The sequence below is a fragment of the Sesamum indicum genome, linkage group LG3 (genome assembly GCF_000512975.1).
Source record: "Sesamum indicum cultivar Zhongzhi No. 13 linkage group LG3, S_indicum_v1.0, whole genome shotgun sequence".
Classification (NCBI taxonomy): domain Eukaryota; kingdom Viridiplantae; phylum Streptophyta; class Magnoliopsida; order Lamiales; family Pedaliaceae; genus Sesamum; species Sesamum indicum.
Window position 1 is genome coordinate 17,028,796 of NC_026147.1, and position 58,467 is coordinate 17,087,262.

The following is a 58,467-nucleotide window of genomic DNA, read 5'->3' on the forward strand; positions in this document are numbered from 1 at the left end:
CCACCTCTCCTACGCGCAAAATATATATATATATGATCAAAATTGTAATCAAACATATTTATATTATGTTAAAGCTCAAGAGAGCTTCTTACCGTTTACCCTTTATTTTGAAAAGAAGTTATCAAAGTGTTTAAATAAATAAAATAAATTCATGGAGCTTATACATAATTTGTTTCTAATGACTAATTAGTAATTAATTTGAAAAATATCGAACCAATTTATTAAGATTTTTAAAATAAATGGGGTCCCCATACTTTTCCTAGAGAGCTTATATGAGCTCCTAAACTTTTATTTTCTAATCTTATCAGTTTCTTACACAAAATAAAACTATCAAACACTTGGCAACTTCCCATTAACTCATAAATATTTTATACGATATTTTAAAAAATTTATAAGCTCATTCAAACACTCTCTTAATCAAGTCAAAGATCTACTCAAGGAGAAGACAAGTAGACCTACGCGAGAAAAATGAGATTTAATTTCTTTTTGTATATTGATTTGGCATACAGTAATATGTATATATATATATATATATAGTTGCTGATCTGCTGGTTCATGATGCAAGAATCTTGCACACTGGCCTAAATGACGAGGGCCCTTAATTAATTGACAACCCCACAAAACAACCTTGTACTGATTACTCTAATAAATTGACAATTAGCTTATAATAATATATGTTGTCCGATCGAGAGATCAAAATTCCTGGATTGACCTCTTGCCAGGCTTTGTTCCTCTCTTTTTATGGCTCATTATCCTCAGGCTTTGTCTCAATATGTCCACCTCTCTCTCTCTCTTGAATTCTTGATCTTCCATTGAAGCTAACTTTGCTTGGAGAAGTTCAATTCTTTCTTCCTTTGCTTGCAGCTCCTTCATCACCATCTCTTCTTCATCTGTCTTCCAACACATCAGTCTTTCTTCTACGGAAACAACAGCACACAAAACATCAAGAAGACAACACAATCCCCTTCAAGGAAGAAAGATTAATTACACTACTAGTACCTCAATTGTAGTCAAATTGCAGAATTTGTCCATACTTTTTGAGTAATTACATAAACAACCCTTATGCATGATGTTTTCATTGTGTACAAAAACAGCTGGTATAAACATCACCAACCAATAATGATGACCGCGTGTAATAATTCAAAGCAAATACTTCTGTAGTTAGGCGATCATGAGAGTAGTCATATGTAATCGTCCCTGTGCTTATAAGAAAAAAGAAACTAAACTCAACCTTCTCCAAAGAAAGAAGATTTTACTTAAGGATCCTGTAATTACACTTTCAAACCCTCAATTATTGACAAATTACAAATTCCACCCTTACTTTTTATTTAATCACAAAAAAAAAAAAAACTTTATGGGCGATGTTATAATCATACACAGAAAGCAACTATCACTATGATAAAAGCATCACCGACAATCAAGAGTTAATTACCTGCATGATTAGGGAAAATGCCAGTAATATTGAAAATGAGCAAATTAGCCTCTTATAAAAATAAAATAGCAATTTACTTCTCTATATAATCTAAAATACAACAATTTACCTCCTTATGTTTTTAAAAAAGTATAGGAGGTAAATTGTTTTATTTTTTTTTAATAGAAGGATAATCTGCTCATTTGCAATATCACATAGATAAATTGCTTTTCAGCGGGCATAATCATTCAAACAACTGCAAACATCTACATAAACGCGATCATCCCTAACACAGCTAAAAAGAAACGAGAAACTACTATAACCGAACCTTGATGCGTCCTGCTAATGAGATCATCAAGCTCAACCTTGATAGCAAAATAGAGCTGCTTCCACTTCTCCAACGTCTCGTCCCTCCTGGCTTGCTCCTCCAGCACGCAGCAGCCCTCCATGCACCGCAGCCGCTCTTCTTTCTCCTCGACGACCCTGCCGAGTCTCCTCAGCTCATCTTTCAGCCTCTTCCTCTCCCTCCTCCACTCCGCCTGTCTCAAAGCCAACACCATAAGCTCGCGCTCGTAAACTTGGCTCTCTCTCTCTCTCATGCACATCATCTCGTTGATTTCACCTTGGAGAACCCTCACCTTGCTCTTCAACCCCTCCACCACCCTCTCGCTCGCCCTGCTGCTCTTCTCTTTCGTTTGACAGCTCCCCATGTTGTAATTCTTGAATTTCAGGTGAGGAGAGCGTGGTGACATTTATATAAGTGTGTGTGTGTGTGTTGTGTCATAAAGTGAGAATGTTGAGTACATTATTATGAGGTGTGCAATAATTGAATGAAATAAACTTATAAGGCTACTGATCTCTGATTTCATTGTCTTTAATTTGTATGTGGGGACTTTATATACTACTAAAAAAATGGAATTCTTATATAATTTATCCTATGTGATATGTAAAAATGAGTAAAAAAAAATTATAAATTAGTAAATTATATCACTATTTAAATTATTACTAGGGGGATAATTTGTTTTATTTTTTAAAATATATGGGATAATTTGTAAAAAGAAATTCATAATAATTTTTTGCTCGTTTCATTTATCACAGAGGGATAAATTGCATTCCCAAAAAACAAAAAATGTGATATTAGTGATAAAAATATCAAGTAAATTCCAACTACTTTAGTAAATCTCGATTATTTTCATTCTCAATGTGTGAAATTATTAAAATTAGAGGATAAAATTATCAAAATAGATTCGTACAAGATTAAGATTATCACTTTAAGTACTTAGGGGATCAAAATTGCAATTTTCCCCATATAAATCCATAGAATCGAAGTTAACAATTACTACATGAATTTAATTGATATATTTTATTTATAAATATATAGTTATAATCAAATAGATTATAAATACTATACCTAGAAATATTATACTTAGAAATATATCTTAAATGATAATAATTTTAATTTTATCATAATATAATTATTATTATTATTATTATAAATAAATGTACGTTAAATTATAATTAATGATAATTTTAATATCATCACTTGATTATTAATCTTGCGGCTAACATCTTTCTCTTCTAGTGTATTGTCGTACTATTTTTAAATCCAAATCCCATGCGAATCCTTATAGACCCTCGAACTAGGATATATAATTATTCAAACATGTAATAATTTACAATTCAAAAATCTGACAACTTTAGATTCAATTGTCATATTGAGACAAGTTTGAATACCCTAAATTAAATTCTTGTTTTCTTTCCTTTATTTTTTTTCCTTTCTCCTCAAAGACATTTACACCTATAATCAATATAGTCCCACTTTTAAATCAATTCTCATCCCTTAGCTTATAGTCTTTACACTTTTAATTCTATTAGTTACTGGGATTCTCATTTTTGGTCTTATAATTTTAGAAAAGTAACAAATTTAATCACACGACACTTTCGTCAGACTTTTCTCACGAAAAAGTCATGTGATTAATTAGCATGTTGCCGTTAAGTGCTAAGTCTAAAAACTTAAAAGCCACGTGGTCTTTTCCATTAAATATTTAACGGAAAGATGATACGGGATCAAAAATGCTATTATTTTTAAATTACGAGATTAAGAATGAGAGCTCCGTAACCAATATAATAGAAATCGTAAAGACCCTAAATTAGGGTCTACAAAAAATATTATTTTCACTTTAAAGCACAATCTAACTTAACAAAAAGAATGCGTAGCAATCAAACAACGATAGAATCACACAAAAACGTGACAGAAGATTTTAACATACCTAACAGGAGGGAATGGGGCCCAAGGCAAGCAAGGCTCCGGTTCACGAATGTGAAGCAATAGTGACCCCCACCACATAAATATATATGTATAAGTTGCAGTGTTATGGAAAGGGATTCTTGGTTAGATGAGATCATTTATGGGAGTAGCAAAGGTGCTCGTGAGGGGCTCCCTTTTGTCGTCTGTGGTGCCCCATAATATTTCATGAGAGTTGATTGAAATACCTAAAGCCTTTCACATGTACGTACATTATTTAGGTGGGATTTGGAGGTATTAGCTGATATTTGGTGTGTGTGTCAGCAGAATATGGCCCTACTGATTTTGCAGAGAATATGCATGCAAATATTTATGAGGTGACAAGGACTTGGACGTGAGGAGCATCCTATGCCTCACATGGGATGACTCCGTTTTCTTTTTTCTTTTTAATATGAAATTATTAAGGTTTAAGTTGAGCTCAATCGAAATATTTTTAAAATAAATAATAATATGGGCAAAGGATTCTTGGATATTGAGTTTCTTCTTAATTGGTCAAAATGAGCTTGAAATCAACATGTGAGATTATCCGGATAAAATTATTTCAACAATCGAATTAGTAAAGGTCTGAGGTTGAATGCTCTTATAAGTAAAGTACAATGAAAGTTTATTTTGTACTTAGTTTTTTTTTTATTTATTTAGAGAAAGTTGCTGGTGTTGTGGCAAAGTGTTTGGCTCGATCCCTGCCCAATTATTTCACTTCAAAAAATCATTTACAGTTTTAAACTAATAAGTACTAACTTATTATACTTGGGTTATTTTACTGAAGCACTATTTATAGATTTGCTCTAATGTATATGCCGTTATGGACACTTCCCAAACTAGGACACGTGGCTTTCATCCTTTGGTCATCCAATCGACGAATTTTTTAATCCAGTTGAATCGATTCGATCTGTTCTGATCCACTTCTTAAGCAAACCCACGCAAATCCCCTATCGTGTCAGGGGATTTTAGCTACTAGCAAGGGTAATTTGGTTATTTATTTTAATCAAATACTCTTGGGTTTCTATATATATATATATAGTTTTTTATTTTTGAGTAGTTATAGATTTCGATTCTAAATTATAATTATTTAAGATTGTTCAAATGTACTAATCAGCCTTTTGTGAAAAGTAGAAATTGGGGCTATTTTGTTGGCTTATTGCTTTAGGCGATTTCAATCTTTTTAAGATTAATTTCTATGGGAGCTAATTATTTTAAATCTGTTATGCTAAGATCAATATCTACATAATTGATTTTTCAAGAATTAGGTGAACCTTAACTTAAATTGTATCTACATAATAAACAATTGTTATTTAATTAGACAAACAATTATAATTAAAATAATTAAAAATTCATATGCTAGTGCGATTCAAATTCATAACGTTATATTTGGGAGACTCGTTTTTCCACAAAGTAGGGCTCATTGGCATTAAAGTCCTATGTAATTGAAAACGTGTTTGAGCTCAATTAGTTATTAAAACTCATTTGTTCACTTTTTTTCCCAAGTGTGAAAGTGCCTGACAAATGATCTTACTAATAAACAAAAATTAAATCTTCAAATAGCAGTGGCAAGAATATTACAAGGACATGCATAGTTCTTTCTTTCCTCCTCAAAAATGGGATTGTCATGGACAAGTACTGTGCTCTGACATTGGATGCAATTTCCTGACAACAACCTAATCTGTATTCTCTTAATATTGCCAAAATCTTATGTTGCCTGTAATTCATTCTGCCTGTAATTCATTCTGCCATTACAGCCAATCCATCGCAGGGCAATAAATTTGGAATATTTCTAATTAAAGGAAGTATGCTTCATAAGGATCTTTTATAGGCAACTGAGTTGCAATTCTGATTTGAAAAATTACTGACAAATAGAAAGTAATCATATAGACTCACCAGGTTGGTTTTGAACATTGATTTCTACAACAACCCATGTGGTTATATAGTTAGCATCTGAGGCCATTTATTCTTTTGGCGATGATTTGAATGGATATGGGATTTCCAAGTCCACATCACTGTGTTCTTTTTTTTTTTTTTAAAAAAAGTACAATTAGCCTATACGCATATGGAGGGGTTTGACATGACCTCTAAATTTATATGACCTCAATTTCGTCAACTAATATACTCCTCATATAGAAATGGAATGCAGAATTATATTAGCTGAATAACAGATTTTACCATGATTTGTTGTGTATTTTGATGAAATTCTTAGATCGACAATGGCAAAAGCTTGGAGGTAAATTTGCCTTTGAGTTAAGTTAGACAAACCCATTGTGGATGACGATGTAACAATACATATATTTGGATCAACTTTTCAGGTTTGGTTCCCATGAAAATTGTGAGAATTTTTTTCAAATAAGAAAGGCACATTGCACTACACTCAGAACTATACACGCCTATTTAAAACCTCTTCCTATGCAGAATATATGTGCGCTATAACACTCCTTGTGCAAATATCACCGTTATGGCACACCCAACTGGCATTATTGACTGTTTTACAGCCCACATTGGACTGAAGAAATGGAGCGTCCTCGATGTCCTAGTCGAGCAAATAGGAACCAAAGTCCATACTCTATAGGAACATGGAATCCATTTCGTATTTTGTGGCCTCAAGCCATTTTCCCAAATCGATGTTAGATATCACCTCCTGAAATGCCTTTTGGATCACTATCCAAATGATCGGTCAAAGCTAGCATACTCCTTTGGAGATTATAGCTGACCTTCTCAAGAGCTTGTGAACTGCAATTAAATGAAGTTGTGGGCATTTCAACTGCCTTATATGCAACACTCGACTTCTCGAGTTGCAAACTATCTCTTAAGTATTCTTTAAAAAATTTTATTTCCAAGAAGATTGATATGAGTGCATTTCATTATAATTTTAAGTGGTATTTTGCTATTTTTTGTAATCAAAATGATTCTAATCAAAGGTCATATTGCAACATTAGCTCATAATGGATCAATACTTGACATATTAGAAGGAAGAGTTAGGCGTGCCCTCCCCTAACCTTGCGGGAATGCTGCTGAAAAAGGAAGTTCAAGAAACAAAATTTGAAAAGATTTGAGGTGAACTAGGACTCCTTTGGCTGATTGAAAACTATCTTAGCTGGAAGAATTTGTTTAGGATATTAATTTTACTTCCTTAAGTCTTTTTAGTTTTATTAGGAATTTACCTTTATTAGTTTTAATAGGATCAAGTAACTAGTAGTATATATATTTGATGTAATTCACCATATAAACATCTTTTGATATCTCATTCTTGGGAGCATATTCTCTGCATTTTTTTATAATATTTTCTCTCCTTCTTTTAATTGTTCTCTCATTAGCATGCTAAACTAATTCTTTTAATTTCGGTTAAAGACTTGGTGAATACTTAATTTCAATGAGTTGTGAGATCTCATTTATAATTTCTACTTTCATTCATATTAATATTTGTGTTGTTCTCTGTGCTTTTATTACAAATAATCTGATTTATGAATTATAAGTAACGTTATTGATTATCAAGAATATTTTGCCTAGTCAATTGAACTTGCAAATCCGTAACTATTTGTTTTGTTCAATAACTATTGATAACGCATCATAATTATTATGTAGTTGTTTTCAATTATGTTGTAGGGAATGCACAATCTAGGTTAAATAAATCCTCTTAACAATTTATTGGTTAGAATTGTTCCTTTCTAGTTCTTAATGTTGTTGGTAAATTAAATCTTGAGAACGTTCCCAACTGATTAGAGATCTAGTCAACGAACGTTCTTGACTATCGACAAGGTAAGAAAATGTGAGATTTTTAGGTCGTACCAATGACCATAATCAATTTATCTATTATGAATTTGATGGTTGTCGAATCCACAGGGATTGGTTTTAAATTAATTCCTTCAAGAGTAAAAATAAAATAAAAATAAGGGGGATTTTTTATTGTGAAGAAGAATAAGAATAAAAATTAAATAAACTAAAAGGCTAATAAAAAGAGAAGAGTATTCCAGTTAAACACAGAATCATGCTTAATTCGACAGTCGATCATAGATACAAAGATAACAATCATTCATGATAGATAAATTAGTTATGCCCATTGATACGACCTAACGACCTCACATTTCCTTACCTAGTGGATAGTCAAAGAACGTCTGTTGACTAAATCCCTAGTCAGTAAACAACCTTGGGAACGTCCTCAAAATTTAATTTACCGACAACATTAAGAACTAGAAAGGCTCAATTCTAACCAATAAATTCATACAAAAATTTATTTAAGTTAGATTGTGCATTTCCCACAACATAATCGAAAATTTTTACATAATCAATTATGCTATGTTAACATTAGTTACTGAACGAAACAAATAATTACGGGTTTGCAAGTTCAATTGGCTACGCAAATATTCTTGACAGTGAATAACGGTACCTATCATTCATAAATCAAATTATTTGTAATAAAAATACAGAGAACAACACAAATATCAATATGAATGAACGTAGAAAGCATGAATTAGATCTCACAACTCATTGGAACTAAACATTCACCAAGTCTTTAACCGGAATGAGAGAACTAGCTAGACATGCTCATGAAAGAACGCATGAAAAGCAAAGTAAGAGAAAATATCATAAAAACGCAAAAAAATAGAGAGACGAGTATTCGGAGTCTGAAATTCTCAAGAGTTAAAAGTGTCTCTTAAAGTAAATTACATCATATATATATACTAATTAGATACCTAATTCTACTAGGATTAAAAAGGTAGATTCATAATTGAACTAAAAGATTAATGGAATACTCAACAAGTTAAAACTTGTGGCATTTGTACCTCTTTGGGTCACTTTATTGATGCATGTCCAACACTCCAAGAAGAACCCACCATACATGCCAATGCCTTAGGAGGATTCTCTGGACCATCACAAAGGGGACATGATCCCTTTTCTAATACATATAATCCCCAATGGAGAGACCACCCAAATTTGAGATATGGCAATCAACCTCAAAATTTTCAAAGACTTTCATACCAACAACCACCACCAGCTCCTCAATCTAATTCCAACTCAAGTATGTCTCTTGAGGACATGATGAAAACATTTGTTGGTAACACTCAATAATTTTAACAGGAGACTCGTACAAGCATCCAAAATTTGGAGTCCTACACTCGTACAAGCATTCAAAATTTGGAGTCCCAAATAATTCAGTTGGCATCACCTGTCAGTCATTTGGAATCTCAAGGTAAGTTGCCCTTCCAAACTATCATTAATCCTAAGCAAAGTGTTAGTGCTATTACCTTGTGTAGTGGAAAAGAGCTGCAAATAGAGGATGAAAATTCAGTTGTGCTTGGGCACGCACAGCAGGGCAAACAGAGCATGAATTCGAAATTCCTCCAACAAAAGCTGAAAAACCCAACCAAGTCAGCAAGGACACTCCCAAGGTGTTTGTGTCCAAACCTTCCTTCTCGAAGAGATTTGCCAGGTTTAAAAAAGATGACGAGGAGAAGGAGATTCTTGAAATTTTACGCAAAGTTGAGGTAAATATTCTCTTGCTCGATGCAATTAACAAATACCTCACTATGCAAAGTTTCTCAAGGAGTTCTGCACCAACAAATCCAAATTGAAAGGTAATGAAAGGGTAAGTATGGGAGAAAATGCATCTACCATTCTTCAAAGAGAACTACCTCCTAAATGCAAAGATCTGGGTACGTTTTATATCCCTTGAACAATTGAAAAGATTGGAATAGAAAAAGCTATGTGTAATTTGGGTGCTTCAATCAATGTTATGCCTCTTATTGTCTTTGAATCTTTGAATGTTGGCCCATTGAAATAAACAGGGGTTGTGCTTCAATTTGTTGATCGCTTCGTGGTTTACCCCCGAAGGAGTTCTTGAGGATGTACTTGTGCAAGTTAATGAATTGGTTTTTCCTGATAATTTTTATGTGCTTTATATGACGGGGAATAATTCTCTTAATTCCACATCCATCTTGCTAGGAAGACCATTCCTTAAAACCTCTAACTAAAATTGATATTGATGCTGGAATTCTCTCTATGAAATTTGATAATGAGATTATGAGTTTTAGCATTGGTGGTGTCACACAAATTCTAATGATATGCATTCTGTTTTCATGGATTTTATTGACCTTTTGGTGTGAGGAAATCCTATATTCGGTGGTGAGGTGGCATTTCAAGACGACAATCAATCAAAGCCTCCCTTGAGCCCAAACACTTACAAGAATAAAGTCTTTCATAAAAATATAAGTTTAAGGAAGAAGTTATCCATGGACCGCCAAGTTCTCCTAAATCCACAACCACCGGGTGCATTACATCGAAGAAGTGGATTCGGGACGTCCAACTTATTTGAGTTGAGGCACAACAACGTCTAGCCAAAGACGTTAAAGAAATGCGCTTCTTGGGAGGCAACCCATGTATTTTTTTTTTTTTTCTTTTCTCATTTTTTCTCTCATCTAGCTTCTGGTGAGTGTTGTGGCATCACTAACATCGATTTTTACATGTCACAGTGAACACAAAACAACCCTTCAGTTAGGCGTGTCCACGCATAACCCAACAACCTAATCTGTTGAGAGACAATTTTATCATGTTAAGTTAGGCGTACCCACACTTAAATCAACCAACTAATCTGTCAACAAGAGTAGTATATCACCTTGAGTTAGGCCTGTCCATGCCTAACTCAATAACCTAATCTGTTAATGCATCACACATCCACACATACTCACACTTTTTTTTTCTTTATTATTATTTACTATATATTTTATTATTAAAAAAATGCAAAAATTCAAAGCCCTAAATTCTCATCCCATCTTTCTCCTTTCCCCTTTTCAGCCAAATCCGCCTCTCTCCCAAAAGCATCCGTCAACCATCGCTGCTCCGCCGCTTCGATCACTGTTCCGCAAAGCCGCTGTTGTGGCTACTCTCGGTCTTGCCGTGCAGGTCCATTGCCCGACCCCCTTCAGTTTTCTCTCTTTTTCCCACACATCTATATTATCTTCTTTAATTTTTCATTTTCTTTCTTCTCCTCTCTCTGTCTATTCTTTAAATTTTCTTTCTCTCATATTTCACTTCTCTCTTTGACTAAAATAAGCAACAACAAATAAAGACATCCATGAAGATGGAGTCCAAGAAGGAACTTGGAGAGGATCATGAAGAAAAGAAGGATTACAAAAGGCTCATTCAATGTAATCTATTATATAATTTATAATAGCATAGGGCCTATTTTTAGAAAGACCAATGATCCACTGCGGTCTCAGAGGGTCGCATAGAAACGAGATTGTGATCATCCTAATAGGGGTATGCTAAGTTTATTGCATGTGATGCTATGCATTATTTATTGTTTTTGAAACAACAAACATGTATAAGGAAATATTTTTTTTTATAAATTTACCATAGTTAATTTTGCATGGCAAAAACATATTTTTACGAAAATAGAAAAAAATAATCATAATTAAATTATAATTCAAAAGAATAGAACAAAAATATCACAAAACCCAATCCTATGGTGTCGGGAGCATGCCGCCGGAACATTTTCAGCATGGCGACTGATTGTGCAGCACAACCTGGTTGTGCCCACACTACGTTGCCTGTCTTCCCCTCCATCCAGCCTCTCCTTCTCTCTCTCTCTCTATATATATATATAGATAGATATATATTTTAATTAAAAGTACATATATTGTACATATACTTTTACTTAAATTTTATGTAAGTATATATTACATAAATATACTATTTTATATCTAGGCCATTGATCTAGATGTAATTGAATCTTAGATTTAATAAGATCCAACGGTTGGATCTTATTAAATAAATATATAAATATAATATTATAATTTAAAATAAAAGACATTAAAAATAAAATGCACATGTACTGCACAAAAGTGCGCAAAGGGCTTAATTACTTTATCCTTAAAATTACAAGGAGTGTAAATTGCAGTTCTTTTTCCAGAAGGGGCTGTATTGCTTATTTCTAATATCACAGGGAGTAAATTACATTTAACCTAAGTTAGAATACATTCTTTATATTATCTTTTTTCTTAATAATAAAATTTAATGAATATAAATATTGTTGAAGTAAATTAATTAAGTTAACCTCAAGTAAGGCAAAAATGGACTTGCAACATATATACCATTTTGTCAAATAAATGGCCACTTATCAATTAAATAAATGATGAATTTTTGGGATTCTTGAATCAACCATTATTTCAAATCACTTCAAGAAAATCAAATGTGTAAATATATAGTACCAAAATTATTGGAGGTAAGTTAACTCATTATTTAGTCCAGAAAGCAATAAATTCTATTGAAAACATCTACTTCGGGGGATGAAATTAAATATTATATGCCTACTTTTAGAAGTAATATCAATTATGATAAATCCCTTATTTATATAAGTCTACTTTAGGGGACAACAAAATGTATAATATGTGATTATCGTTATTGAATAAATAATAATAAGAATAGCTATGGCATTGTATAAGTTAACAAATAAGAAATAATTGCGCCTAGAGAATTTTGACATTTCACCTTGATTGAGTGAGTGTCGTGTTAATAATGTATTATAAATTTAAAAAAAAATCTAAGTTTATTGATTCGTTCCTCCTAATTGTATAGGAAAAAAATAAGAGTAACTATTCTCTGTAGACTCCAAACCTCTTTTTCTTATTCTTAAATGCTTATTTTCAAATAAAGAACATGGGATCTATGAATAGACCATCAAAATATTGTTACAAATACTATTAAATATTAATAAATACAAAAACTATAGGGATAGAAAAGATTATACAAGCCGTATGGGGGAATATTAAGAGAGGATGTGCATTTGTATGTGATAAATATATATAGAAAAAATACAAGCAACTCCCTTGTGATATTGTAAGTGAGTAAATCACTCTTTTATAAAAAATTAAATAGTGATTTACCTCCGTATATTTTTCAAAATATAACAATTTACTCCCCTAAGATTTTTAAAATGAAGCAATTTATCTCCATGTATAAGGAGGTAAATTGATGCATTTAAAAAGTACAGGGGACTAAATTGTTATATTTTTTTCATAGGGGCTAACGTGCACATTTTTAATATTACAAAAGGTGAATTGCTATTCATCTAATATATATAGGTATTTACGATAAAAATATATATTAATTTAGCCGTTTAAATCTTTCCCCAAGTGCCAAAATAACGCAAATTCTCCAGAGGCATTATAGGAACATCACTATGTCGTTGGTGCTAAAAGAATTCAGTTGAGGTTTCTCTACATTTTAGACATTTCAAGAGCAAGAAAAACGGAAAGAAACCAAAAGAGAGGAGAGCGAGAGGGAAAGGAATAGGAGAAACATAGAGAGAAAGCATCGCATTGTAAAGGAGAGTGTGAGGAATTCATTTCCCATTCCCTAGGGAAAGGAAAAGCAGTGTGCGGAGGGAGGAGGGGGTTTTCCGATTTCTCGTATTATCTTGATACATTTATCATGCATACATATGTATACAAAGAGTGATTTTCCAGTGTGATTCTAAACCCTCATTCTCATATCCCCTGGATCATTTCCTCATATTTCGGACATTATCATTGTGGAGGAGTAGAAGAGCTGTGTGAGAGAAGGAAATATTGATGAAATACGTAATATGTGGGCAATAATATTGTCTATTCAAATGATACAAATAAATATACGATGTGATTATACTTAAACATGGATTGTTGGGAGAAATTGTTCATGGGTTTCTACGCATTAACCATTTGAGGAAGTATCTTGGGTTCTAATGCCTCCAAAGTCCGAAATGGTATGGATTTTTTTCTTTTTCTTTTTATCCCCCCTGCATGGATATGTTGTAGTTTCTTTTGTCGGGGGCTTGTAGAGTGGTGAACTTAATGTGATAATGTAGAGGACAGATTTTAAGTACTTTACTCTAGTTCGGAAGATAAAAGGCCTTTTAGGTTTTTAATCCCTTGAGTTTTGTCTTCATGGAAAATTTTCCAGCTTGGGGGCAGTAGAGAGGTATAATAGTCGCATCACCTAGAGTTCCACTTTCAAGATTTTAAATTTTAGATTATCAAGAAATTTTCTGGCAAAATATTGAAGTGCTTGGATTTAAAACATACTATTTTGGAACCTATTAGACAGAAAATATTTAATGGTTGGATTTTAGACACAGTTGAAAAGTTGAGGAGAGCTGAAAAGGCATGTTTGATTGAGTTTTGGAAATAAAAATGTTTTAAATCAAACATAATTTTAATAATCGAGTTCATTTCATGGTATACAAGCTACAAAAAGTAACTCATTTCACCTTGATATTACAAGGAGAGAGCTGAAAGGACTCTCGTGAAATGAGTTTTAATTTTCTTTGGTATTTTGTTGGTTCTTGTCAGTAGTTGCTAAGTGCAAGAGCATTTAGTTTTTCTTCATGTATTATGGAACGCTAAATTGTTTGAGATATTGGATCTACAGACTAGACATTGCAGTATATACTACATATGAAATAAATTGCCATTATGTACTTTGTGTTGTTTACATTGCTTCTTTAAGAAAATGATAAATAGTAACCCTAATTTTCATCAGACTGTTTCAGCCAATATAGCAGTTGGATCTCATGTGTGGCTGGAGGATTCTGAGGTATCTTGGATAGATGGGGAGGTTGTGGAAGTTAAGGGTAAAAAGATCAAAGTAATTTGTACATCAGGGAAAACGGTATGTATTTGATATATGGATGTTTTCTCATATGCAGACATACTGTATGTTAGCTGCTTTCTTATGTAATGTCTATATAGTGTCCCGAAAGCATGCCTAAAGAGTGAGTCAATATGTCGGCAATGGTTCATATGTTCTGGGTCTTTCTCTCTCTCCCCTGTGTGTGCCTTTTCTGATTAGTTGATTTCAGCAATTTATCAACTTTTCGAATATAGTCTGTTATTTACTAGTGTATTTGAACTATACCATAAAGAAATTTCATAATGCTCGAGCGGCTGGAAGAATCCCTAGTCATATTCTATGAACTGAGATTTAATGCATGCATGATCCAACATCAGTAATTGATTGGTTCATAATTGTGAAATTAACTTTTACGAGCATCAAAAGGATAGATCTTGGCGTGCTGAAGTTTAATGTTGGTATCCGTAGCGGACAAACCTTGCTTCCCATGTATTTAGATCTAAGTTGATTGTTTCTAGCATGGAAAGTTCAAGAGTTTATTACTATTATAGTTAGGTTTGTGTCTAGAAACATCTTATGCTTTTAGAAAAGACTAGTGCAATTAAGCGGCCAAAAATATTTTATGAATTCACTCCCAAAAACTCCATCTTATGTAAATTTGCATCCTAAAGTTTGCTCTGCACATTGATAGTTGTTTTAACCTGGTGTTCCTAAATCATATAAACCTGTTGCTTTATGATAACTTGACATTAAATTGAATGCTAAACATCTTTGCGCATGCGTAGATGTTCATTTTCTTAGTTACATTGCACTTATGATTTAAATCACATTTTATTTCGTATCATCCTTCCCTTTTTACCTATTTCTGCAATAAGATAATAATCAAACAATCGTGATGGTGGTAAATTTGTTCAGCAATCCTACAACGGGATATTTGTCTAAGTGGGAGAGAATCTTGAAAAAAGATTAACTTTCATTCTTTATGCTTATCTTTACCTTGTAGGCAGTAGCTGCTGTAGCCAATGTATACCCAAAAGATCTTGATGCTCCTTCCTGTGGCGTGGATGACATGACAAAGCTTGCGTATCTGCATGAGCCAGGAGTTCTGCACAATCTGAGATGTAGATATGATATGAATGAAATATATGTGAGTAGTGTTCAATGATTAAATTTTCTAGACTCCTCAAAATTAAGGATGTATATATTCCGGTCTTACTTCCTTCTCCATTTTTCACAAACTTAAGTGTTTACTAGTACTTTTTATATCTTTGATAACATTCTCTTGTATTCCCTTGACGAAGCACTTCACTTTGCAATTTAGCCTGTATATTCACAAATAAGTTTGTGGTGCATTTTGGTTCCTTGTATAAGACCATGTTCTGCATTGTGCAACATGTATCAGAAACTTTATTTTCGATGATTAGGTTTATGAGCGCAATACTCAGATGGTTTATTGCAGTCCTATACAGGTAGCATTTTGATAGCAGTGAACCCGTTTCAACGGTTACCTCATCTATACAATAATCATATGATGCAAGAGTACACAGGAAGGGCCCTTGGTGAGCTGAGCCCACACCCATTTGCTATTGCAGATGCTGCTTACAGGCAATATTTTATGTTCTTCAGGATGTCTAAATATTGATGTCAGCTATTTTTGATGTTTTGTTCTAACAAGTGAAACGAACTTCTGGATACAGGCAGATGATTAATGAAGGTATAAGCCAGTCAATTTTGGTCAGTGGAGAGAGTGGAGCTGGTAAAACTGAGAGCACAAAGATGTTGATGCAGTATCTTGCATATATGGGAGGCGGAGTTGCTACTGGGGGAAGGTCTGTGGAGCAGAAAGTGCTTGAGGTTTGCTTCTGAATAAGTTTCTTTATTCTAGATAACTGAATATAGTTTTGTGTTTATATCCTATCCCATAACCCTTTCTCCCCAAAGAGGCCAAATAACAAAAAAGAGGGTTAAGTGGATATTTAAGATTATTTCTTTTTCTTTCCCACCTAAAGTCCCCCTTTCTTATCCTGAATTTCACAGTCAAATCCAGTCCTGGAAGCATTTGGCAATGCAAAGACAGTGAGAAACAATAATTCAAGGTTTCTCACTTTTTGCCTCAAAATACAATTTTGTCTATGATTATCTTTGATATATTGTTTTAGTTTTTCGTCAAAAGATAAACTTGCTTTTTCATGGCAGCCGCTTTGGAAAATTTGTGGAGATTCAGTTTAATAATAGGGGTAGGATTTCTGGTGCTGCAATCAGAACGTATTTGCTTGAAAGATCGCGTGTTTGCCAAGTGTCTGATCCTGAAAGAAACTACCATTGCTTTTATATGCTTTGTGCTGGCCCAGCAGAGGTAATACATTGTTGCTGTCGGAGAAATTATTTCTGATTCTTTCCATTTGTCAACTTAATTTTAGCATCCAAGGTTAAGACACATTGCTCAAGTTCATCTTGTATTGTTTATGATGTTTTTTTGCTTACTTTTCAAAAAACGTCCTTGCTCCTAATTAGGTGAAATTCAGTTCATACTTTATTATAAACCTTAAGCAACAACACTTAAGTACAATTGTAACATTGGTTGTTTTGGATTGTCCATCATAAGTTATCATATGGCAAATGCAACAACACTTAAGTACAATTGTAACATTGGTTGTTTTGGATTGTCCATCATAAGTTATCATATGGCAAATGCTTTTGTCTGTTATGGACTCTGTAGAATTACATTCTATAGCATAATAGTAAATCATGAATCAGAGTGCAGTAGTGAGTGCTTTGAATTGTTATTGTTGTCTCTATCCTATGATTGATAATTTTTTTCTGGTGTAATTGGAACTTCATTATGAAAATCTTATATTTATACCATTCTTAAATTCCAGTATAAATTATTAGGTTCATTTTCCAGATTGTAAAATATTATTGGCCATTCTTTACACTTTGAGCTACTTTTACATTTATTTTGATTTATGTGGCTTTTCAGGTTCATGCTAGTCAACAGAAAGCACTGTCAAATTAGCAAAGTATGATTTGTTGGATACATTGTGTAATATTGGTTTATTCACATGGACAACATTGAGTTATAATGTAACTAGCTAGCTTCTTCTTTATTACTTGTTATATGAAAATCGTTAAAATCTTAGCCTTGTTCTGTTATGCTCCAGTTTGGCAGCTGAGCAACACAAAACACAGACATGAAACTATCTACTTTAATCCTTTTCCCTTTGGCTCGTAATGACTATCCTGAGTTCAGTATTGGCTCTTGGGCCATTAGTATTTGAACTTTATACATTATGGTCCAGCCAACATGCACATTTGATGTAGGATTAATGAAGTGTTACAATGACCACTGTGGAGGGCCTCCATTCCACACCACAGAGTTTTGGAATACCCTTCACACTTCTGACGAGTCCTTATGACATTCAAACTTTCCAATATTGGCTGTAGGAAATGGTTATTATGGCCCAAGTGGAGAAGATCAGGTAGTTATTTTTCTTGCATATATGTTTCACCTCAATATTTCCATTATTGGGAAAAACTATTTAAAAATAGGTACAATTATTTGAAAACTCAATTAAATAATTCTAGTGTGGTATCTCCTTCCAGTGTAATTAAGTTGAGGTTGATGAATGGGATTGATTGATTCCACTAGCTTTCAGGAGTTGCTGCATCTGCATTTACTTTTCATGTTTAAGATCATAATTTCCTAATCTTCTGACTTTTGTGAATGTTGGGACCGTTGGTTGATCTATACTTCAAATGGACACATCTCCATCTGCATTTATTTGGAATTATAATTTATCTCCAATTTATCATCGAATTAAGTCAAAATATAATATGTGTGTCCTTGTTGGACTTAAATCTAATCTTTTGATTTTGTTGAATGTTGGCACCAGTGTTGAGTCTGTACGTCAGATGGGCACCTCTTGTTCTGCATTCATTTGGAAGTGTGTTTATTCTCCAAATCACAATATGAACTCAGTACAATATGTGTGTCCTTGTTGGGATGGAATAGATTTAACTATTCCAATTATCATTTGCTTGGTTAACTATAGCTCATCGACTGAAATATGAAATTTTAGATATGGTGAACAGAAAATATATTGTTAATATTTTTCATTGCTTTCTGCTAGCTGAATGTCATGTAAAGAAATCTAATGCGATAATTATTCTCTTGACATTTACTATCTACATTTATAAAAGATGACCGTTTTTTTAATTTTATGTTTCCTATTGTACCTACAATATATTCATGGTCGAAGAAATGATGTATCTAATTATCTAGTCTACCTTTTTAAATCTAATCTTGGGGGTCATAAAAATTGCTTTCTTTAGTGTAGGATGACATTTATTTAGAGTATTTTACAAGCTGTTTACAGCTATTGATAACATTGAACTAGACCTTACATGCAAAGTTTGGTTGGGTGGTGCTACTTTTGATATTATCTTCCTTTTTGACCTACCCATGAAAAGGGGAATTTAGCAAACCTAGAACAATAAGATTTGTTGAATTTTCTTTTTCTTGAAAAATTTAACTTGAATGGCCTTTGTCTAATGGAAGAAATACATGTTTTGGGTGTAAAGTTTTTGCTTGCCTTAAGATACCAATACAAAGTAATATATAACTGACATATCAACTTAAATATTTTATGATTCCAAGATGATTTTAACCTAAATGTCAATCTTTTGACTGTCAAATTCTCATGCTTTTTGGCAGGATATTGAAAGATACAAATTGGGAGATCCAAGGATGTTTCATTATTTAAATCAATCGAATTGTTATGAATTGGCTGGAATTAATGATGGAAAGGAATATCTTTCCACAAGGAGGGCCATGGATGTTGTTGGGATCAGTTTTGATGAACAGGTATCAATATTTTGACGTTACTGTCTTTAAATTTATGGTCCTAATATTGGTAAAATCTCCATTTTTAGGACTCTATTTTCCGAGTTGTGGCTGCAATTCTTCATTTGGGTAATATTGAGTTTGCAAAGGGAAGCAACGGTGATGATTCACAACCCAAGGATGACAAATCTCGATTCCATCTGAAAACAGCAGCTGATCTCTTAATGTAAGCAATCCGGTCTATTTGAATTTTTATAATCAAATTCCTGGATTTTTTTATATTTTATGGTGGATCAGAATGCTCTTGAGCTAAAATCTTTGTTTAGGTGCAACAAGAAATCTCTTGAAAATTCCTTGTGCCAACGTGTCATGGTTACTCCTGATGAGACCATAACAAAAAGCCTTGATCCAGATGCTGCAGCTATCAGTAGAGATGGTTTGGCTAAAATTCTCTACTCAAGATTGTTTGATTGGTAAGGAAATGTGGAAACTGTGTCTTTTGACTGTTTGTTCTTACTTCAAATGTTTTATTCAACTATACTTACTTTATGCAACAGGCTCGTGGACAAGATCAACCATTCTATTGGACAAGATCCTAATTCAAAATTCTTAATTGGGGTGCTGGATATCTATGGCTTTGAGAGCTTCAAGACAAACAGGTGCTTGACCGGTATGCTTAATCTTCATCATTTGCAGATATGACCTAAAGAATGCTAGGTCAAGTTGTTATTCACTACTATATGATGGTAGCTTTTGAACTTAAGTACTTTATCTCCGGCCGCATATTTCATATGCTTTAGTTATTTGTGGTAATGATCATAGTATCCAATTGGGATTCATCGTAGAACTTAGGCTTATTGAAATAATTCTACTTACTTTTGTGAAGAACTTATGTAATATTTTTACTTTTGCTAGCTAGCATTATTTAAGGTTGCCATGAGTTACAACTGAATTATACTTTTGTACAATTTATTTTTACTTAACTAGCTTTTTGATTATGCTACGTGATCCTTTACTCCTTAAACTCTTGACTCTACATCTTTTTTATGCATATTTTCTTATTTCTCACACTTTTCTTGCAGCTTTGAGCAATTTTGTATAAATTTGACTAATGAGAAACTGCAGCAACATTTCAATCAGGTGATACAATAATATATCGTCTATCCTCTGCTAGTAGTTGAGAAGGTTGACATAAAAAGATTAAACTAGACCTAAAGAAATCAGAATAGTGAATCGAGATGATATTTTCTATTTTCTGGCAGCATGTTTTCAAGATGGAGCAAGAAGAGTATTCAAAAGAAGAAATTGATTGGAGTTATATAGAGTTTATTGATAATCAAGATATTCTTGATCTTATTGAAAAGGTCTGAATACTGAACTAATTCCTAGTTCAGTATAATTTTATTGCTACTCATCATTTTTTCAAAGTTTCACCTTCTAATGAGTTGATACATATTTTGTTATGATGTTGTAAATCGCTTTGGTCTAAATCTGTACTTATCATGTTATTGGTCCTTTTGAGGACCTAAGTCTATGTACAATTTTTGTGCTTCTTTTTGTAATTTATGCAAGGTTATTTGAGAATCAAAGTGTATGGTTTAGTTTAGTTTGTTCTTAATGTGTCAAAATTGCTAATATGAAACCATTGGTTTACTTCATGTCCTATTGACATCTTTATATGTGTGTGTTACTCACTTACATGAAAAGTAACTTGGTGACAAATTGTATATTCTACTTAATATATTTTCTTTAAGATCATTGGCCCGCTTCACTAAGTCATGTGAAAGAAAGAAGAAATTAAGAATAAGTTTCCACAATTTTCATATTATCATTTCTTTATTTGAACCACTTGAGGTTTCTTAATCTTTGAGATAAACTTATTTCATCGTCATATCTTGTAGTTGTATAAGTAATCAAATAATTATTTTTATCTTCATCCAATGATCTGCAATTATCCAAGACACATAGTGCTGTTAACATTAAGCTTTTGTATGCCACTCATGTATGAAGAAGCAATGGTACAATTTAAATTTACTATTGTCAGAATGTAGGCACATATCCATGCATGAAAATTTTACTTCAGATGCCGCATTTGTTGTTTAAGTTCGACTTGAATTCTTTGGTTAATTTGTAAGATTGTTGAATTAATAATTGTTTCCTATTGTGGATCCATTTATGGTTTACAAACAATAGTTCCGGAGTCGTTACATATGTAATGTCTTATATTCTTCATGAAATGTTTCATTTGTTCTTTTCTTGTCTGAATCTTTAGATGTTTGTGCCACTTATCCTAAAAAAATGGTTTTGTCCAGGATGGATTGTATTTTGACCTTTACCTTATTTGTGTTGCATACTTTATTTTAACAAGACATCAATGAATTTATGCTATAAATCTTTGGACGACATTTTAAGATCAGATATGAACTGACCTAGCACCTACATGCTAGTTTTATACAGTTAATTTTTTGACAAATAATTGACTTCATCTCAAACTATCTCCTTAGAAGTTCAGATATAGCACTTTCACTTGAATCTCTGCTTTTGGTATCTCCACTTATATTTTTTTGTCCCTCTTTGATGATCTTTTATACCAAAGATGTTTATTTTTGTGCAATTCAACTATACATGACACTAAAGTATTTTAGTTCTGTTGTTTTTGTGTCCTCGGTAACACATAGCAACTAATCAATTAGTATAACAAGAATATCATCATTTCTTTCCTTATTTATGTGATATTTTAATCTTTTTGGTAGTTTCAATTACATACTTTTACTTATAATATGTAATATATGTGACTTAGATTGTATGTTGTCATGTGACTGATTTCGAAATGATCTTGCTCTGTACTGGCACTTGGTTCCTAGTCCACAGATAACGAAAAATTATCAAGAGATTTCTTGAATGTTAATCATTCAAGTGGATGACTAATACATATTCAAAATGCTTTTTGGTCTTATCCTCTATAATTTTCTTTCTGACCCATAAATTTCTAATGGAACTTGCTCCTTTCAGAAACCTGGCGGCATTATTGCTCTTCTTGACGAGGCTTGGTAAGTATGTGTTCAAATCTTGATCTTGTAATAAGTAGTCGAAACTATTTAATGGCACCATTTATTCAATTTGCTTAAATTGTTTATTTCTTGTAGCATGTTCCCTAGATCTACCAATGAGACATTCGCACAGAAGCTATACCAGACATTCAAAAACCACAAGCGTTTTGCCAAGCCAAAGTTATCGCGAAGTGGCTTCACCATTTGCCATTATGCAGGAGATGTATACCTATCTTATGTCATGCATCCAATATATGGCTTGAAAAAACAGCCGTGTTGCTTAATGTGAGTTTCAACTCTGACTGCAGGTCACTTACCAAACAGAACTGTTTTTGGATAAGAACAAGGATTATGTTGTTCCTGAGCATCAGGCTCTCCTTAGTTCTTCAGATTCCTCCTTTGTCTCTGGCCTTTTCCCCCCTTTACCTCAGGAGTCTTCTAAAACATCAAAATTCTCTTCCATTGGTTCTCAATTTAAGGTTCATTTTTTCTTGTTCATTCATGAAGAGTGTATACTGTAGGTTTTCTTCTTCAATCTTTAGTTAATCCATGTCTTGTATCTAATACAGCAACAACTGCAAGCTCTACTTGAGACTCTTAATGCGACGGAGCCACACTACATTCGTTGTGTGAAGCCCAATAATCTCCTAAAGCCTGGTATCTTTGAGAATTCTATTGTACTGCAGCAGCTTCGTTGTGGGGTAAGCTTTAGTCTTACACCTGTCATGTTGTCATGGTCATCATCATTGTTCAATTGTTTTTCTGTCCTCAATAGGATTTTTCTTCCATTTGTCAAGTATTCTGAAATTACTAAAGAAATTGTTCCAGGGGGTTATGGAGGCAATCAGGATAAGTTGTGCTGGATATCCCACTAGGAGAACATTTGATGAGTTCATAAGTCGTTTCAAAATCCTTGAGCCTAGTGTTGTAAATGGAAGGTAAATATGCCAACAATTTGTTCAATGTGGTATCAATAAATTTGTCCTATACATACTGTTGAAGAATCTACTTGCATTAAATGCATGAATATAATATTAATTGCTCCACAAGTATTACAGAATTTCTTGTCTAAAACATGAGAACAAAAAATTTGTCGATAGCTTAGCTAATATAGAACACTGATTTAGATGAAAATATGTGGGTAGAAAATTTACAACTTTATATGATTGTTTGCACGAATAGGCATGCACTTAGTAAATTGTTCCCAATATGGGATTATCTAACTTAAATCACAATATCATGTGCATAATTATGGTTTTATGATTCACATTGTTCTGGAATTTTTTATTTCGTTTATTGCTTCTGAAATTCTTATTTCCATCTGCTGTTCGATACGATTAAATTAGCTTTTGGGTTTTCCTTTTCTGACGTTGTTTTGAGGACACCAGTTATTAATATTTCCCATAATCTGCCATGTCAATAAGGAATTTATAACTACCTAATAGCATGGTGGAGAATTGATGAAGTTTGGACTTGGATCTTTAACACGATATGATACAAACCCACCATCTGAAACATCATACATATTGCGGATATGAAAGAGTACCAAACACCACTTCTTTCTACTCATGACAGAGGTCTTAGTGTTTTTCTAGTGAACCAGTTTCAGTTTCCTACTTGATCCCCTGTTTTTTTTCCCTTTCCTTTTCTCTTACTCCTCTTGCTGCATCTTTCAGCAAAATGGATGATGCATTTCAAGAGACATCTAGGGGAATAATAGGTGAATTTGTCTTGATCCTGACATTTTAGTGTTTGTCCTATAAATTAATATGACCCTGTCAAACATATGAAATTGAAAATGGAGAATTTATTAATCCAATTGAAAGATTGTTTCTTTCTAGTATCTAGTTAACTGGAGATCGTAGAAAGAGTGACTGAGAATGTAGGAGCACGGAAATTTCTTGAGGACTTACATATTACTTGATTATGATTTGGAGTTTCAGTTAGACAATTTTTTTCAATTTTTTAAGTAGTTTTAGTTCCAGTATCATGTTTTTTATTATTAAAGAAATTTAATCTAAATTTCGGTTTTTTATATAACAGTCATATTTCCATTTGACAGAGTATTAAAAAAATACGTCTCATATTTGTTTAACTACATATATAGCTAGACATGGTAATGGGTTCGGGTGAATCGGGCCCCCACCCCATTCAAGTCCCATTAAATGGGTCTCGGGGTGGAATCGAGTTTAAATTTTGTAACCAACCCTACATTTAGACCCGAACAAAAATATTATTAATAATTAATTTATTTTTAAATTTTTGAATTTTAAGTTTTCAGTTTTTGATTCACTCACTTCACTTTTTTGAAAATTATGATTTGAAATTAAGTAGGGATGGTATTTGTATTTGAATGATTAATACTATATTTATTTATTGTTCACAGACTGTGTAACAAATATTTAGTTGTTATGACAATTACATTTAAAACATCAATCATAAAAAGTCACATTAATTGATCCAATTTAAAAATCCAAATTTTTTTATGGTTCATATGAATAATTTCACTTAATTTATTTAAGAAAATGTTTATTATTGTAGAACTTTATAAAAAATAATTTTAAACAATTAATTCGGTTAGGGTGGGGGTGGCGTAACAATTGGGGGAGGGGGGGTGGAGCGGGGCAGGGCGGGGCTGGCTTTTATTCATGGTAGGGCTGGGGGTAGGTTTTCTCAAATGAAGTTAGGCAGGTCTTTGGTCCACCACAAACCTCCCTCTTGCCAACCTTAATTCAGCTGATGCATTATGGTACAACGAAATCTGATCAACAGATACATGAAGTCAGCATGGTAAAATCGGCATATCATTCGGCTATTTCAAGGGTTGGCAACATTTTTTGTGTTATAGTAGAGAGCGTTGAAAGTGTTAGAAAAAAATGAACTAGAGGGGGTTTCAGTGTAATTACGCAAATAGATGGATGATTTGCCTAATTTGGCTATTTTTAGGAGCGTAAGTGCAATAATCCTTCCCTATTATCCTTGAATTAAAATATGTAATTCCATCAATAATTTTGTTTTATCTAGTTTAACATTAACAATCAGCTTGTGTCAAGTATTTCTCCCTCCCTTCTTCCCTGAGCATTTCTTTTTTACTGACTTGATATCTGTTCGTGTAACCTTGGCCTTTGTACTACAATGCAATTTATACTTGACTCTCATCCCAAACCTCAGTTTCACAAGTTCTCTTTTAATCATGTAATTCTTTTATAGGTGGCTCGTCCTACTGATTTTTAATTCCTTACACTTTTATAGTTGCGATGAGGTTAATGCTTGTAGAAGACTCATGGACAAGGTTGACCTTAAAGGTTACCAGGTACTTTTATGACGTACATTGTGCTTTTTTTCAAGAATTTGGCAAGTATTGTGTTTGGTAAGGTAGCTTGCAATTGAATTTGGTCCTTTTTATTTGAGCTTGGATTATCCGTGCTCATTCGAAATACAAGGATGAAATCATGGAGACAACATATATTAACTGATCATTTTGCATATTTCATTGTTAAGATGTTAATTTTCTCCTAATAAGTGTGGAATTACATCTTTGCATGATTTCTTACCATAATTAACTTTTATTACTCCTTTCATTGGCCTTAGCAAAAGCTTGAACCTTCTTTGAAGTAATTTTAATGCTTCTTCTTTTACTTGCCATATAAAAGTCAGGATCATTTGATTAGTTCATTATTCATTCGTGGGACACTTGTTTCAAGGTTGTCCTCGAATGCTAATTTTACTTAGAATGTCATAGTTGTACTTGTATCATGCACTAGAGAGAGGCACAAGATATAAATTTTGCTCATTGCATCTAGTTTTACAGATTGGCAGAACAAAAGTATTTCTTAGAGCTGGTCAGATGGCTGAACTAGATTCTCACCGAAGCCGCGTGCTTGGGAAATCTGCATGCAAAATACAGAGAAGAATTCGTTTTTATTTGGATCGCAAAAAGTTCATCTCATTACGCATGTCAGCTATACAAATTCAAGCTTTATGTAGAGGTATTAATTAGTATGTAATTATTTTACTTTTATTTCTTAGGAATAATTATATACGCACCCTTTGAGGTTTGAACATATTATAACAACAAAATAAATTCAATTTTCTAGAAAGTTACATTTACCCCCATTAGTCATGTTTTAGATTCTATTTTTGCTTGTCCATCTTGTCTTCAGAATGGTATTAGAAATGTACAATATGAATGTATACACTCAAAACCAAGAGAGTACATAGTAATATGCCTAACTTCAACTGTTGTCATGTAATTATTCCATTTTGTTATGTATGTACAAGTGTATGGAAATATTCCCAGTGGTAATAGTCATTCCTATAGAAAAATATCCATTTTGTTATGTATGTAAAAGAGCATGGGAAATATTCCAAGTGGTCATATTCATTGTAGTAAGTTCTATTAATTGTTGTTTCTTTGGACGTCAGGGCAAGATGCACGCCATATTTATGGGCATAGGAGGAGAACTGCTGCTGCTTTGATCATCCAGAAAGATGCACGCACTTTTTTTGCTAGGAAAGCTTATGCGCTTTTGTCCTCTTCTGCTATTCTTATTCAAGCGGGAATGAGGGGAGTGGCTGCTCGTAATGAACTTTGGTTAAGAAAGAAAACTAAATCAGCCATCCTCATCCAGGTAATTTCATGCGAAAAAAGTATAGCACTGACTAATAGTTATGCCTCTTTATTTTTGCCCACTTTTATGGATTTGTATAACCTTAACACATCTCTTAAATAAGCTTACCTTAATAACTTTTGGTCAAGAGGTATGTTATTAGATACAATGGGTTTGAAGACTTTTAATGAGAGAATTGAACTATACTTACAAGTGATTTATTGGGTACTCTTTTTGGATGTTTACTCTGGATTTAAGCGACCCGTTTCGGGTGTATACTTCGGATTCTTTTGTCCAGATTTGCTTTAATCTACTGCCAACAACTCTCCTAATATATGTTTGTAAAAAGTAGAGAACGAAAAATGAGATATGCATATTTAAATAGAAAAAACCACCTCAAATATATAGAAATAGAACAAATACCTACCAAATATAACTATACTACTAGATATATACAAACCATATCAGATCTATTAATATATATCTTCTAACACTCGTCAAGCTAGAGCATAAATATCAACCATGTCCAACTTGTTGAACAAGTTATTGAATTGTTTTGTCCCAAAAGCTTTAGTGGAAAGATCTGCGCTCTCTGCTCTCAAGGAGGTGTAAATGGAGTAAAAACTTTTTTACTCATGACAAAGTGACAATCAACTTCAATATATTTTGTTCTCTCATGAAACATCAGATTATTAGCTATGTGAATAGCCGCCTGATTGTCACATTACATTGGCACACGATCAGTTTATCTGAAACCCAATTCTCCAAGTAGATTTTTCAACCGTAGTATCTCACTAGCAGTGTGTGCCATGGCCCTGTATTCAGCTTTTGCACTAGATCGAGCAATTGAAGTTTGTTTGTTACTGCGCCAAGTCACTAAAATCCCCCCAAGATAGGTGCAGTACCCAAAGTAGACTTTCTATCATTGTTGGAACCAGCATAGTCAACATCAAAATAGGCTTCTTTAATGTGTCCATGTTGTCTCAATAACAATCCTTTAACGAGGGCTCCCTTAATATATTTAGAATCCGGAGAGCAGCCTCCCAATGAATATGTAGCGGACGTTAAAATCAGTGAGGTATATGTAATTTTTCAAGCAACGAGGAGGTATTTCTACCCTAAATGTAATTTACCTCCCTGTGATATTGAAAATGAGCAAAAAGAATTCCTATGAAAAAGAAATAGCAAGTTACTCCCTTATCAACAGTTTAGAGAAAGGAGTTTTTGGAATAATTACAATTTTAATCCTCATACATTGCCACTAGTCTATTTTCAGTCCCTAAACATATTGAAGTTGTATTTTAGTCATTCAACTTCTAAAATATCAATAGTTTAGCTCCTTAGGACTAATTAGTGACCACTTTGTTCTTTAAAAAAAAGAACATATAATCCAATTATGTATTCGTTATGATCATGATCAGGCCAACATGCTTCACACAGATTTTTATGTAAATTGTATTTATCCATTATTTATTGCTGAAGACATAGGAATTTATGTATTAAGAACTTGCTTTTTCATTGTTGTGTGGGAAAAGTTTTAACTAATGGATGGTCCATTTCCAGAGTCGATGTCGAGGGACATTGGCCTGTTGTGGTTATTTGAGATTGAAGAGAGCAGCAATAGCTGCTCAGTGTGCTTGGAGAGCAAAATTGGCTTGTAAAGAACTACGAATGCTTAAATCGGTGAGTGTTTCTTATCACCTTTACTTGCGTATAATGAACTGCTCAGGAAAGGAAGCGCGCAGTCCTTTGTTTAATAATGTTGCAGTTCAGTGACAATTTTCAAGTATAATGCTGTTTGTTTGTTAATAGTTCAAATTTTGAATTTGAAGTGTTGAAATGGTTTTTAAAGTAATCTAAGTCTTTGATTCAAACCATCAAACATTTGGGAAAAATGCAATTTATCCCTGCGATATGAAAAATGAGTAAAAAGATTCTATGAAAAAAAGTAGCAAATTACCCCTTGTATTTTGAAAGATAAAGAAAATTACTCCCTATCTAAAAATCATATATAGTGGGTAATTTGCTTTATTTTTCAAAACACAGGGGATAATTTACAATTCTTTTTTTATAGGGAATTTTTTGTTCATTTCACATATCACATGGTTAAATTGCATTTAACCCCACAAACGTTTGGTTACCAAGGGAAAGAAACAAGTAATGGAAAATGTTGACACTGTCCATTCTTTCTCAGGCTGCGAAGGAAACTGGAGCACTCCAAGAAGCCAAAAGCAAGCTCGAAAAGGAAGTTGAAGATTTAACTTGGCAACTGCAGTTGGAAAAACGAATGAGGGTAGTATATTTGTGTTTGCCTTGACAATAAGTTTTAGATGTGTAACATCGTGTTGCAAACAAGGAGCATGAGTGGCTACCCCAAAACCTCCTCTCTCTAACGAGGCTCCTTTTCAGGACAAAGCCGTGAGCCTTATAAAAAGCCATAGCGAAGAATCCCTCGGGCAATGGGGCACTGTTGAGTCGCAAGCCACATCATTTTGCGCCATCTGTGGGGTGAGGCCATGTGCCCCTCCCAAGCCCCTCGCCAAGGGGCCTAATGATGTAGGCAAGCGTTTTACATTGGTTGCAGAAGACGAGCATGAGTGGCTTATAAGCCTTGAGGCCTCTTTTCCCTAGCGAGGCGTCCGTGAGGCTCATACGAAGCCAAAACGGACAATACTTCGCGTAATGGGGCACCAATTAAATCGCTAGCCATGCCAACATGGAAATCTATAAATGGTTCATGCGTCTTTATATTATAATGCATGAAAGGGAGAGATAACAATCAATTCTGTCACTTTCCCTAATTGTTTGATCTCTTTCTCCAGGCTGACATTGAGGAAGTCAAAAATCAGGAAACAGCAAAGCTAGCATCAGCGTTGGAGAAAATGCAGGTGCAGTTTCAGGAAACTAAAGATCAGCTGATGAAGGAACTTGAAACTGCGAAGAAACTAGCTGGGCCAGCAACTTTTATACAGGATCTTCCTGTTATTAAAGATGAACTGGTTGATAAACTATCTGCTGAAAATGAAAAGCTGAAGGTGAGTTCATGAATCCAAGTCATATTTAATTCAGGTTTAAATGCAATTTATCCCGTATGATATGTGAAACGAGTAGCAAATTACTACATATGTTTTGAAAAATAAAGCATTTTACCCCTTATCAATGGTTTTGATAGGGGTATAATTTGCTTCATTTGATCGGAGTTCTTTTTGTTATCGCATCAGATGGTGGTAAATTGCCTTTTTTTTCCAATTTTATTTGTATCTTGGTAACATATTTATTTGCAAAATCTAATGAATAAGAGTAATTATGGTCCAGTCACTAGTAAGTTCTTTGGAAAAGAAAATCGATGAAACAGAGAAGAAGTATGAAGAAACCAGCAAGCTCAGCGAGGACAGGTTGAAGCAAGCTTTGGAGGCAGAGACGAAGATTATTCAATTGAAGACTACAGTGCAGAGGTGGTTATTTAGTAAATTTGTCATTCCCGTAACCATTTAAGAGGCCAATGAGCTCAATTGAAGGAATTATTCCTGTACATTTTCTTTTGTGTTTTAATTTCAAGGGATAATTATACTCCCCTTCCCTGAAGTTTGGTGTAATTATATATAGATTTTCTGTGATTTGAAAAATTATTTAGTATCCCTGAGGTTAAGTTGCTTGCATTTAACAAATAAGTCCTGTGTTAATCAAAATTTATCGAATTTCCTGATCTGAACAAAAAAGATCGGATAAAAATCCATAATTACCTCCGATTAACTTATTACTGATTTATTGCAAGTCATTAATCCTTTACGACCAAATTACCCATATGCATTTTCATGTTAATGCATGTGAGAAGGTATTTCTTCACGATTATAAGGGTAGTTTAGTCAGAAAAATTTGTGTGTGACTTGCAATAAGTCGGTAATAGGCCAATCGAAGGTAAATATCAATTTTTATTTAGTTTCTTTGTCAATATCAAGCAATTAAGTGAATTTTGACTAACGGAATAAAGCAAAGTTTAGGAGTACTAAATGTAACTTTCCAATTCACATGAAGTTTACGTGTAATTACATCAAACTTAAGGGGAGGAGTAGTAATCCCTAATTCCAATGAAGACTAATTTTATTTCCTTCAACCATGTGAAGTTGGTGAACTCGAAAGCTTTGATGCCTATGGTGTTTTCTTCTCTTACTTCTAATTTAGGCTCGAAGAGAAACTTTCAGATATTGAGATCGAGGATGAGATTCTTCACCGACAAGCTTTGAAGAATAGTCCTGCTGGGAAAATGTCTGGACATTTAGTTCAAACCATGCAGGTTAGGTTACAATCTTTGTCAAAGTTTTGAACTTTTTGTAGGTCTGATACGATATTGCTTTTTTGTTGCAGCCTGTGGAGAATGGTGATCATGTAAGTCAGCTCTACGACATGGCAATTTTGAAGTTACACACTGTTTTGTAACACATAAAAGTTGCATTGTCTATCAGCTTGATCATTTTTACTAGCTTGTTTATACAGGAACCCCAAAGTGCACAGCCCATTAAAAGATTTGGCATTGGATCTGATAGCAAGCTGAGGAGATCCAATACAGAGACGCAACGGGTACACTATTTCCATTAATCAACCTAGGAAACCAATGATTTTCATGCAAGCATGTTTTTATGCAAGTATTCAATGTGTGTAATATATTTGATATGTGACGTGAAACTGCTTGTTGTGCCCAAAAAGAAGAGGACACTAAAGAGCAGTGGAAACTTGACGTAGCTGTGGAAGTCCTTTAGCAGGGCCTATATTTCTAAGGTAATGTTGGCCGGCCGTGTGACCGAAGATGTTCTCCTGGTACTGGCTTGCTGAGTTTAAGCAAATAAAAATAATGTTGAGGAGGATTTTTTAGTAAATTTGCTTTAATCTTTCTTTTTAGATATAGATCCCTTTTAAGTCATAATCAGTGAAACAAAATGACTTCACTTTGTGTTGATCTTTTACAAATTGTATGAGTTCCACATAGTGAAAAAGATTGAAACTGCATTACTTGGTCTATTGTTAGGGAGTGTTGTAGATCGTCCATGATGACCATAGCCTTTAAATCTTGTAACCTTTTACTTGTTTATCCAGTATGTATTGTCAAGCTGAAAATCAGAAAAAGGTATTAAGTAATTTCATTGGTTTTTTCCCTTCAATTTTCAAATGAGGAACAAATAAAAAGTGGAAGACACAATAAATTGAATGAAAGCTAATGCTATCAAGTATTATCTCATCTGAGTTTTCCTGTATTTCATATAAATAGTTAGACAAATTTTTCACTTCTCTGCTTGTAGGTTAATAGATTTATTTTTCCCTTTTGCTGTTAATTCAGTCCATGAATAACAAAGTTTGTGGTGGTTCCAGGAGAATGTAGATGCTCTCATTAGATGCATAACGGAAGATCTTGGTTTTATTGAAGGAAAACCTGTTGCTGCATTTACCGTTTACAAATGCCTTGTCCACTGGAAATCCTTTGAAGCTGAAAAAACTAGTGTATTTGATCGTCTTATTCAGACAATCGGTTTTGCCATAGAGGTGCATTTTCCAAATATTTAAGTGAAGCTGTAACTTTCTGGTAGCAGTCTGCATTTCTCTGCTTCTGTGTTAGATTCGATTGTTTGGCCAAAGAGAAAGAAACACTGCTTGATACTGAATGGTGTTGTTCCTTGATGATTCACTTGTTTCTCTTCAGTTTCCGTTAGGATCAGATGATTAATATGTTCTTTTGTAATTATGCTTAGTGCTTCATTTGAGTGTTGGAACTCTAAAATTCTAGCTAAACAAAAGGGTCCAATTTTTCTGATGCAGCTGTTTGTATTGCTCCTATAACAATCTGAAAAGCTAGAAAGGCAATAGCCAGCTTTCACCAATTGATCCATTCCAATCTGTTATGTTGTACACCACTACGCTAGTCCAGCATCTTTGTTTTTCTAGTTCTCTCTTATTTACATTGATTTTCTGTATCACGTTGCAGGATGAGTCGAACAATAAGCATATGGCTTACTGGCTTTCCAACATATCTACACTACTCTTTTTACTTCAACAAACTATAAAAGCTACTGGTTCAACTCCTGGGAAACCTCCACAACCTACATCGTTTTTTGGAAGGATGGCCCGAGTATGAAGTTCTTATTTATTTCTGGCAAATGCCCATTAGTGGAGGAATATCATTGTCATATTCGTTGGTCTTAAGCACTTTCCTAGTAATTTCAATAACACAACAGAGTAACTATTTGATATTGATCTGTTTCCAGAATTTCCGATCTGCTTCTTCTGCCAACGTTTCTATAGGTGGACTGAGCGGAGTATGCCAGGTTGAGGCTAAGTATCCAGCTCTATTGTTCAAGCAACAATTAACTGCTTATGTTGAGAAGATTTACGGAATCATTCGTGATAATCTAAAGAAGGAACTTTCATCTCTCCTTTCTTTGTGCATCCAAGTAAGGTCTCGACAAGGTTTAGTCTTTGAGCTATTTGTTCGTTTGCTTGTCTTTTTACGGTGTACTTCACTGGACTCTCTTTTAAGCTTATCTTTTATTTTCATGCTTAACTGCTCCGGCAAATTGGATTTAGTGCTCTATATCGATTCTTATGTGAGTCTTTGTATTTACAGCTTCTAGTCTCCATTTTATATTCTTTGAGGCTTTTGAAAGTGAAAATGCATTAAAAAAAACTGGTTCTCACAATAGCTAATTTGTATTCCAAACAGGTAAAAGAGTATACCTGTAGATGAGCTTTTACTTATTTGTTTCCTTTTGTCAAAGAAGTGGCCTCCATCACATCTATGATTTGCTCTGTTATACTTGTCATATTCATTATTTCTTATGTAGAATATATAATACTCAGGCACCCAGAACACTCGGAGGAAACTCTTTGAAATCATCTGGCAGTTCTTTGGCTAACCATTGGCAGAACATCATTGAGAGCCTAAATAGGCATCTGAATATACTAAAAGACAATTTTGTACGTAAGAACAAACTCTATTTTTGTTTTATGAATCTTGTACTTCATCTAATAGAAATTGTTGTTTCAGGTTCCTCTGATCTTTGTACAGAAAACCTTCATGCAAATTTTCTCGTATATTAACATTCAGCTTTTCAACAGGTAGCTCACATACCTTTACCGTGGTCGTCGTTTTGGCATAAGCTGTCCGATTTTCTTATGCTTGTAACCTTATTTCATGTTTCCGTAGCCTCCTTCTCCATAGAGAGTGCTGCACATTTAGCAATGGGGAATACGTAAAAGCAGGGTTAGGTGAATTAGAACTTTGGTGCGTAAATGCACGAGAGGTATACTATCATCGTAGCTACTGAAATTATTACTGAAAGCCATTATATTCATAGCACAAGTGGTAGAGGTTTATTCTTTGCTGGTATCATGGTTACTTATTGCTTGATTAGTCATTTGCCAAATGTAGATTGAGCAATTAGTTATCTCGTACAGTATGCAGGTTCATCAAGAAATGAACTAAAACATGTACAACAAGCTGTAGGATTTCTGGTATGTTATGTTGTCCTTCCCTATACAAACTATTTCTAATACACTTCACCAATTATGCAATCCCTGTATAAAGTTTATTAAATTGCTGTACAAATTCAAGAAAAATGAGCTTTTACATGTATTTTAGTTTAAATGTCAGTATCCCGGAAATACAATGCGTTTAGATATAGAATTAGTGTTATTGCATTATGAATGCAGCATTGTTGGTATTACATGCATTTCAGTATATATTTTAGACCGATATCAAACCAATTGTGCAGGTCATACACCAAAAGTTACGAATTACTTATGAGGACCTCACCACCGACTTGTGCCCAGTAAGTTTGTCCTTTTCTTTTTCGTTCGCTCTCGCTTATTTCAATTTTAGTTTTCTTTCTTCATTTTTCACATTTGCCAAGTGCAATCATCATATTGCCTTTTCTATTTTCTTTAGTATAAAAAAGTGCCAATGTATATTTCATCAACACAAAAGATACAATTCGCAGACACTAGTTGGTTCAAATGATTAGGATGGACCACTTCCAGTTGGATGGTTGTGGGTTCTATTCCCTCTACCGACATAAGGGCTTTGTTGGTGGCTAACTTGTAAGTAGTACTCATGTTAGCCGACCTATGGTTTTCAGGTTATGCCCTAGCCCATGAGGGTAATCAGTGAAGCCACCAAAACTTTTTTGTGCCGAAAAAAACAGTAAAATAAAAATAAACACAGTTCAAGAATTAGTTTTACCTCCCTTATTACATATAGAGATATCTCACTTGGACTTAAATGGAATCCACTTCGAATAAAGTACTTGCGAGTTTTGCTACTCCATACAAGAGTGCGCTTGTTTTAAGCAATAGAAAGCCTCACAGAAATCATTCACCAGCTTTACTGTCTTGCATAATGTAGCTTTGTGGTTATGCTATATAAACTTTTCTTACAACTCTTCATTTAGAAAAGTTAAGTTGATATCAAGTTGATAGACTGCCAACTCATCTTGCACAGAGACAGCAAGTAACTTTGCAAATTGTTGCTTACATGACTTGTATAAACTAATTTTAGTTCAACCATGTCCTTCTATTGAGGAAGATCAACTAGCTGACGGTTATCCCTTTACCTTTATTGCGTCTTTAAAATTCTATGATTCGCAAGAGAGTGCAACATTTGATAACCTATAAATTCTTTCTAATGAATGCAACTTTCCTATTGGGGATTCAGAATTAGAATCCAATCAAATTCTAGTTTGAGCTTCATTTTGGATCGACTGAAGAACTTGAATATTGATTTTCTCCTTCATAAGATTTGATTAGATTTATCTCTAGCTATTTTTGTTTTCGCAATCCCAAACTTCATTTCATGAAAGTGCATATCTAAAATCAAGTTTCATCAATTTATTGCTTTTGGGGTCAAAGAGGCAGTATACATTTGTTCGTTGCTATAGTGAAAATATAGTTGTGACATTTTCTTTATCATTGTTACTTCAGTGTTGGGCTGTGTAGAATAAGATGTAAAGGGATTTTCGTGTGTATTTTGTATTCAATCTATACACTTATTTATACATACAAAGAGAACTTAAACTAGGAAATAGAATCAGTCAAATCCCTACAATCCTAACTAAAACCCTTCCTAATATACATATGCAATCTCCTAGTAATACTTTCCTTTTCATCAATGCCCCCTCCCAAGTTGGAGCTAGATATTAATCAGGCCCAACTTGTTATACAGATAATCAATCCGAGTCCCGATTATAACCTTTTGAAAAAGATCTCTTAGTTGATCTAGTGTCGTCATGTAGCTTATAGAGACCCAATTTTTGCTGAACGTTTGCTCGAACAAAATGACAATCAATCATGATACGTTTGGTCCTCCCAAAGGCAATGTGAAGAGTAGCTTGATTATCTCACCAGAAGTTTGTTGGTATTGAAATTTTAAGCCCAACTTCAGTTAGGAACTGATATATGTTTTGCATAAAGACTATGTCATGGCTCTGTACCCTGCTTTTGCACTAGATTGGGAAACCACATTCTACTTCTTACTTCTCCATGAGATCAAGTTACCTCCAATAAAGGAACAGTAACCTAGCTTCTATCAATCCTAGAACCTGCGCAGTCCACATTTGAGAAGACCACATGATTCGCTCTAGTGTAGTCCAGTGATGAATTGTTGGGAGGACATGAATTAGTTCAGAACACTAACCGAATATGCAATGTCAGGGCGAGTCTGTTAAATAATTTAAATTTTCAGCCAGCACCCTATACCTCTCAGGTTCTTCAAAAAGTTCCAATCTAATGTTCTCTTGTAAGCTATTACAGATTAGGAGACATTGGAATACTGAGTTTAACTCCGAATTTTCCAATTTCAGCCAACACATCAAGGACATATTTTCTCCAAGATAGAACAATGACCTTCTTGCTTCTTGCCACATTTTTGAACTCCTGAAGAGTATTTAAGTACTCCTAAATCTTTAGTGTAAAATTAACTGTACAGGAAGGTCTTCGGAGATGAAATTGGCATTGTGTCATTACACCCAATGATAATGTTATCAACATGCACTACAAGAAGGATGATTCCAGACACAGATAGTTTACAGAAAACAGAGTGGTCGGATATGCTTTTGCTTAAACCAAAGTTTTCAATAGCCTGATTGAATTTTCCAAATGTTTTAGGACATTTTAGGACATCTAAATATGGCAGACTCTCCCAAACTCCTCCTGAGCAACAAACCCAGGTGGTTGCTCCGTACATCGCTCCTCTTGTATATCACCATGAAGGAAGGCAATTTTATGTCTAACTAATACAAGGGCCAAATCTTAGTGACTACAACAAAATGAATATGTGAACAAAATTGTTGGAGTAATCCACGCCATAGGTATGAGCATAGCCTTGAGCAACAAGGTGCCCTTTAAGCCAATCAACATATCCATCCAAATTGAATTCAACAGTGTGTACCCACTTGCACCCGACAGCCTTTTCCCTTGCACGCAACTAAACTAACATCCGTATTATTAGCATTCAAAGCATTATCTCCTGTTTATCATAGTTGTACACTGACCAAGATGGGATAAGATCTCATGAATAGTTTTTTAGGTAGGTAGCAACAGAGTCCAGGAAGGGAACAAAAACATGTCATGAGGATGGCAAATGATCATATGAAACAAATGAGGAAATAGAGTGAGGAAACTGTACTTGACCTATGCGCAAAGCAATTGGAATGTCAAGATCACTCATCATAGAACTTTTGTTTTCACAACGAAGAATGAACTAGCACTGAACCTGTATTAGAAGGAACCTTTTGTCTGGAATAGAAATGGTGGATGGGAAGTTGAGGTGGTGTCTAGGAATCAGCTATACTAGTTGACTAATAAGTGACATTGTAAGTCAACAAATCGCCATCCCCCCCTTCTTCTTGGAAGAGTTGGTAGGCATTGTAGGAAAGAAAGGAACATGTTGCAGAAAAGTAACATCTGCTGAAACAAGATACTTACTAAGAGTTGGACAGTAGCAACAATACCTTCTTTTGCAGGTGAGAGTAACCTAGGAAGACACGCTTAACAGACCTAGGATCTCCTGAGGACGAACACCAATTTGTATACACATGAGAGGTTTGGTGAAGTATTCCATGCTTGATCGTGTAAGTCCGGAAGGTTTTTTACAAATACTCTTTAGCATTATCATTTCATAATATTTGAATAAAAGTATGAAACTGCTTTTGAACCTCAATAACAAAGACAGAAAAATAACAAAACAATTCAAAATGACTTTTCATTAAGTAAACCCAAGTTACTGGAGCAAAATCATCGACAAAGGTCACAAAAATACCGAAACCTAGCTTTCGACAAAACAGGACATGGTTCTGTGCGAAAACATGAGCTTTTTGTTAGGTTAGCTATTTAGGATGTTCGAATGCCTACAATTAGATTGTTTGTTCGTTGTAATTAGGCTAGTAGTTAGGATCCCACAGAATCATGTGCTTTGATTTTTATTTCATATTTATTTAAGGAAACTTGTATATTGTGACTCTCCTGTACATTTGAAACTTCAATTCGGTATAGAAAATATTCTTTCAATTTCTAACATTGTATCTGAGTTGTAAGGCTTTCAATCCCTAGAAGAAGAAAAAAATTGACCAATTTCCTCGCCTCCATTGCATACAATTATGTGATTCCGACCGGCCTTTATAGTTGGTTTTTTTCTTTAAGGCATTTAGCCTTAATTGTCTAGAGATTTCTTTTCTTCCATGGAGATACTGAAGGTAGTAGAAACAACCACTATAACATCTTGGTGAGTTGCATGATATCTTGGTTGCAATTTGTAGCATGGATAAACCTTCAGGTATCTCTTCTTTGACATATGAGGTGAGTTTCCATTCTCTGTTTGATTAAATGTCTCTGAAACCACCTTTGTGAACTCCTAGATTATGTATTATGGATTTAGGAGCTACTAACCATATGACCAACTCACCGAACCATCTGATAACATATTCCCCATGTCCAAACAGTAGAAAAAGAAATAGCCACAGCTTATGTTCATTGACCACCATATATAAATTGTGTCTTTATTGGTTACTCTTCAACTCGAAAAGGGTATAAGTGTTATCGCCCTCCATCAAGGCAGTTTTATGTCTCAATGGATGTCATTTTCGATAATCATGAATCTTATTTCACCACTCCTCGTTTTCAAGGAGAAAATATAAAAATTGGACTGAAGGAAAAAGTGGACCTTGGGGACTTTTTTCGTACTTGATTTTCCATATTCTTCTAAGCCTCTACATGAGGCTAATTAGGCGTCTACATATGAACATATGGTTGTGTGAACCTAAACCTCAAAATCAACAAGAGGAGACATTGGTATTAGAAAGGGACCATAGAATGTACCAACCTGCCTTTGAGAATGTGAGATTTGGCAAGGTGTATTCAAGGAAAAAGATGGTCTATCCTGAATTTGTGTAAGTCCAAGACTTCGACCTGAATTTTGAGAATGAGGTAACATTCCTGAACTCTTTACATAGCAAAATTAGATCTCATTTGGACATTGATGATCAAGATCTTCACATTGCTATTAGAAAGGGACTATAGAATGTACCAAACAACCACTATTCCCTCTTGGTCATTTCCTTTCTTTAGAAAATCTTCAGCATCTCGTAAAGCCTTCCGTGTTGACCTAAACAACATTCCTATTCCTAAAACATTATTTGAGACTTTAACCAATAGAAAATAGAAACAAGCTATGAGGTGGAAATGGAAGTATTTAAAAAAATTTAAAACAGGGGAGTTAGTGAAGCTACTAGTTGGAAGAAAGCTATAGGTTGTAAATGGATTTACATTGTGAAGTATAGGGCAAATGGCTTGAAAGGTATAAGGTAAGATTGGTGGGCAAACGCTATACCCAAACTTATAGAATTGACTACCTAGAGACTTTTGCTTTTGTAGCAAAGATGAACACTGTAAGAGTTGTATCTTTGGTAGCTAACTATAGTTGGTAATTGTAGCAATTTGATATCAAGGATTTGTATTTGCACAGAGAACCAGATGAAAAAAAAATCTACATGGAAGTGCTACTAGGTTTTAGAAACGATGTAGCTCTTCAGACTGTTTGCAAGTTAAAAAGGCCTTGTATGGATTGAAACAATCACCAAGGGCAAGGTTTGGGAGATTTGCAAGAGTATGATAGCTATTAGATATCTACAAAGCCAAGGGGGACATATGTTCATCAAACAATCACCTTTAGGGTCAGTGATGATACTTCTAATATATGTTGATGACAAAATACTGATAGGGAAAAGATAAATTTTTTAAATCAATGTTTGACTAAGGAGTTCAAGATCAAGAGTTAGGAAGGTTGAATTATTTTCTTGGCGTTGAAGTAGCTCACTCAAAGCATAGTACTTTGTCTCCCAATAAAAGTATGCTGTTGATCTTCTGTAAGAAATAGGCAAGACAACTTGCGAACCGTTATGTACTCTAATAGACCCAAACATTAAACTTGGGAAGGCAGGGAGGACGTTGCAGTAGATAGGGAAATGTATCAGCAGCTTGTAGGGAGGCTCGTTTTATCGGTCTCTCTCTCACCACACACCATATGCAATGAGTATGATAAGTCAGTTCATGCATAGCCCAAAAGAAAGTTATTTGCAGATAGCTCAAGCACTGCACTATCTCAAAGGAACACCGGGAAAAGGTACTCTTTTTAAGAGAAATGGAGATCTAGCACTTAAAACATATATACCAATGTTGATCATGCAGAATCAACTTGTTGGGAATCATGAATTGATTCTCCAAATAATTGTAAAATCACAACGAAATCTTAGTGATTCTTGTCATATCTATATGATTTAATTTTGGAGATATTTCCTTATTTTTATGTTATACGCATATGTAATTCACCTATATAAATAGGTGGATGTTATATCATCAAACTAAGAGAGATTGATATGATTTAGTCCTTTGGGCATTTGTCTCATGTGGACGTCGGTCATATGACTGAATCACGTAAATGTTCGTCTTCTGTTTCTCACTTCACTTATCTAAAACTCTGACATGGTATCAGAGCGAGTTTCTCAAAAAACTAAAAAAAAAAGGAAAGAAAGAAAGAACAAAGTGAGAGCCTGTTGAATCCCTACACTCCGCTGCTGCCCTACCTGCGTTCTACCTTATGAAACCCTAGAGCGTCGCCGTTTGAAACCCTAATTTGTCTTACACCTAATTTGTGTGCGTGTCTAATCGACCTTGCTTCTATAGGCTAAGTGTGTTTTGCCCCTAAAACTGGCTTTCTGACATGATATCTCTATTTATGCTACTGTGGATGTGTATACATGGCATGATGATGCCTTGACATCCGGTGACCTCCCCTGGCATCACACTGAAAGAAAAGTTTTGACTTCTGTTGTCCAAGTTGACATTACGATCAAGATCTCCATATCCAAGTTGAGGGGGAGTGTTGAGAATCATGAATTGATTTTCCAAATAACTGAAAAATCACAAGAGAATCACAACAAAAATCTTAGTGATTCTTGTGATATCTATATGATTTGATTTTAGAGATAGTTCCTTATTTTTATGTTATACACATATGTAATTCACATATATAAATAGGTGGAGGTTATATCTCAAACTAAAAGAGAATAATATGATTTAGTCCTTTAGGCATTTATCTCGTGGATGTAGGTCATATGAACGAACCATGTAAATGTTCGTCGTTTGTTTCTCTCTTCACATATCTAAAACTCTGACACAGCTGTTTATAGGAGTTCAATCTCGGGATATTGTACCATTTTTGGTGGAACCTTGTGACATTGAGAAGTAAAATGTGGTAGCACGATCTAGTGCCGAGGTAGAATTTCAAGCAATGGCTTAAGGAGTGTGTCAACTACTTTGGTTGAAGATTATTCTAGAAGATTTAAAGATTAACTGGGATGGCCCAATGAAACATTATTGTGATAACAAATATATGATTACTATAGCTCATAACACAGTGCAAAATGATTGAATAAAACACATTGAAGTTGATAGGCACTTAATAAAAGTAAAATTAGAGAGGTTTAATTTGCAGACCGTATGTGGCTACAAAGAACTTGTTGATGTACTTACCAAGGGGTTAAGTAGTTCAACTTTTGAGCATATTGTGTCCAATCTTGGAATGCTTATTCCCCAGCTTGTGGGGAAATGGGAAAACATGAGTATCTTTTAAGTTAGCTATTTTTTGGATGTTTGTATCCCTAGAATTAGGTTGATTGTGTTCTTAGGATATTCTGTATTGTTGTAATTAGGCTGGTAGTTAGGATATCCTACAATTATGGAATTTGATATTTGTTTTCTTTTTATTGTCAAGAAAACTTGTATGTAATTGACCCTCCTGTACAATTGAAAATTCAATTCAATATAGTAATATTCTTTCAATTTCTAAAAGTCCTCAAACATCTAGGTGAACTAATTCAAGAGGAAAACTAGTCACGATGGGCTAACCCAACCCAGTGCCGGATAATAAAAAAATGAGCTAGTTCGATCCAGGCCCGCATGGGATCGAAATACTTGGGACCAGCCCAACCCAATGGCCCAAGACCACCTATTTCTGGACCGAGCTTAGGCCGAGCCTGTTGGGCCTTTTTTTTTAAGTATATATTCTTAACTATTATTTTTTAATATATATATTTTCATGTGATTTAATTTCTTATTTATTTATTACAAAAGACAATTATAAATTTAATTGTTTATAAGAAACCTCAATATTATAAAATATATATATATATATATTTAAACGAACACATTTGAGTTTGATGTGGGCCTAGTCTGGGCTTGGTTTGCGCCTCAACCGGGTCGTCCATGGGTTGGACCTAAGTTTAAAAATAGATCCAGTTAGGGCCCATTTAGAGGCCTAAGACCACCCTAAGACCGATCATGAATAATAGTGGGCCGGGCAAAATGAGAACCCATGAGCTCTACAAATGTCAATGTGAACTAATCTTTTGATTCATCCATTACAACAATTTCAAATTTTTTTGACATGTTTTACAAAATTTTTGCTACAATTCATTTTTTTTTAATGGTATCTGCATAACATATGATATTTTAGCAGCTTGTGATAGTATTCAGATGTTTTTACTATCTTTATGGATGAGTTATCAAAATTTCTTCATTATGATTCAAGTCAATGGATTCAGATGTTGGAACTTCAATTTAAAGATATCTCATGCATTTTTCTAATTTTCTCCACCCATAATGTTTTAGAATATAGATCGATTTACCTCTTATTCCTTCATCAATAGGATTTTAAATCTTCCCTTATGTTCTCATTGTATTTCTTCTGCTCTGTATGAGACAAATCAGCCTAAATTTCACCCTAAAAGCCTTCATTTACAATTTTCCAAAGATCTTGAGAAATAAGAGAGTTTTCAAAATTGACTTGACTCAACTCGTAGAGATGTATTTTTGTGTTTAAATATTATTGTTTAATTTGTGATCTAATTTAATATTTCCGTTCTTATCCAACTAATGATGCATCTTTCCCTGCATAAGATTTTGAGGAGTTTCATTTGTGCAATATAATGTGTGTCCACAGATACTAAGCACTCAACAGCTTTATAAAATTTGTAATCTTTATTGGGACGACGACTACAACACACGAAGTGTATCTCCAGATGTAAGTTTTCGTCTTTCCTTTTCTTTCTCTAGTTTATATTATACTTACCATTGACGCTGTTGAGGCTTCTTGAATTCAGATTTCTTATTTGGGTCTTAATAGGTTATTTCGAGCATGAAGACACTTATGAAAGAGGACTCGGGTCATGCTGATAGTAATTCATTTTTGTTGGATGACAATTCAAGGTAATAAGATGTAATGTCTATTTGCTCTTTACGAAATTGAAATTCAACTTCCAGTATTAATAATCTTTTTCTTTTACACTGCATGCAGCATCCCCTTCTCAGTTGATGATATTAGCCGTTCTCTCCAGCACGCAGATTTCACGCGTGTAAAACCTCCAGCTGAACTTCTTTTAACTCCAGGCTTTGAATTTTTACAGGGATAAGGCTGTGTTTCTTCAGCTTTGTCCAATGATTTTTCAGATGCCAACTTATGCTTTAGGTTTAGGAAATCTTTGATATCCTGCTGATGCCATGATGTACATCCAATTCCCTGATCATTTTTCTACTTATGTTTCGTCTTAATACCTCATCAATACCCCGAATGTAGAATTGCTTAGTTAGATTTGTAAAAAAAATCATAGGTTTTTCATGTAGAAGGGGCAGAGATGAAGTTTTTCCAGTAGCTAATCGGTTTCGATACATATTGGATTAAACACTGGCAGCATTATCTGCAGCAGCTACAGACGAAAATGGCCTTTGGCAAGCAGCTGTCGTTGCCTCCCAGGTTTACATTGTATAAACAAAAACGTGTTTGTTATCAAAAGTTCTCATTGTCTATCTCCGGCTGAAAAACTCAGATTGCTGAGTATTCACTAATTTCATGTTCATCATTTCTGAAATATAATGTTGTTCCTATATATGGTGTTGTTCATCATATGCCTCTCTCAAGCTCAGACTGTCAACTTTCACTTCAGATCCTAAGAATGCCTTATTCTGGCAATTTCATACTCTTTAGTCGACATGAAACTATTACTTATGTTGATTTAATATCAGAACTACAACAGCTTGGTCCGAAGTTTGTGAAAATGTGGTTTGTGGTCCGCCTCATTTCTTTTAGCCCTTTAGACGTCATCCAGTTTGTGGCGTTTGTGAACAGCAGGCGAGCGATGAGTCTAGACTTCTCTGCTGCGATCAATTCCCCACATCAGGAGGGTTAATTGAGGGCTTCCATCACGAGGTATATTGGGATACCCTTAATTCTCAAATGTTGAGTATGTACAAACTAATCACAGAGCAAGTATATCACATTTGCTATGTGATTGGTCATTTTTTTTTAATTGTACAATATCAATCACACGACAAGTATATTGCACTCACCATATGATTGACTTAGGTTCAGTCGAGCCGGCTCGGGCTAGAATTTTCGGTAGTTCCCTAGTATTCTAGTCCATTTTATTCTTTATGGCTGGAGCACACGAACAATTTTCATGCCTTGGATTCAAGTTCAAAAGGGAATGAGCTTGATTGGTATTATACAGTTTGGGGAAAGTGACTGTTTATATTTCTCTTGTCATGCGGATGATGCACACACATAATGCGCCTCTACCATTGTGAGAGAAATGAGTCAAACATGAATTAAGCTTCAACAATTTGATTCGACACATTTAATTGTTTTTAGTGATAAGTCGAGCTTGAAGGAGTTTTAAGCATTTCGTAAAGGGAAAATATTTTCAAGCTTGATTGGTATGTGCACCAAGAAAATTCAAATGAGCATTTTGGTACAACCTTGAGTCAAAATTTAATTTCATCAAGTATGGGTTAATTACAACATACCCCCTCTCAAAATGAAAAGTTGCACTTTTCTCAAAAAACAGTTCTGAAATTATATTTACACCCTTACAAAAAATTCTGACCCACTTCTATTAGGAATTGGATGAAAAATATTGAAATTTGCAAAAAAATGTCTAAGTATATTCTTGTACTTAAAAGCAATAAATATAATATATACATATATAGAGTGAGGTTAACATTATTACATTTTTTTTTAAGTATAAAATTATTACATGGCAATGTTGAAAGACGGACAAAATTAAAAATTTATATAATTTTTTTAGCTAATGTAAGCATTTTTCATCCAAATCCTAACGAAAGGAGGACAAGTGTAAACAGTGAATTTTCAAAAGGGCTGTAAGTGTAATTTTAATTTTTTTTTGGGGGGGGAGTGTAGTTTCATATTTTCAAAGGGAGTCTAAGTGTAATTAACTGTAATTTTTATTTGAAACATTAATCTTGTCGTTTTTTTTAAATTTAAATTTTTTGAAGTTGTACTTTTACAATATATGTCACCATAATTAAATTCTTAGGACAACGAATTAGATTGAAAATATAAACGAGAAATTAGTTAGTGCAACATATAAAAAATGTTCGTTTCTATATATTATTCCGAGTTGAAGTATTTTATATTTAAAACTTGTATCAACTTGCTCTATATTTTATTTATTAATTCATATATATAATCCATATATAAGTGTCATTTTAAAACATAGCATTTGTGAATGATTAAGATTTTGTCTATGAATTCGAAATTTTGAGTATTTAAAAACTAAGTGTGATGCAAGCACAATATACATGCATGCATCTCTAATTTGAATTTTTTTAAAAGGTTGATAAATTCGTATTGTGTTTTTGCGCCCCCAAGAGGTTTCTTTATCTCATAGGGTTATATTGCATTTAACCATAACAAAAAGGATGTTCCTACATTGATCAAAAATTTCGATTTTCGAAAAGTATCATGATCATCCAATAAGAAGGGTTTCTATTTTTTCAAATGAACAATTTGAAGACCTATTGATTCAAACAACTGATTGCAGAGTTGATCACTCGAACCTTTCAATTCAGAGATGTAGATCTCGGACCTATGAATGAGGATATTCTCGAAACTCATACAGAAAAAAGGAAGTGAGTTAGAGAAAAAGAAAAGCAACTTGGACAAAAAGAAAAGAAGTGGCTTAGACAAATTCTTTTTGTCGCAAACCTCATATCAATCAATTGAATATCGATTAATATGTAATCGATCGAACACTATTTGAAAACGACTATTTTGCTCAAAAACGAAATATTCCAAATGTTCCTAAAAATTCTTGCTCCCATAAGTATACAATTATTTATAGTGTGTGATAGTACTTGCATGCTTTTATTTATAGAAAAGGTGAAAATCGTCAACAAGAAAATTGTTTTACCACGAAAACCTCAACTGAATGGGTAAAATGCATCAAGCTGGTTCATGAGTCTAGCTTAAGTCGAGCTTTTAAACTTAAGTTATTTGATCAAATTTGAACCGAGTTTTCAAAGTTAAATTATATGAGTTGTTTGAAAAAAAAATATTTTTAAATATTATGTAGGGTAAATTATAATTACTTTTCCTGAACTTTGGCATAATTATTGATTCCTCCTTGTTGTTTGAAAAATTACAAATCTCTCTCTGATTTTAACGTTCATCTAACAACGAGCCAATTCCATTAGTTTTCGTTAAGTTTTCATCCAATTTTTATATTGAACTGACAATTAGGATTTTCTAATATTTAAGTCAGTAAAAATTATAGGTTTGAAATGAAATTAAGCTCGGGAAAAAAACTATGGTAGTCAAATGTCATACTTGAGAGCATATATTTATAGGTCTGGTCGAGTTGTACAATTTCATATGAACGATTAACCCATGTTAATCGTAAGATCGTAATAGGTTTGTACATACTCCAATTTAGATTGGGCTGTATGCTTTACGTGCAAATCCAAGGTAAGTTATGGAAATGAAAAACTAGGGTATTTTCGTTATTTCAAGTGTCTAAGTGTGGTCCCTACATTAAGTCTATTCTGAATTCTTACTTGGTAATAAACTAGAATATGTAATTAAAAAAAATCAAGGGTTATCCACTTACCTATATAAACTCCAAAATAAAATATTAGGAGATTATATAAACTCTTATGGGAAAAAAAATAGGCGTTCTTAACTTAGTTTTAAGAAATTCAAACAAACTTTTTCATATTAATTATAAATTCGTTATTATTAATAATTTATAAGCTTCATCAATTTCTTTTATGCAAACACTTGAAAAATTTATCTTTAACATGAAATTTGATATCGTATAATCTAATAAAAATATCTTGTACTGTGTATGAACTTATAAGATCTTTTAAATAGATTTAGACAAACACCCTAATAATCAACCAAGAATTATAATATTTAAACTACAAGGCCTTTATATATATATATATACACACACTATCATATGATCCGTGCTACGCAAAGATTTAATTTAATCATGATTAATATTATATTCTAATAAAATTTTATATTCTAATGAAATTTCAAATATGTGAAATTCAATCAATTTTTGAAAATAAATTACTTGTTTTTAAAAAAATAATTATAGTGCATCAACATCAATAAAATTTATAGAAATTTATAATTATAAGAACATATATATTAAAAAGATATGGATAAAAATAAAAATATGTTTTATTTAAATAAATTAAATAAAAACCATCTTCATTATTTAAATAAAAGTAAGCATAATAGTATATATAAATTAAATTAAAAAAATTAATTTACGCATAATTTCATGAACTCATCAAATAAATCAATTGATACTGGAAAAAAAATTAAAAAGCAACTAACCAGGCCTTTTCTTATTTTATGAGTTCTACTTTTCACAGATAAGAAGTTTGCATTCATTCTTTTATTTTTTCTTTTTTTCAGGGAAATATTTATTTTTATTATTATTATGAATCAAATTGTATGTAATATCACATAATTCATAAAATCAAGAAAACACGAAACTGATAATAATCGTGAAAAAAGAAGGGTTCTATTGTTTATGGATGTCCATCCTCAATTAAGAATCTTATAACTATTTGGTCAATTAAATCATAGTCCAAATTGTAAAAATTGTGAATTTAGACTTATGAACATTTTGATTCAGGATTACATAGTTTATAAAATTTCATTATTTGGAAATAACCACTCACGTAGTTCATGAATTCATTAAATAAAATAATAGATTAAAAAAATTAAAAACCAACAAAAAAAAGTTTGGAATTTTATTTATTTATTATTTTTTTAGAAGAAACGATGATAGATTTATTAATTTCGACCGAAACCAATAACACCAATTCACATGATAACCATTAAAATCCTGAGTTGAAGCAATTAAGTCTATGCCGAACACACAACAGACACCACCATAACCCCTGGAATCCTACTTGATAATCGTTCTGTAGCTGGTAAAACTTCGTGACAGACTCTGTTATGATATAAAATTACGATTGTCGATTTTCCTATTCGAGCTAGGAAAGAGCTCCAGAAGCTGAAGGGGAGAAGAAAAAAATTTTCTTTGGAATTCTTCACTCTGTCTTCATTCAATTGTCATTCCTCAAAATATAGAGTGCCTATCTCGTAAGCTCAGTACAATGGTTCCCTATGAAAAGAATCATGCACCACTTGGTCATATCTAAGCCTTTGAGAAGATACAAATCCTAACAACTATGCGCGCTATATTTATTGGCTTTTTTTCATTATAATAGTATCTATTATATCATCTAAATACTATCTATACAGTCCATTTCTAGCACCCAATTACAGTTTGGGCCGTTGCTATAAGAATTGGGCCGTCCGGGCCGATACACCTATCAGACTCTCCACATGAAAGTCCGAATCTTCGGCGGCACACGACGTCGCCATATTTCTTTCCATTCACTTCTCTGTCGCACTTCATCGTCTGCACTTTGTGTACACGAGCTTGACACTCCTTGCATCCTAACCCGTTCCAACTCCACACGATACGCACTCTTTACTGAGAATTGGCCTGTTTTTCCATAGTGCCAAATGATTGTATCTGCCCCATGAACCTGCTGTAGTGGAATGTCCCTTATCAGCGTCTCCTCGTCCTCATTGAATATTCGCATAATCAGTTGTTCCTTCCAGCAGGTTGTATCCAGATCAATTAACTAACTGACCTTAGCATCAGGATCAAGGATCCTTGGTGGCATTATAGGTCTGAACTCCACCAGGCGTGGGAGCGAACGATCTCTCCAAATGCACACGCTATGCCCTCCACCAATCTTCCACCGACACCCTCTTAACAATAGGTCCCTGTAGAGTTACAGCAATGATCACTGCAACAATGGAGCTGAAGTTGCAGACATAGGCCACGAAGAAACAGAACAGAACACAATGCTTCAGTCATAGTCGCACTTCTCTTTTTACGCTTCTGTCTTTTATCGCATTTCTTACTTATGCAGCTGCTGACGTGTACAATGGTAGTTAGATTAGCTTAGCTGGCAGTTGGGGTAGTTTAGTTAGTTTTGAATATTTTCCCTCCTTCAGTTTTCATATTCTGTATCTATTTAAACAGAAGCAACGCATTCCGTTTGGATTTGATTTTTCCGTTCTCTATGAGAAGAAATTATTTCTCTAAATTTGTGAGTTAGGTATTTCTCTGTTGCATCTCTGCTTAATCTCATGGATTTCCAAGCGAGCTTCATCAGTCCCGAGCGGCAAGAATACTACGCCAACTTAAGGAAGGTCGATGCCCCAAAGTAGCTTCCATGAACGTTTTTTGTGGATAGTACTTCGCTTTGAACAATTGGCTAACTAGACTGTCGGTTCTTATCAGTCTCCATCCGCGCCATGTTAAACACACGTAGTTCACGAAATCCGAGGCCCCCTTCCCCCGGCGGGTTAGACAGCGTCGACTACATCGCCCAATGTGTCTTTCGTTCCCCTACTATTCCACCAAAAATCTGCTGTCATCCCCTCAACTTCCCGCAGTAAGTAATCTGGTAACCTAAAAATAGACATAACATATGTAGGGATTGATTGAATAACAGATTTAATCAAAACTCCTTTTCCAGCTTGTGAAAGTAACTTTGAGTTCCATCCTTGGGTCCAATTCCAGACTCTTATCTTTGATTCCTCGAAAGAGTTCACCCCAAGACTTACCTACTGTAGCTAGTAAACCAAGATATTTTTCATGCTTATGAACCACCTAAATCCCCAGAATAGAAGCTAGATAAGTACGTTGTGCCTCGGTTACATTACGGCTTATTACAATGTTAGACTTGTCCAAATTAATCTCCTGCCCGGACGCCACCCCATAAGCTTGCAAAATCCTCTTGATTGCTGCCATTTCTTCCTCCCGAGCATGCCCAAAAATAATGGTATCATCTACAAAAAAATAAGTGAGATATGCATGGGGAGGTGCGAGAAATTGCCACCCCCGTAATCTCGCCTCTTTGCTCAGCTATATGAATCATACAACTAAATACTTCTGCAACAAGTAAAAATAGATACGGAGATAGTGGATCACCTTAGCAAATGCCCCGATGAGGTTTAAAGTAACCAAATGAGCGAGCCATTAAGCATAATAGAATATGATACAGAAGTGACTAATGACATAACAACCCTCACAAAACGCTCCTGTATTCCTATTTTATCTGGCACTCATCTCAAGAAACTCCATTCTACTCTACTATACGCTTTACTCATGTCAAGCTTTAGGGCAACGAGACATTTTTGCAGATCGGCTAGGTGAAATAATCCTATCTAAGATCACTTTGAGCCTATGAGCGACGCACTTTGACGCAATCCTAATTATAAAGTTGCGGAGACTAATTGGCCGAAAGTGGGTAGCTGTTTCTGGATCATACCGTTTGGGTAACAACACAATATGGGTAAAGTTCATTTTATGAAGCAGAGATCCACTGTTAAGTATATGAAGCACACTGCGAGTAACATCAGCTCCAATAATATGCCAGAACCGTTGAAAAAACAACGGAGGCATACCATCCGGGTCAGGGGATTTCAGGGGAAACATTTGATAAATAGCATTTTGAACCTCAATAGCAGTGAAAGGCTGAACAAGCTAATCGTTCATCTCTGTCGTGGCCTTCGTCGGTACAGTGTTCATCACCTCGTCAAGCACCACATCCTTGGATTACTACTAGTGAAGATGTCACGAAAATAGTCGATGAATATTGTTTGAATTGCCTCTGTCTCAGTCTGCCACTGTCCCCGCTCATCCTGGATCCGTTTGATGGCATTCTATTTTTTTCGTTGTGGCTGTAGCATGAAAATACTTCGTTTTCGATCACGTTCTGTCATCCAATGGGCCTCGCATCTATGTTGCCACAACAACTCGTCCTTCACACGGTACTCCTCTAATTTTTTCTTTGACCTTTGAATGTCACCATGTGTGCCTTCATCAATCAATCCCTGTTGCTTCGCCGACAACTCTTGTTTCAGTTTCTTTATTCCTCTGCCTACATGACCAAATTCTTCTTTATCCCACTTCAACAGCCCCGCCCTACAGCTTTTAATTATTTCCCACACCGCCTGGTTCGGATCAGTTAACAATACAGCTTCACAAGCGTCCCGGATGAACTTGTCACAATCTGTCAGGATGAGCAACATCGCTTCAAATCTGAACCTTTTCTTACGCTGATCTCTCTCGCCCATTGCACTGGTTTCATGTCTAACAATGGACAATGATCAGAACGGAGAAGAGGAAGGTGGATCACCTTTGCCCTTGGAAACATCGGGCACCACCTCGGATTCCTACAGGCTCGGTCGAGCCTTACTCTAACTGTATGTGGTTGTTGACGTCGATTCCATACCCAATATCTGTGAGATTACAACGTCGAAGCGCATCCTGAAATGCTTCTACCTGCTACTGCGGTCGATTTGCCCCGATTTTCTCATGCTCGAAAAGGATTTCATTCTAGTCTCCTGCACACAGCCATGGTATATCGTCTGTTCCGTTGATGATTGATAATAAAATTTTAAAAGGCAAATGGAAAAATCTGCACTGACTATGATATAAAATTAAATATTGAATGAAAAATAAAAAAGTAAATTTCTAAACATTTATATATTTTATTAATTTGTGTAATATTCAATATTTAGTCTACTTAGATAAATGAGAAACAACATTTTACATAAAAACAAATACATAAATTATAAAATCATAAAACTCCAAAGAAGAACATTTCATAGTCAATTCGCCATAAAAAAAAAAGTAAGAATTAATATCTAAAAGATGAAAAAAGGAAGATTAACAGGAAAAAAGAAAAAGAAAAGAAACTCACACACATAGCAAATATCACATAAGAGACATAGAATTGAACATCAAAAAGAAAAGAATGAAAAACATATTACCCTGTTATGTTGCTCTTTACATTACTGAAAACTATATTATCATGCAATAGAAAAAAAAATTGTAAAAAGACAAAAGTAAAGAAAGGGTTAAAGAAATTATAATGAAAAACTAAAACAATTTTGAAGTGACTCAATTTAAAGAAAAAAATAAAAGCTATAACTGTAGTATTTAAAACAATTGATTTGAACTACAGTCAAAAGCTTGTTCTTTAAAAAGAAAGAAAATATTAACAAAAATTGAAATGAAAAACGAAACATTTTCCAAGTATTAAAATATTTTTGTATTGTAATATACATTCTTTCAACGACACCATTTTATTGAGGGGCATAGGGATTTATTTTGTGCCTCTTATTACCCAATTCATCACATAGATTAGAAAAATTTTGATTACAAAATTCTAATCCATTATCAGTTCATAAGGATTTTAACTTCGTTCTTGACTGATTTTCTACTAAAGTTTTGCATTTCCTGAATTTTTTGAAAACCTTAGATTTTTATTTCGTTAACACAAAGACCTTCTACAGTAATTATCAATTATAGTTAGAAAATATCTATTTCCACCATGGATGGGAATAATAGCAGGCTCCCAAATATCAACATGCACATGATCAACAACACATGATGATGATGAAGGGTTAGGATAAGGTGATGCAGGAAAATGAACTTTATGTTATTTTCCTAGTATGCATTCATCATAGAAGTCAATTTTGTAAAGTTTTTCAGTCAAGATACCTTCTTTCTATAGTAATTCCAGGTCCTTCATACTAATGTGTCCTAATCTTTTATGTCATAAATTGGTCTTATCACCTTTTGAAATAGTTGCAACAAGAATGTCATAATTTACAGAACACATATATAGGTTTCTTTTTCGTTCAACCTTAAACACAGTAAGAGATCCTTTCATTATTTTCATTATTCCCTTTCCCCATCTACCTTTTATCCCTTCTTCTTCAAGTGCAGCACATGAGATTAAATTGTAATATAAATCAGGAACATGTCTAACATTCTTCAAGGTTAACTTATAACCATCTTTAAAGGTTAAGCATATCTCACTAACACTTTTTATTTCACAAAGTTTCTCATTTGTCATGGACACAAAGCCTAAATTTTCAGATCTATAATTTGTGAATTTTCTTTAAAACGACTCATGTGAAAGGTACAACTAAAGTCAATTAATCACTCACACATATTCAAAGGCTGCACAGAATTTACATCACAAATCACATATACTTCTTTAGAATAATCCACAATTATTACATTAGCATCTTCTTTGTTGTTGTTGTTGTTGTTATTATTATTATTATTATTATTATTATTATTATTATTATTATTATTTTTATTATTATCTCTTTTTAGTTTCTTATAGTCTTTGATATAGTGTCATTTACCTCCACAATTGGAACACCTTCTTTCTCTAGGCTTTTCATCCCTAGTTCTAGATCTTGATTTACTTGACTTCTACTTCTTCCTTTGCTATGTCTTCTAAATTTATAATAAGAATTTATGTATTTTGTTCTTTTTCTAACATAATTAACTTCATTCTGATTATGATTAGGTTTGTTAGTTTTTATATCCATTTCTTTACTCTTAAGACCATTAAATACAGTATCAAGATTTACATCATCTCTTCCGTATTTTATTGTAGCTTTAACATCACTATAAACTTCAAGTATGACATTTAACAAAACTATAGGAGAATAATTATTTATATTCTTATCACCGTTTAATTTTATATCTTGAGTTAATTTTGTAAAATCATCTAAGTTTTATTCAATATTTTTAGATAAATCAAGTTTATATCTAAAAAAATTCTCAAGTAAAAGCAACTTATTGGGTAAAGAGGTTTCAGTATAAACTTTTTCAAGTTTATTCCAAAGATCTTTTGTAGAATTCTTTTTCCTACTTTTCTTAAAATTGTAGCTAATAAATTTAAAATTATAAAGAGTGTGCATATTCATCATTGTCAAGTTTCCTTTCTTCAGAAATGGTATGCGCACATTTTTCATCAATTGCTTTGAATACTTTTTTTGAATTAAAATGTCTTTCATCTTTTGTTGCCAAATTAAAAAAATTAGTTTTTTATTACAAGGTTGCAGATTATAACCAACCATATTAATAGAAGTATCTAAAATATTAATCACAGAGTACATAATAATTATCAGATTTTGAGCAAAAAACTAATAGAGTATACAAATAACAGTTTAAGGGAATCTTGGCTAAAACCTCAATCCAGATACCAGTCAGCCTCAAGGGCTCGACTAGGTGAGGGATTTAGCAAGGAATTTGGTCTAGGTTAGTAAATAATTAAACATAAATATAGCAACCCAACCAAGCATTAAAAGATAAGCTCTTTAATAGTTTCCGCACACAGCAACAAAAAAAAAAAAAAATCACAGAAAGAAGAGAAACCATCTTACCAGTTGTCAACGGCTATGATACCACTGTCGGGTGGAATCAGCAGTAGTGAGTCCAATGGAACCAAATGGCCTAATCAACTATTACAACAGAAATATGGGTTATAAAACCCTTAAAATTACAAACTAATATTACAAGGGAATATCAACAATTTTATTTATACAAATAAAAGGAGAACAAAGCAATTAAAGGACTCAAAGGTCAGATCCAGTGACGGGAAGCCCACAGCCATAGAGGCTAGCAACCACACACACTAGATGCAAAAAACTCACAGAGATCACACCACTAAGAACACTCGTCCACACAAGACTTCACAAAACCCAAATCACTTCATGGTTTATAGTTCACAAAGAACACAGAGATTTTGGAGAAAGGGAGAAGAAGATTGTTCTGTCTATTGGATTGTGTCTCAGAAGCAGAGAGGAAGAGGCATTTATAGAGAGAGACCATTAAAGGAGGTGAGAGATAAGGGTGCTGGAGGAAGAAGACGAGGAAAAAGAAACGACAACGAGGATTACAAAGAAAGAAGAGAACAAGGAGGTGAGAGAAAAGCAAGGGAATGAGTTTAGGTTTAGGATTTCAACAAAAGTACGAATAAATATATATAAGAAGGTGGGTTGGACCAGTAGGCTAGGTAAGCTGGTCGGTGTGGACGAGTGGGCTAAGCCCAGAAGTGGACTAAAAGAAGGTGTGAGTGAGCTGCCATCCAAAAGCATATGGGTTGAGGGCTGGGCTACAAAATTCTCATCAATTATATGCACGTAGAGATGGTGCGATAAGACTAATATAGATAAATACACAGTCCTAAACGTTAGATATATATTCTTTTATTGTATCTAATACTTTTGAATTTTTCCTTTATCTCGAAATCATCTTAAGTGAAAGTACATTCTAAACCGAGATAATTTATTTGCCCAGTAAGATTCATAACATGGTGACATCATTCAATATATTCAAACTCAAATACTAATTCGATATTTCTAACTGAACGAACATATTAAAAAAACAACGAAACAAGACACTAATATTAAAGTACACTACACATCCATATTCTACTAAAATAAAATTACTACTGCCTGTAATTTTAATGGCTATAACTAAAAATATGGTACATAACTATTATTAATTATGATTAAATAAAATTGATGCATAAAACTAGCTTTTCCATCATGAAAAAATTGTTTACCACAGCTAATAGTCATGGTAAAATATTAGCCATGACAAATATTTTAGCCACCATTGCAAGCCACTGCCAACAACCGTTGTGAGGCGGAGATAAATGACTATTTGTGGCCATTGATAATTAACCATGTCAGCAATTAACTATAATTAAATATTATATTATATATATTGTTCGTGCAACTCAAACCCTCAATTTTTCAGTTGTGAAATCTTAATTTTACCAGTGATGCAAACTTTTATTTGCTTTAAACCAAAATTGAAGACCGTAAGATTAAAGCAATTATATTCATTTTAGATATCCAAATTCAATATCAAATACTTTAAAAAAAAATAGGGAAAACCCCTTTCCCCACAAATAAAATAAAACACAAAAAGATAATCATAATCCCCTTTCCTAAATTTAGTGTAATTACACATAAACCCTTTATGATTAAAAATTACATTTGACACCCTTCAAATTTGCTTCTGTTTAATAAATAAATCCACTATTAGTCAAAATTTATCGAATTTGTTGATATTAACAAAAAAATTTTAAAAAATTACTTTTACCCCACTTGACGTACTACTGATTTATAGCAGATCAAATAAATCGTTTAGTCCGAAATTTTTTTTTGACTTGTAATAAGTCAATTTTAAGTCAAGTAAGAGTAAATATCAATTTCTATTCAGTTTCTGCATTAATATCGATAAATTCAGTTAATTTTAACTAATAAAAGATTTATTTGTTAGATAAAAATAAATTTTAAAAATATTAGATATAGCTTTACAAACTATAATGATCTACGCATATTCGTACCAAATCGCTGAAAAGGTGTAATTCTCCCAAAAATAAAAGAAGTAGAAAACTAACTAGAAAATATAACTTAGACTCAAATAAACTCAAGAGTGAGGTATCAGAGAATGAAGGGCTATGTTTGGTTTTGTGTTTTGCACACCTCCACTAGCTGTGCAATTGTAATTTATTTTATTTTATTACTTTTTTTATTATTTTTTATTCTTCTCTTAACATAAATATATATATTATATTTCACTAACAAACAAAATATTATATACATACATATATATATTACGAAATATATATATTCAAAGACATGATTTGACAATGAACAGTAACTCCTGTCTTCTAAATCCCAACATCAAACTTACATCACTTATTTTACACTATTTTATATTATATCAAAACACAAATCCAAACATATCATATATCTCAAAAGACAAATCCAAACATACTATCTATCTCAAAACACATACTTACTTATTTATATTTTTCTCTCTTTATCTCCAAAACACCAAAACAAAAACATTCAAAATATTAATCCAAACATAATGAAGGTTTTTGCCACAAATTGAGATGAGCGGTTTCAGGAGCGCCACGCAGCGCCCACGTCCTAGCAACGCCGATCCTATGCGTTCTCTACACACCATAGACTCTATCACCTTTTTTATATGTACTAATATAAATCTCAATATAAAAATAAAATAATTCATAATACCCAACCATGTCTTCTCATCTAAAAGGCATCGCAGCATCATCCATGAATGATCAAATGCGTAAAGCATTACGGACTTCATATTTTAGCAAATTACTATAATATTTATAATTGTAATATTTATGAATTATTAATTTAGAGTTTTAATGGGACCTAGTATTTATAAAGAAAATTTCCAAAAAATTATTATCTTATTATCTTATCGAATTTGATGATTTTTTACAAAAACTTAAATTAGAACCGAAAGATTTTACTATTTTAAAAAAATTATTAATATATAAAATATTAATTTATAGAGGATTCACTAACCCAATTCACACATACAAATTCAACTTTACACATCAAGCCCAATTCAGAGACACACACACACAACACTCATTGCCAACATATATACAAAAAAAAAAGAAAAAAAAAAGAAATATATTTTGATGGATAAGATGATGAGGTCGCTTTCAGTGGTGGGATCAAGAGCAGGAGTTAGAGGTTGGTAATGTTCTCCCTTTTGATTTTCCCTCTTTTTTTCTCCGCCTAGTTTTCTGGTTGCTTCTTCTTTTGTTTCTCTATATTTGATTCTCTTTTGTTTTTTCCTTTTGACCTCAAACCTCGGCCCCACGATCTCCACGTGTCACAAATATTGTGATCCAAACTCAGACCCTACCTACGTATGACTATGTCTTCTTCTCGGGTCGGGTTTCCCCCCGAACCTCCTCCATCAACCAATCAAAATGAAACGTGGTGTTAACGGTCAGCATCCAATTCAAATTTTTTGTTAGTAAATATCGATTTTTTTTTTGTTTAT

General features: G+C 33.7%; 2 protein-coding genes across 5 annotated transcripts; one reads left to right on the plus strand and one right to left on the minus strand.

The window, feature by feature from the left end:
* On the minus strand, window positions 517-2,263 carry LOC105158627 (histone-lysine N-methyltransferase, H3 lysine-79 specific-like). 2 transcript variants are annotated; one of them, XM_020692831.1, is made up of 2 exons: window positions 1,740-2,263; window positions 517-890 (listed from the first exon to the last, which is right to left on the minus strand). In XM_020692831.1, exons 1-2 carry the CDS (start codon window positions 2,161-2,163, stop codon window positions 694-696), a joined length of 621 nt encoding a protein of 206 aa, XP_020548490.1. In that variant the 5' UTR covers window positions 2,164-2,263; the 3' UTR covers window positions 517-693. The 2 variants fall into 2 exon arrangements, with proteins under 2 accessions (XP_020548490.1, XP_011073740.1); XM_011075438.2 differs by having other exon boundaries at window positions 517-917.
* LOC105158628 (myosin-6) lies at window positions 18,974-44,208 on the plus strand. Of its 3 annotated transcripts, XM_020692304.1 has the most exons (32): window positions 18,974-19,170; window positions 19,239-19,375; window positions 19,476-19,622; window positions 19,707-19,808; window positions 20,232-20,289; window positions 20,412-20,513; window positions 22,162-22,199; window positions 22,296-22,422; window positions 22,508-22,678; window positions 22,769-22,900; window positions 23,028-23,137; window positions 25,410-25,512; window positions 26,011-26,188; window positions 26,625-26,830; window positions 28,373-28,492; window positions 29,004-29,102; window positions 29,632-29,844; window positions 30,125-30,264; window positions 30,992-31,103; window positions 31,175-31,195; window positions 31,304-31,387; window positions 32,174-32,344; window positions 32,784-32,927; window positions 33,064-33,249; window positions 33,656-33,772; window positions 33,843-33,913; window positions 34,002-34,098; window positions 34,253-34,309; window positions 34,570-34,626; window positions 43,344-43,424; window positions 43,527-43,609; window positions 43,698-44,208. In XM_020692304.1, the coding sequence occupies exons 1-32, from the start codon at window positions 19,054-19,056 to the stop codon at window positions 43,810-43,812; spliced, it is 3,696 nt and encodes a 1,231-aa protein (XP_020547963.1). In that variant the 5' UTR covers window positions 18,974-19,053; the 3' UTR covers window positions 43,813-44,208. The 3 variants fall into 3 exon arrangements, with proteins under 3 accessions (XP_020547963.1, XP_020547965.1, XP_020547964.1); XM_020692305.1 differs by lacking the exons at window positions 18,974-19,170; window positions 19,239-19,375; window positions 19,476-19,622 and having other exon boundaries at window positions 19,745-19,819; XM_020692306.1 differs by lacking the exons at window positions 18,974-19,170; window positions 19,239-19,375; window positions 19,476-19,622; window positions 20,232-20,289; window positions 20,412-20,513 and having other exon boundaries at window positions 19,738-19,819.

Coding starts and splice junctions, on each gene's coding strand:
- LOC105158627 (XM_011075438.2), bottom strand. CDS start 2,163: ATGTCACCACGCTCTCCTCACCTGAAATTCAAGAATTACAACATGGGG. Junction 918..1,739: donor CATTAGCAGGACGCATCAAG/GTTCGGTTATAG, acceptor TTGTTTCCGTAG/AAGAAAGACTGATGTGTTGG.
- LOC105158628 (XM_020692304.1), top strand. CDS start 19,054: ATGTTTCATTATTTAAATCAATCGAATTGTTATGAATTGGCTGGAATT. Junction 22,423..22,507: donor TTTGCCATTATGCAGGAGAT/GTATACCTATCT, acceptor CTCTGACTGCAG/GTCACTTACCAAACAGAACT. Junction 28,493..29,003: donor AACTACGAATGCTTAAATCG/GTGAGTGTTTCT, acceptor ATTCTTTCTCAG/GCTGCGAAGGAAACTGGAGC.